The 68,480-nt window shown below is 44.5% G+C and overlaps 7 protein-coding genes across 11 annotated transcripts; 5 read left to right on the forward strand and 2 right to left on the reverse strand.

Moving 5' to 3' along the window:
- Positions 1-11,209: 11,209 nt before the first annotated feature.
- On the forward strand, positions 11,210-18,812 carry psip1a (PC4 and SFRS1 interacting protein 1a). 4 transcript variants are annotated; one of them, XM_011612910.2, is made up of 18 exons: positions 11,210-11,303; positions 11,470-11,533; positions 11,869-11,953; positions 12,131-12,207; positions 12,594-12,732; positions 12,997-13,071; positions 13,299-13,382; positions 14,323-14,370; positions 14,497-14,557; positions 14,714-14,798; positions 15,064-15,259; positions 15,342-15,400; positions 15,474-15,529; positions 15,616-15,686; positions 15,820-15,921; positions 16,003-16,204; positions 17,202-17,298; positions 18,302-18,812. In XM_011612910.2, exons 3-18 carry the CDS (start codon positions 11,882-11,884, stop codon positions 18,330-18,332), a joined length of 1,455 nt encoding a protein of 484 aa, XP_011611212.1. In that variant the 5' UTR covers positions 11,210-11,303; positions 11,470-11,533; positions 11,869-11,881; the 3' UTR covers positions 18,333-18,812. The 4 variants fall into 4 exon arrangements, with proteins under 4 accessions (XP_011611212.1, XP_011611210.1, XP_011611213.1 ...); XM_011612908.2 differs by having other exon boundaries at positions 11,219-11,303; positions 11,470-11,630; XM_011612911.2 differs by lacking the exon at positions 13,299-13,382 and having other exon boundaries at positions 11,219-11,303; positions 11,470-11,630.
- A 52-nt stretch (positions 18,813-18,864) lies between these two features.
- snapc3 (small nuclear RNA activating complex, polypeptide 3) lies at positions 18,865-21,907 on the reverse strand. The gene is made up of 9 exons (XM_011612907.2): positions 21,640-21,907; positions 21,235-21,312; positions 21,066-21,144; positions 20,869-20,973; positions 20,650-20,799; positions 20,482-20,564; positions 19,751-19,909; positions 19,256-19,363; positions 18,865-19,186 (listed from the first exon to the last, which is right to left on the reverse strand). The coding sequence occupies exons 1-9, from the start codon at positions 21,870-21,872 to the stop codon at positions 19,039-19,041; spliced, it is 1,143 nt and encodes a 380-aa protein (XP_011611209.1). The 5' UTR covers positions 21,873-21,907; the 3' UTR covers positions 18,865-19,038.
- Positions 21,908-23,791: 1,884 nt separating this feature from the next.
- On the forward strand, positions 23,792-29,822 carry ttc39b (tetratricopeptide repeat domain 39B). 2 transcript variants are annotated; one of them, XM_011612905.2, is made up of 19 exons: positions 23,823-23,840; positions 24,535-24,557; positions 24,762-24,793; positions 25,047-25,151; positions 25,234-25,365; positions 25,457-25,533; positions 26,063-26,192; positions 26,283-26,388; positions 26,464-26,529; positions 26,607-26,715; positions 26,805-26,872; positions 26,953-27,012; positions 27,095-27,256; positions 27,335-27,426; positions 27,502-27,622; positions 27,699-27,810; positions 27,896-28,013; positions 28,435-28,551; positions 28,645-29,822. In XM_011612905.2, the coding sequence occupies exons 2-19, from the start codon at positions 24,540-24,542 to the stop codon at positions 28,757-28,759; spliced, it is 1,740 nt and encodes a 579-aa protein (XP_011611207.1). In that variant the 5' UTR covers positions 23,823-23,840; positions 24,535-24,539; the 3' UTR covers positions 28,760-29,822. The 2 variants fall into 2 exon arrangements, with proteins under 2 accessions (XP_011611208.1, XP_011611207.1); XM_011612906.2 differs by lacking the exon at positions 24,535-24,557 and having other exon boundaries at positions 23,792-23,840.
- Positions 29,823-30,176: 354 nt separating this feature from the next.
- dnajb14 (DnaJ heat shock protein family (Hsp40) member B14) lies at positions 30,177-34,470 on the forward strand. The gene is given in 9 exon segments (XM_003972399.3): positions 30,177-30,363; positions 31,613-31,787; positions 32,535-32,680; positions 32,753-32,941; positions 33,027-33,112; positions 33,209-33,289; positions 33,291-33,319; positions 33,413-33,585; positions 33,683-34,470. Coding segments are annotated over 9 exon segments (1,137 nt in total). The 5' UTR covers positions 30,177-30,230; the 3' UTR covers positions 33,808-34,470.
- A 308-nt stretch (positions 34,471-34,778) lies between these two features.
- pla2g12a (phospholipase A2, group XIIA) lies at positions 34,779-37,066 on the forward strand. Its single transcript, XM_003972445.3, has 4 exons — positions 34,779-35,257; positions 35,469-35,545; positions 35,709-35,874; positions 36,511-37,066. The coding sequence occupies exons 1-4, from the start codon at positions 35,053-35,055 to the stop codon at positions 36,627-36,629; spliced, it is 567 nt and encodes a 188-aa protein (XP_003972494.1). The 5' UTR covers positions 34,779-35,052; the 3' UTR covers positions 36,630-37,066.
- A 308-nt stretch (positions 37,067-37,374) lies between these two features.
- On the forward strand, positions 37,375-41,220 carry LOC101075398 (caspase-6). Its single transcript, XM_029851121.1, has 8 exons — positions 37,375-37,492; positions 37,761-37,802; positions 38,786-38,828; positions 38,920-39,069; positions 39,169-39,245; positions 39,326-39,501; positions 39,575-39,731; positions 40,377-41,220. The coding sequence occupies exons 1-8, from the start codon at positions 37,462-37,464 to the stop codon at positions 40,610-40,612; spliced, it is 912 nt and encodes a 303-aa protein (XP_029706981.1). The 5' UTR covers positions 37,375-37,461; the 3' UTR covers positions 40,613-41,220.
- Positions 41,221-41,321: 101 nt separating this feature from the next.
- Positions 41,322-50,852, reverse strand: LOC101075177 (mitochondrial calcium uniporter dominant negative subunit beta). The gene is made up of 8 exons (XM_011612904.2): positions 50,597-50,852; positions 45,098-45,167; positions 44,842-45,009; positions 42,844-42,948; positions 42,603-42,763; positions 42,328-42,531; positions 41,881-41,997; positions 41,322-41,581 (listed from the first exon to the last, which is right to left on the reverse strand). The coding sequence occupies exons 1-8, from the start codon at positions 50,702-50,704 to the stop codon at positions 41,495-41,497; spliced, it is 1,020 nt and encodes a 339-aa protein (XP_011611206.2). The 5' UTR covers positions 50,705-50,852; the 3' UTR covers positions 41,322-41,494.
- Positions 50,853-68,480: the final 17,628 nt, after the last annotated feature.

The raw sequence follows: 68,480 nt of genomic DNA on the forward strand, positions 1-68,480 counted from the left end.
TTTTCAAGTCAAGAATGGATTTTTCTACGGCACCAGTGTTTCCGTAGATAAATCTACGGATCAAAATTGGACTTTGAAATGAAGCTTTTTAAAATACAAAAATATTGTGTAACTCTTCAAAAAGTCAGATCCTATTTTGTCTTGGAAATATTGTAAATAAAAATGAAAGCTTATGATTGCATTTTCCCGTCATTGTTAGTACCAACGTGTTACACATTTTAAGCATTTTATCTGAATTAGGACATCAGCCATAAAAATAAAAATAAGCCCCGATAACCTGACACTCTCATCCAAGTGTCTATTTGATTTTTATTTTCTTCCACAGCTGATACCCCAGGCACAATGCATTCTGGGACGGCTGCCCATATCTTTGAGAACCTAGCTTGTAGTTTTTCAGAGCATGGGTGCAAATAATATATCATTTCTTACAAAAAAAAAAACCAAAACGTTTTTACTTTTCATTATAATCAAATCTACAGGTTTCTCGGTGCACAGTGGAGCTCCATTGTGCTCATTTCTGTTTTGTTGTTTTTTTTAAAAAGGAGGTCAAAATTGTAATAATAAACACAAATATAATGTAAAAGTGTTCTGCACTTGAACACTAACCTTACCGTTCCCTTTAGAGGCAATTATGACAAGCTTTCCTGTCTTTGCTGACTCTGAAGAAAGAAAAATGTATAGATTTTGTTCTCTAATGACTACTGCTTTATTCATTATTTAGAAAATGATTTGTAAGAAACTGATGGGGGGGGGGGGGGGGGGGGGGGGGGGGGTGTGTGAGGGTCCGCTTTGATTAATATTTGCAGTAATTTGCACAGCCTAACTGCACTGCCAGGCTGGAGTTAATCAAGCTCTTTCTGAGGAGCCGGTGGCGCAGACGCGCGCAAACACACATGCGCCTTTTCCCCCCACATCGCCACAAACAAGCAGAATCGAGCAAACACAGTCATCCACGCCGGTCTGCTGTGCGGCCGGTGAGAGCCAGCGCAGCGGCGTGCTGCCCTGCGATGGCACCGGTGACTGCTTTATCAGCATCGCATCATTTATGTTGCCTTAATTAGGTCCCCATGGTTGAAGCTGGCTGGTAGCAGTAGCCGGTCCTACGAAGGGAGAGTGGGAGGATGGAGAGAGAAGACAGAGGGAACAGAGGGAAAGATGGTCCTCACAGACGCAGTCACGCTAACGCGCCCTCAGCACTGGCACCAAACTGAGTCGGGGGCATGTCATAATTAATGTTAGTGAATTATTAATGCAGCTGTCCTTGGCTAGCTTGCGTGTGTGGCTCTTGTGATTTTTGCATGTTCAGCCGCAGCCTCCTGCGATTTTCACAGCGCAAACATTCACTCCGGGCGGCCTCTTTCAAATTCCTTCTGCAGGGAGGACAAATGTCATCTGAAACCCGGAGCAAAACTCAGCGGCCGCAAGGCCCCACAACAGCCAGCCTACCTGCTCATTAGCTCGGAGCCCCGACCGGGGTCAGGGGGTCAGGCGGGGGAGAGTCGCAGCATGCCGAAGCGGCGGTGCACAGGGGCCGAAGCGCAGGCAGTCCTGCAGGCCCCACTGTTGCGTTATTAGCTCACAGGCATGCTAGCGAGGGCCGGTACAGGTCACAAACTATATGATCCACTGCAACTCCTTGGAGGACGCTACACACTCTGTAATGGACACAGATGGTACGCAGCGAACAGCAGAATAACAAACAGGGTAAACTCAAAGAGAGAACCTGCAAGATAGAGGAGAGAACCTCTCTCTCTCTCTCTCGCGCTCTCACACACACACACACACACACACACACACACACACACACACACACACACACACACGCACACACACGGTGAGTGTATTAAGATCAATATTCACAGATCCCATCAGCAGCCAGGTTCTCTATATTACGTTCAATATTCCTCCAGGTGTAAATGATTCACTTTCATTACTTTCCTTCAAAATCCAGTCAGGCACACACACAAACACACAGGGACACACATTCAGACACACACAGTAACACAATTATTTCCTCAGTTGTTTTAAACAACGCATAATGGTGCAAATATACTATATAGTACTTCAAACAATGGAACATTTATTTTTTACTTTTTCAAAATATATTTGGTTGTTTGCAGCTCCATTTTATGTCGTCCTTTCACAATTTTAGGATTTTACATTTAATATTTAAATTTGACAAAAACACAAAGCCACTTTGGAAAGCAACATAACACAATAATATTACTAGGAAAAAAAACTTACATTAATTAATTAAATAGCTGCACAAAGGCCTCCAGAAGGACCTTGTGTGTTTCTTCTTGAAACTGATAATACCAAATAACATTATTTATCTACAATAAACAAAGTTAAGTGATAGTAAAGGTGCTGCAGAGCTTCACTATTATACCCATTAATTATGCTGAACAAGTTCCTTTAGGCCTACATTACAATGATTCATGTTCGTGGTTAGAGAAAAATCCCCCCCCCCCCCCCAAAAAAAAGCACACATGCTCAGTCACACGCTGGTGTGTTCTAATCCCTAACTAATCTAATCTCAGTTGATTTTATGTTTCAATGTTGCCACATCTGTGGCGCGATTTCAGAAAATAAAAGCATTTCACATCCAGTCAGCAGCATTATTTATGCATCTGAAGCAATGAGGGGATAATTATGCTTTTTGAACGCACGTTACCGAGACACCGAAAGGCCTGACAAGTAGCACTTTTATTTTTCCTTTAACACACCCTATACAGAATGTAGTTAAACTCCCCTCAAGACATTTAAATTGCTAATGACCATATCTTCAATATCATAGAGACAATAAATAATTTAGACAAGTGTCCAGTCGGCATAATTCATTAACTCGGGCTCAAATCCTCCTTTATTTCCAATCTGCTTAACCTTGAAACACTTTAATCCGTGATGTTAAATGTGATATAATTGTAATTATGGCAGCAGTACTGACTATTTAAACCAGATCAAGGATGAGAAAGACCGCGGCACTGATAGCCACAGCGGTAATCAGTAGAAGGCGAGGCTTTAAATGGGCCAAATCCTCCGGGACCAGCGTGGCCCTTGAAGAAGAGCTTAAGACTCCTCTTCAAACGTCAAAACGGGGAGGGGGGAAGCATGATACTTTCTAGGTTTGTTTCAAACCACCTCTGACACTTACTGCATGTGTTTACGCTGTCAGGCGCCTGTTGTGTTTTTACTGTAAAATTAATTCATTTTGTCCGACAGCGCCGCTGAAGCCAAACGCAACCCATCGCAACGCCGCCCGCTGCTTTTTGTGCATCGGCGTTGTCCGGGCGTTGGAGCATTCTGCGTCACTCTTGCATCAGTGAGTTTTGAATAAAGAAATGTTTTCTCCCCGGCGTGTCTCCGGAGGTCGGAGTGTAGCCCGGACGCAGGTGGAGCGAGGGTTGAGGCCTGGAAAACATGCGCCTCGGAGAATTTACTGTGTGGTCGTGAGTCACTGAAAGTGCTGTTTGATAGCAGTCTGGTATGAGTCCAGTTGACTTTGACCGGGAGTGTGAGCCGTGAAGAGGGGCGCTTCTGTGCGTGGTGGTGGTGGTGGTGGTGGATGATGGCCAGGACGGCCGCCCTCCGTGTTTGTGCTGCAGCGAGGTCGACTGTCAGCGTGGCGTCTGCACAGCCACCTCAGCCCGGCTGCTGAAGAACAGGAAAACCACTGCAGGGAATAACAAGTCCAAGAGGCTGGATAAATCAGGTCTCTATCCACAAAAGTCTAGAATCAACATGAAGAATGTCAATGTTTGCTCAGGAGGAGAAAAAGACAGAAAGACGTCTTAAAATATACATTTATTCAGAGTCTGTGCGAGATCAAACAGCAAAATTGATCTTCTCTTCCCTCAACGCTTGCTCTGCTCCCTCCCTTCAGTTCCACCACTCACCAAGTATTGACTTTCCACACGGGCCATCGCCGTGACGACTCCAGGCTGGCCCGCTGTCACCTCTCCTCAGGCCAGAACTCGCACTATTATGGGATAGGGTTCATTTGACTGCCTTGGGCAATGATGCGTTCAGGGCAGAGCGCGCACACACAGACACACACACACACACACACACAATCATTAACTCCTCAGCTGGTTCTTCCCACTGTAGTGAGCAACTTTGTCAAGGACCAATATCACATCTAACAGTCTAAAAGGACAATATACCCATAATTACCCAGAATTCTCTGATTGGCAAATGGCTTCAATGTACTAAAGCTTTAGACAATGTGAGTTTAGTCTAAGGTCACAAAATGATGTTACCCTGTGTTAACACCAAAAATAGAATAGAATAGAATAGAATAGAATAGAATAGAATAGAATAGAATAGATATTTCAATGAAAATAAATACCTTTTTGGTCTTGTGGGACTATTTTCTCCTGTGGATGTATACATCTGATTTGAAAGAACATATCTAAAAAAATTTAAAACACTGATTGATCTGAAAAGTTATATGCTGAAGTGGGTACTAAGATTTGTTATAGTTACACTTTCTTTGGACTTCTTTTTCTTACTTTTTTGACTATCTAACGCTTTCACCAGACAGAAAACTTCTCTAAGTAGAAAAGTTTTTAAACTTTAGATGTTTATGCATGTAACACAGTTAATTCATCCACCTAAAGGAAATATGTTTATATTGATAATAGCATTCTCTATTTGATTTTTAATTTTATTTAACAGATGATCTCATAAGTGAAGATGTGCTGTCTGGACGGTGGCTGTGGCACAGATATGGATACGGCAACTCCGACAGAGGCAGAGTTGAGATTGGCCGGAGACGAGGATCAATACCACAGGAAGAGATAAAGCCAATGATGGGCATCCCAGACATCTGACTGAAGTAAATTACAAAGTAAATTACATTAAAACCTCAGGCACTCTTTCAGCATTAAAAAAAAAGGTGTGATGGGAGACAGGGATGTGGGTGGGGAAAGTTTTAAGCTAGAAGTTGGCACTTTAGCTTTGGAGTGGCTCCAGATACATCAGGATGTTTGATTTTACAGATGAAGGTCTGCTTAGTTATATTTGTTGCCATTACAGTACAGTTTTTCCACTCAACAATGTATTTGTAAAAAGATATTTACATGAAGATGATGTTTATATTTGGGGACACAACTTACATTGTGGCGTTCTAATTATTATAGATGCTGTGTCTAAATCAAGGATTATGACATGGAATACAAATATTATTCCATAAAATAATCATAGTGAAGCCTGCATGAGTGTCAGAGTCCATTTTTTAGGTCTGTATGTTAATAGTGTTTAAAACCTAACAAGGTTCGATTGAATGCCAAACAGTTCACTTCTACATTGTGAACCTATTTTAGACCAAGCAACTAACAGTTCTAAGAATATAAAAACTGTGAAGTGTGGTAAATAGGCCACAGATGTAGCAGAAGCAGTCTTTCTTTGCTCCTTGACACAATGCCTCGCACCAGAGCCAGAGCGTTCACAATCTCCTCCGCAGTCCGTCCTGATGGACGTCCACCTCCCCCAGCCTGTGGCATGACAGCGTGCACGTAGGTGACCGGTGGGTGGCCCCTTGTGAGAGTCAGCCTGGAGGTCAGCCGGTCCCTGTCCCTACGAGGCAGTCCTGCCGCGGGTCACCTGCTGCCCACTTCCCCCTCGTTATTTATCTCTCGCTGACGGTTCATTCCTCTTCCTGTCAAAGCCCCTCCTCTTCTATCACCCCACTTTCTTCTCTCGTCTGTTGAGTTTGGCACGGAGCCTCCCATGCTTTCGCCAATACCGGCTACCAGGGCCAAGGCACGCTGAGCCGACCTCGTTGCATCACCCTCATCCTGGGTCATACGACATCCAGGTTCAGGAGCCTCCCTAATGATGGAGGCCGGGCCATAGACCCAAGAGTGCAAGTCCAAAGCGTGTGAGTTGCTCTGACCAGCTGGAGGGGCGTCTCTCAGTGGTCCGGCGGAGAGGTAATTACTTCCCCAAGTTGGTCCTGGAACTGGACTTCTTGGCCCCTTAAATCTCCCTGGACCGGCTGGGACGCAGCACCCCCTTTCATTAGGAGGTTGAGGCTCAAAAACAGACAAAGTGAAGGCCCTCCTTTGGCCAGTGATAAATTGGTCCACCTCGCGGGCTGGGAGGGGGTGGAGAATGACACTCAGAGGACATGGAGGGAATGAGGAAGTCACAAATACAGAGCAAGAGAGGAGTGATTCTCCAGGATAAAAATATCTCAAGCTGCGAGGGCTGAAGAGAGCTAGCATAAGGGCCGTCGCGGTCATTTGGCCTCGTACTTAGGAGGATCAGTGGGAGTTTGGACATCAAGGACGCAGCCTAAGGTCTGACCATGTGGTGGGTCCTAATATCAATGTCCCATGCACTGATCAGAGGCAAATTATCACTCTCATCTTTGCGATAATGTGAAAACTGGCCGGCCTTTTTCTGTACCGTCCACTACCTCCCAGGGATCAGAGCTGGTATAAAGCGACAAAGTACGTAGGAAAAAAGCACTGAGCGAACGCATAATTAGCAAGCGGCTTCATGTAAGCACCCTTTGATTTATAATTCAGCAATAGCAAGAACCCCTGCAACCCAAGGCTAGCACTCCTCTGAATTAGCCCAGCGACTGGGAGAGGCTGCAGCAAGAGGGGGTAGAACCTGGCTAATTTGTGCTCTGTTTGAGGTGGGTTTAAAAAGGGGAAGGAGACGTGAGGTCCATACCTAGAGCCGGTGGGCATGGGATCACAGAATACGCCACACAGGCTTGTGCAGGTTCCTCTGATGAGATGAAACAACGAGTGAGGCGGTAAATGGCGGGAGAACTTTACAGAGAAAAGTTGCGATGAAAGGTACACACAGACTGATTAGCCCACAGCAGCATGTGCTTAAAGATCATTTTACGGTTTTCAACCTGTGCCTGATGTGGCTATCCTTGGGAATAAGGCGCGATTATTCCCCCTCCAACTGCATCTTTGATAAGAGAGGCTTTTCTGTCAGCAGTGGCCTCCTTTTTCCTCCGCTCTGCTCGGTACATGCTGGATTCTTTTTGGCTCCCCACGGGTCCAATGATCCCCAGATCATCCTATATTCTGACGCCCTCATAAAGCTAATGTGCTGATTTTACGTTTTCAACCTGCCATGATCCCCCCACAATCCCCTCAGTTCCCTGCGATTCTGCATTCACACTCAAGCGAGGATCCACTTGCCGCTTTGATCACAGTCCCCCGTTAAAGGTTTAAAACGTCTCAATTCCTGACGATTGTTGGGGCCTCTGTGGTTTACTTTAAGCATTTCCCCATGCCCCTTGTCCAAATTCACTGCTGCTAAATGAGGTACCCTCACTCCCAGCTTCCCATCCCAGCGCTGCTTTCAAGTTACCCCGATTGGGTGCCGCGGCTGTAAGCCCTAGATTTTGTCTCCTCCATCTTTGTCAAGCCCATTTGCCAAATACAAAAAAGAGCCAGTAAGCTAGGTCTTCATTTCTGCTCTCCGTTGTAATCCTCAGATCTCCCACTCTCTCAAAAATCAATGCAAAGGTTGAGATGAGGTGAAACCGCCTTCTTAACTCATCGGGCTGGGGAGCGATAAAGTCTTAGGATCACTTTTTTGCAATCACTGTGGCTCCATGATGAAACTAATTGTCGTATTACGTGCGGCCCCGCTCAAAATGTCCTTTATCAACAAGCGGATAAAACAAAAGACCTCAACAAGATGCTGCCAGTTTGTAGTGCGTTACTTTTCTGAAACACAAATGAAGTGGAGTGTGTTTCCCTTCTGTTTTGGCAAAGAAGTACATTTATTTTCATTTCTTTTGGATGCCTCCTATCTCTGTTTCTATTTATCTTTATTTTCTGATTTTAGCTCTGTCTTACTCAAGGAGGAAACACCCTCGCGAGCTGAATTTATGTTTTATTATTGTCATTTTTCTTTACACTTTTTAAAGAAGTGTTGGCAAATATAAATCGAGATTCCCCGCAGATTCATTTGAGTATTTCATTTACAGCACATTTAATTGAGCAAAGTGATTTCACATACTTCTACACCTTCCTAAGATGTCATAAAGAAGTGAAACCTGCTGCCTGGGGCAGGAAATCTGCAGTCCAGCTCTGACTAATGTCAGACTGACGGAGGCTCCAAAACAGTTGGATGGGATGTTCCTCTACAACCCTCTGCCCCGCGGTCCGCCGTCATAATTAATATGTTGTTGTATCAAAGTTGAAGCTTTTGCCTCTGAAATGTCCCACACCCGCCCCCCCTATTGAACACCTGACCTCCAAGCAGCTGAAGGTTGCTCTGAAAACTTGGCACGGCCTCGAGTGAAAACATCTGCTTTCCTCGCAGGCGCGGACCGGCGCGGACCCCAACGTCTCAGCCGGCTCCCACGGCTTCGAGAGCAGAGCCTTTCTTCTGTCCTCACACGCTGACCCCCACATTTATAACCCCGCCGCTGCTGCCACCACAGCAGAGAGCTACTCAAGCCTTGGGCTGGCGGCCTGCGCCTCTCCATCACCTCTCTCCCCCCGTCCGCATGTAAGACCATGCCAGTGTGGTCACTTTACTGCTGAGAGGACTGCTCCTGTCTTGTTATCCCCTCATCACGGCCTGCGGAGAGGAGGGGGGGAGGGCAGGATGAGACTGAGGGGAGGCGAGGAGGGAGGGAGGGGGGAGAGGAGGCATCTGTGCTGCTCCCACAAAGCGGCGACTGTTGGAACATTGACAGAAGCATCTGTCACGGCCTGCTTTCACACACTCACCTGCTGTCCGAGGGCCCGACTGTCTTTCTCTCTTACACTCTCTCACTCTCTCTCTCTCTCTCTCTCTCTCTCTCTCTCTCTCTCTCTCTCTCTCTCGTTTTTTCTCTCTCTATCTTGCGGAGTGTGTGAAGCTCTCGGACGCCTCCTTTGGAAGTCCTCAACCGTAATGAGTGAGAATCTTTAATCCCAGGTCGGTGGCGGGGAAAGAAATTGAAAGTAAGTAAACAGTGCCTGACTAGTATCATCTAAGAAAATGAGCTTTAAACAGAAAAATGTTATGAGGATTCAAAAAACATGTGAATCTATTTTGCACTTCTTTAAAAACGAATGCTGAGTCCCACATATTTCACTAAGAGAAAAGATTTACTGTCAAATGAACGCAATTAAAAAGTTGTAATTGTAGATGCAGTTCATCCACATAAGGGACATGCGACAGGTACAAGGATTAAAAGGTTTGTAACTTAAATGCCCCATAAGTTGAACATGTTGCTATATAACACAGTCCATCCTATATGTGTTTGGATTTCAGGCTGTTTTGGTTTAAAATAGTTTTTTGTATTGCATCTATGACCACGGGTTATTTTTTTGAATGACTATTATTTACGATCAATTTTAAACACCAGTTCATTGGATTTTAAATATGTGATGTAATAAGAAATTCTGTGAAAATGCCTAATTTCTTTAGCCGGGCATCTGTGATAATGTGTAATAGCTGTAGAGTATAATGATATTATAGGACAATAAATTCTATTGTTTTGCACAACTCTTCTGCTCCTTTTTGGCCTCAGATCATCGCGTCCTTGCCACCTTGAGCAGCATTTCCTAACTGCAGCTTTGCTAATGAATGCACTGACCTGTCTTTTGCAACCAGTTTATCTTTCTCCAGTGGCAACCCTGTCCATCCCCCTAACACGCTGAAGGGTTGCCAGCAGTAAAGGGAGAGATGCCAATCCACGGGTATGACACGTGCATAAAACACACGCAAGCTCAAGGACGCCATCCCTCACGGAAGTCCAAGAAAGGTGCCCTTCAGCTGATGCCACACAGGAGAATTTAAAAACAACTTCTTTTCTAGAAGTTCTATTGTGTTTTTGTTTCTGTTTCGATTCTTCTTTTTCTCTGTATATTTCCAAAAATGTAGAAAATTCACACCAAATGGCCAAAGGACAGCGCCAAAGCAGGAGGACAACTGGTTCTGGTTATATACAGTATGAGCCTCTGTAGGCATGTGAGCAAGGATCCATTAAAGAAGAGAGGTAGGTTAACAAATGAGCAAGGAAAGACAGCGAGACACCGCGGCCCTCCGAGACGGAGTGGTTTGGGATGTTCTGCCAACAGCTCGTCTGCCGGGGTGAAGGATATACACTCACATTTGTGTCCGCACACTAAAACACTGTCATCTCTCTCTCTCTAGGTCCGTCCCTGGTCTCTGTTTGAGCCATGTGTCTGAGCAGGTACCCCACTAAGCTGGCCAGGGTCCAACATGGAGGTCTCTCACCTCGCAGGCTGGGCAGGGGGGCCCACCAGCTCCTGTGAGTTATTCTTGGACCTGGGCTGCATAGCGCCCATCTTCTTTTGTCTACTCCACTCTCCTATGGCCTTTGCTGCCTCCCCTCTACAGGACCCTGAGGCTGATGAGCATGTCCTTCAACTTTCAGGATCATCTTTTGTCTACAATGCAGTGGTGCTATTCATGGACGCGGCAAGCTCGTGTTTTAAAATATATTTAAATAGTTATAAATTTCGTTACACTGGAATATTGCATTATCTGTATGAGTGAATGAAACTAATAACACAATGACAATAATTCTGAATACCGTAGTCATCATTGTTAGTTAGACAATGTTTAATTCTAAACGGAATACATTGTACGAAAACAACAATTTTATTGGCGTACCAGTGACAGGCAGTAATACGCCATCTGTCCACTGGAGGTCAGTGTAAGAACAGCTGATTTCAATTCATCTGCCAAAGTGATACAAAAAAAAATTACATTAGCAAGTTAAAAAATGGCATATTTTTTGCCATTAGCGACAAAAAATATACACATCTGCCCACTATATATATAGTTATTAAGTACAAGTGCACAAGAGAAGAAAGCTGGAAAAGTGGGCTGCAGGTTAATTTTAGGTATTTTATAGAACTTCACATAGTTCTATGCATTTTGAAGCGGAGAGCATTATTAAAGTCTGACGAAACACATTTAATGTGAAATAAATAGAGACATGATGCACGAAGTGAAACGACCGAGGCCGGCAGGACGGTGCGTGTATACACGTCAGAGAAAAGTCTCCAATAACACCAGAAATGGTCACTAGATTTGTCGCTGCTCGCATTTTTTAAAAAACGATTCGCTTAAAGTGTCACAAAATCATAACTAATGATCATGTCATAACTAAGTACAGCAACAAAACTGACAATACTGGAAAAATTAGATTATATGTCAGTAGGTTCCGGTGTTTGGAAACAGCCAATAGACATTAGACATGAAATACGCATGCGCGGTGGTAAACGCCCACTTTTTTCAAAGACGTGTGCTGCGGAAGGTCTTTGCGGCCGGAGAGGTCCAGTGTTATTATTCTCATAGTAAGCCGAATTAATATATATTTGTAATAACTTCAGATCAGCGTTTGAATAAAATGTATTTTTACCTATGCTATTTCTGAAATTTGTACTCAGCTAATGAAAAACAACACGTGTAACGAAGTGCAATTAGATTGAACTCCCCCCATTTTTTCACCTGTTGGTACAGTCGGTCGACGTCCTGCGCGGGATTGAAAACGTGCGTCTGTCCAGGAGGAGTGGCGCTGTTTCTGGTAAATAAGTGCGTTCCTTCGACAACTCTACCTAAATATCTAATAAGCCCAATCTGGAGTTTTTATAGACGTTAGCCGAAAGTGGGCCCGATAAAAGGTAATTGACATTGGTTCGGTGACTGAATTGCTGTATGTTTGTTAGCATCCATTGATCATGTTCCTGTGTGTTCAACTAGCTTGTTTTCCCAGCTTAATATCAGTAACATTAACCTTCATATAAGTTATTATCCACAGTGTTCTTGTTGCTGTAGTCTTGACGAACTAGTTTTATTTAGGCGGTGACACTGTGAATATGTTCAACGTGTGTCTTTTTTTTTTTTTTTTTTTTAAAACAGGTATTTATTAAACATGGCTCGAGATTGGAAGCCTGGTGATCTGATCTTTGCCAAGATGAAGGGTTATCCACACTGGCCTGCAAGAGTGAGTCTCTCCTGAATTTTAATATGGAACCCAAGACACAACGAATGCCTATTGCATGTCATGTAAAGCAGGTGTACTGTTAATATCCGAGGAGCAGGAGATTTGGCTTTTCGCTGCATTGTTTTGCTCTTGTGCTACATTGTGCTGATGGATCTGTTTTTGTCATTTGTCTTGCAGATCGATGAGGTTCCCGATGGTGCTGTGAAGCCATCCAATATCAAATATCCCATCTTCTTCTTCGGGACCCATGAAACGTTTGTAACAGACTGGGAAAATAATATTTGGGGGGTTATTACTAATCAGTACACACACCCCACAAACACGTTATATTGAAAGTTGTCCTGCCGTTACCTCCATTCTGCTACTTCAGTATGACTACAACTGAAACTGCACTCTAAAGTGCAATGTCAGTTTTTAGTTTGATGCAAACGTTCGGTTGTGGCATTTTAAACGTATAACGCTTACCTTTCCGTTATGTTGCTAGATGTAGGATTTTAAGTTTACACTTCTGTTTAAAAATAAATAAATAAATACTGCTACTACATTATTGCTAGATTAAAAATATGTGGCCCAGTGCCTGCCTGTGAGTTCCTGATGTTATAACAGTTTAATTTTCATACTTATCGTTGATTTTTGACAGTGCGTTTCTTGGCCCAAAAGACATCTTTCCGTATCAGGCCAACAAAGAGAAGTACGCCAAGCCCAACAAACGCAAAGGCTTCAATGAAGGGCTGTGGGAGATCGAGAACAACCCGAAAGTGGAGCTTACTGCACCAAAGGTAAAATGGCGGTATAGCGCTTCAGCGGTGACGTGGCAAATGTAGCCATATGAAACGGTCCTTGCTTTAAAAATTAAGTAAGAAAATCCACACATGCTTGTTTGATGTAACGCATTTCTGCATTAAGAGAAAGTAAAACTACAGTTACAATTAAAACAAGCTTGGTTAATAGTGCGGTTATTGGGACTTCTTGTTAACTGACCTGATCTATACATTGACATTCACTTTATTTGCTTTAATTAAATTTTGCCTCTCTGCGGGAAGCCGGTGGCCCAAGACACTTTTGCCAACAAGAATTCCGACAGCAGCCCCGAACGAGAAGAGGACGGAGATGACAAGGTGACATGACGGCTCAAACTGAAGTCTGCGAGCACATATCACGACTCCTGCCATGTTCCTGTGCTGTCAGCTTCTCTCTTCTTTTGCTGTTTTTTTCTACTCTTTGTCAGATGAAACATCCGCTTAGTTAATATTTAAAGCCCCTTGTCTGCAACAGAAGGATACTGGATACCTTTCCCCTTTCCCCCACCACACTGCATCCTATGATGTGTCTTGGGTGCATTCAGGTCCCAGGAAGTGAGGCTGAGAATGAGGAGGAGGAGCAGGAGGAAGGGGCTGTGATCTCTGAGCAGGGTCCTCAGAACCAGGATGTACGTACTTTGCATGTTGGGACCCTTTAAAGCGGTGAAGGTGGCCCCGTTCCCTCCCATGTGGGAAAGCATGTGACACGAGTTCTGGTGGGAGGTCGTGGTCTCGTCTTGATGTTTTGAATAGAGTTCCTTGTTCTGGGTTCGGTGAGGTGATTTACAGACAGATACATTTGCAGGGATTGAAGCAAAGAATCTGTTAAAGTCTTGATTGGTTTGGATCCAGCTGGGGTTTTTCCTGGGATACTAATTCTATATGTGATTTCCAGAAATAGCATTTGTCTTTCTTTTTCCTTGATATCAACACATGTGATCCACAGTTTCTGTCTATCCTCTCTACATATTCAGCAAGTTTCTGTCTGGAGTTCGTTTTTGATTTTCGCATGCACAACTTTCTCTGTTCCGGAGAAACGGACTCGTTTATGCATCTAATGAGTGTTGACTTTTATCTTTTTCTTTCTGCTTTTCTAAGCTTGTCCAAATTCCTCGTGTATCAAAACATAATATTAAATATTTCAGTTTATATCAATCCATGTATCTTTAAATCTGTTGAATTGGCAATTGAGTTTTCACTACGTGTTATTTGATATTCTTATTTGTGATAGTGGAATTTGGACACATGCTTTAACTGATCTAAATACTGCATACAGTTTGAATGACAAAGATGTGTAATAAAGTTTATATTTGGCGACATGAATATAGATTGTAAGAATTTTAGTCTGTATTTCCAGTACAGAAATAAATAGTGTTTACATGTAGATATTACAAATTGAACTTAACTTAAGAAATATGAATATAAAATGGTTACACTCTGTACCGTTTAATATTTTAAAGGTTGTCCACTTTAGATGCGTATTTGTCTTTTTTGTTGTCTGATTTATATAAAAATAAGATATTTGATAATTGAAAACTAACCTGTTTTTTATTTTTGGGCGTGGAACAGAAAGATTCCTCTGATGTACCTAAGGCCAAAAGAGGAAGAAAGAAAAAGGTGGGAAGTTGTATTATCTGGAGTGTTTTAACTTGATTTTGAATGGAGAAAAACGGTTGAAGATGGGTGATTTATTTATTTATTTTTAAATCTGACATTATGTTTTCCTTTTTGTTTTTGTCTCAGACTGATAATGAACAAGAGACTGAAAAGGATGATGCTCCAGGAAGCCCCGCTAGTCACTCAGGTAGTCCTCACTGCTTCTCATTTGTTCTAATCATGGATGGATGGAGGTACACAGTTAACACACATCAGACCAGATATTCACGGCATTTATAGATGTAAGACACTATTGATTATCTAGGATATATCAGCATTCCTGTGTGGTTTGTTTCCTGATCAGGTGGAGAAGGTCCAAAAAGAAGAGGCAGGAAGCCCAGAAGTGAGAAGCTACTTCTGCTTCAGGAACAAGGCTCAGGAAGCGACATGTAAGTGCACACGCACTTCAGATATTGGAGGCTGTATGGCCACCTTTTAAAGCTGACGTGGCTTGGATAAAGTGTCAAATCGTCACTCAGTGTTGCAATTTAGACCAAATTTCTAGGCGTATTTTTAGTTTGAGCCATCTCCGTGGCATTTTAATGTAAATTTTGTCATTTCGCTAATAAACAGGGAATTTGTACACACACACACACAACCCTTGCAGTTTTCCAGGATGCAGCTGACCCTAACCCCAGCTACCTTCATTTGCAGGGACTCTGCAGAGTCTGACAGAAAGAGAAAGAGAGCAGCAGAGGACAGATCTAAGATGGGAGAGGGGGAGAACAAAAGGGAGGAAGGCACCATAAAAGATGGCGACGGGAGGGAGCCTGATGCCAAGAAGAAGAAACAGTCAAAGGATGACTCTTCCTCAGACTCTGACGATGAAGACGAGGACGACGACGAAGAGGCAAGTGTGCAGATGTGTGATGCAGCAGCTGTCTGTAACAAAGAGAAGAGTCGGTACAATTGGCCCTTTCTTTTAACCCTAGAAAACCAAAGGCAGAAAGATACACTCAGAAATGGACAAAGAGATGCGCCGGCTCAGAGAGTACGTACAGCATTTGTGACAACTGCAGTTCAAACACGTCAACCTTGATTACTTGATGTATATATTTTTTCAGTCAAAACAAAGATGATGGGAACAAAAATGATGAGAGGGCCGGCGTCAAGAAGAAAGGTCAGCATCCAATTCAGAAATGCCGCTGAAATGTACCTTTAACCGGAGCCATGGCAACTAGATTCATCGTTTATTTTCTTGTGCAGAAATATCAACTGACCTGAAGCTCCAGAGATTGCACAGTGAAATCAAGATTTCACTGAAAATTGACAGAACGGTAAGGTCATCAGTGATCAGGGGTTACTGGATGGGTGTAGATTTTATTTTCAGAGACAGATTCCCCTAGAAAAAGTGCATGTGTTTAGATAAACGAGCATATTTGATGGACTCTTCCACTCACTCCTCACCAGGATGTGAAGAAGTGCCTGGATGCGTTAGATGAGATCGGCACCCTGCAGGTCACCACTCAGCACCTGCAGAAGCACAGCGAACTCATCGCCACGCTGAAAAAGGTTCCTTCTGTCGTGTAAATGTTGTAACTGCTAATTGACCAAGTGTGATTCTATACCTTTGACTTTATCCCCGTGTTGTAGATTCGTCGGTTCAAGGCGAGCCAGGACGTCATGGACAAGGCCACCATGTTGTATAACAAGTTTAAGAGCATGTTCCTGGTTGGAGAAGGTGACTGTGTGCTCAGCCAGGTGCTCAACAAGTCTATAGCTGAACAGCGACAGTTTGAGGAGGCGAGGAAAGGAGCCTTGAAGAGGGCAGAGCAAACTAAAGAGAATAACTCAGGTACTGTTCATTTTAGTGTCCCTCTTCAGCCATTTTAAATCATTTCTGAGGATTTGCCCACTGTTGACACCTCTCATGGGCTTTATTTGCACATGCACAGGATTTGGCAGTCATCACATTAAAATCCAGGTTTGCTGTGAACTTATTTTTTCGGATTTTTAAAGGTTGAATCTATGGAAACAAACGACAGTGTAGCATCACAAATGCAACCCACTCCCCGTTGTGTGTCCGCTCCATCCTCTGTCGTCCATCGAAACACTCCGGCTGCCTCTTCTGTGCCTCGCCCGGTGCAGCGTCAGGAGGCAGCAGAAAGCACGGTGTCACTTTAGTGAAGGAATTTACGTATGATCACGCAATATTACCACTTTGTAGCATAAAAAAGAGAGATTAACTGCGCTGTGCTCCACCATCTGGCAAAAATAGAAGAAAGTCTTGCGTATGTATATATGTTAACCTCCCAATCTCAGTTTACAGCAAGTCAGAGAAGCCATTTATCTGGCATCATTAGTGTTCATTTGACTGCTGTTTGTGTAGTGTAATTTGTGGCGTGTAATTCCATCAGTGTCCAGCTGGTGGCAGCTTTTTTCTGAAAGTGCTACGGGGAGATATGGAATAGGTAGATGAAGGAGGCAGAATGGTACCAATTTGAAATCTTTAGTTCACCCCAGTTAAATGGGATGAAAACCAGTTCCTCAAGAAGCCTGGCCTTTGGCGCAGGCCTCTTTTACAGGAAAATCTCATAGAATCTCTAAATAAATTTAAGGTCTGCTGCTTCCTCCTTGGCCAAATGTCTCCATTTACGTACTGTAGTTCGGCAAAAAAAAAACTACTCTCTGTTTAGCAAAGTATGCTAAATGGATGGAAAATCCTGTTTTTCCTCAGTAAGGTCTGAAGCTCAGCATGTGCCATCACATGCTTCTGTGTTCACTCATCTCTGTGGTGCATTAAGATGTGATGTACGGTAGTCTTTGTCTGTCTCCCTCACTGCCCTTTACAGACAGGATGATGAATGGTAATACCAGTCCCGAGGAGAAGAAGCAAGAGGTGGAAGGAGAAAAGCTTCCTGAAGAAACCTCAGTCGGAGAAAACCACAGGTGCATTAGAATTTTACAGACCTTTCTCACAATGAAAGTGGAAAATAAAGAAAAGGGTCCCGGCTCTGTGTGAAACATCTCATAATGATTGATCAATCTGTTATAAAAATAGGACACAGTTATATAATGGGTCATTCAAACAGAAAACATTTTGTTGTAGTAAGAAGCCTCTTCCTTTTCTATGGCTAATAATCGTGTTTCACACTGCTAATGCACCTTGTGGGCCTTCTTTCTTTTTATTTGGTTCTAATATTCACACATCCTACATTTTCCCCTCTTAATTCTGCTTAAAGGTGTGTTTCCAATTCTGTGTTAAAGCATAAATGTTACCTTAAGTTATATTTTCTCAGGAACTGTTGGCACCTTGTCTCATGAGAAGACAGCAAAAAAAAACTGTTACTGGGATTCAAGCCATGTTTTTGTCCTACCAGGTAGGATCTGCTTTCCCCAAGGGAAGTACAATCCCAGGTGAAAGGGTTGTCTACCTGTATGATGGAAAACTTGGCTTGAATCCAGTCCTCAGACTGGGTCTTCCCATCCTTGCTCTAGACCACCTAAGTAAACAACAAGAATTGTGAACCTTCCTGCTGCTCTAAACAAAAACGTTACAGCCAATCAGAGTGCAGTGCTGGGTTTGTTGAGCGACTTCCAAGCTTGTGCATGATAAGTGGATGAGGCCTAGAACATCGATGATGGAGTTGAAAGGTTTCTGTTCTGGCATCCAGGTCAGATTCCTCGAAATTTGTTGATGAATATATGACCGGGCACAAGGGACACTAGCCCTGAAGCAATGCACTGTCTCATTCATCCGCTTTATAAAAACAATCAAGCATCTTTTCAGAGGTGTCCACATGTTATCACTGAGCCTGTTTACCATAAAGGTCCAATAAGTGAGAGGGAAGTAATTGCAATAATCAGATCTGACGCGTTGCCTAGAAATCCTGGAATTGCTTTTTAAACTTGTTTCAGGTTTAAAGTCTTTGTGTCATTTTCTGTTTTTAAGTGCCCCAGCACCTCAAGAGGAGGCGACATGAACACTCCCCGTGCACGTCCAGGAGAGGAGATATGCTGCTGTACCCACAGAACCTTAGCTTAGATCCGTCCCAGTTCCTCTGATCAGTGCTTTACTTCCTGTCTCGCGCCGTTGCCCAAAAGTTTCCGTTCATCGGACCTTTCCTCTCCTGTGACGACAGCCTATTTTATTTTTTTACCTCGTGCAAAAAAAAAAGCAAGGATGAAGAGTAATAACCAGTAGCGTAGCTGCACTGTGAACATAATTTAGCTCTGCTTTCAGTAAAAGTATGATTTGAATTTTACTCCAGTTTTCATTGATAACGCCAGTAAATTTAGAATTTCTGGATGCTTTTCAGTTTGAAGAGAAACTCACCGTTGTTCTCTCAACCATGGCTCGGTGTCTTATTTTTAAAGTTTATCATTTTTAAAATAGTTGTAAATAAGAGTATTTTTGTCTGTTGTCCTGATTTGGCATCTGATAATAAAGTAGCTCATGCATACATTAACGTGTCATCATTGATCGGGGGGGAGTTGCGTCACACTAGACGAAGATCTTGGACGAGTTCCGTAACTTTATTGAACATCGTGGCAAATAGAAAAATTTAAACTGGTGTGTGAAATCTTACAGAATCAAGACGTCAACAAAAAACACTAACTCGCATACATTTCTTCAAGAAATAAATAAACTGTATCATACAGCATTAAACCAGCGTTCCGAGAGCAGCTTTAGTTGAAAGCACCACGGTCCACAAATGGGAAGGCCTGGAATTCTCCCAGCTTGTTTCCCTGGGCGTCATAGTGCAGCATTCGGAAGCACTTGTCGCAGAAGAGGCAGGGGTCGCTCGGAGCCAACCGGTCGCCGGTGGTGAACCACCTGGGGAGAAAGGAGGATTCAAAGTCCTGATTTGTTCACGCGCTTTGACTTGGAAGAACAAAAACGCACCTTCCGATGAAGACGTGGCAGACGCTGCACTTCTGCGTGGTGAACCTGTGCTTGTGTGTGAGAAGCGGATACAGTTTCTTGTCCAGGCAGTCGCTCCTGTGGGCCAGCCTGTAAAAAAATAATTAAAAAAAGTCGTTCGTGACATGAAGAGCAGCTTCTGCGAGCGTCTCCGCTGCACGAGGAGATTCCTCTGCCACTGCCCATTTTTTCCCCCCGATTCTTGGAACCAGATTAGCTGCAAGGTCTTGTGAAGCACAGTTTAAGCCGACAAGAGAGGGCTTTATGTCAGATCTCGTAACGAGCACAGTGTCCTTCAAAATTCACGTCTCATGACAAAACCACCATATACTACGGCCCGACAGAATGAAGGTAGAGGACGTCATGGATTTGTAACAGCTGTGTAGATAATCGGTCAGATCTAGTATTTCTGTCTGCTCAAGTTCTAATGCGTGAGCGTGAGCAGAAACACTTAGTTGCAATAAAACTGGTTTTGACCTGATGTCCGTGATGATGATGAGGTGTTCGCAGTCTCCCTGGTGACAGTAAAGGTACGGGAAGCCCACTTTCACCTTCAGATCCACGAACCGCGTGTCCTCCATCTTGGCCTGGCTGAAGGGGGGGAAGTTGTGCGACTCTGCCCATTCGATGGTCGTCCTGTGACGGGAGCAAGCGCGGCTGACGTAAGAAGCTCGTCAGATTTTCAACCTGCTAACATTCGAAGCAGTTTTCCGCGACGCCTGCTGCGCTCTGGTTACGGCTCTGGGTCCTTCTTAGTAACTTAGAAGCTGAAGCGTCATCAGCTCCATTGTGTATCCTGTGCTGATGTAGAGTCTTTGATAGTTTGCCTCCCAGCGGCAAATAATCATCAAGGAAATCTGATTCCTAGATTTCAATATTACCACATTATTTTTTTTATAGGAATACTGATTAGAACTGAGTTGATACATTCATAAAACAAATGATTCGAAGAAAATGAAGTTGATTTTGTATTGAAGAATCACCATCCTACTCAGAAGTCCTGCTTGGATAACTTCAGTGTGGTTAAAAGCAGATTGAGTTCAATGATCGTCGCGTCAGTTGGGTTAGTAAACCGTAATATCAAGGATCAGATTTCTGCCTTGATGACCTCCCTTGCTAACATTCTCGGAAGAGTATCGGAACTACCATGGCAACAGAAGACTTTCTGATTCACTGCAATGTTCAAAGAAAGTCGCAGGAGAACAGACCTGCTGATGTCCACACACTCTGGGAATCGCATGTCATTATAAAACACTCCTTCAAAGTAAAAGAACGCCGACTTGAAGTGATCCTGAAACAGAAAAGAGGACTTCAAACACCATCAAGCTGGATGCCGACGTGGCATTTTGGGACAAGATTGTAAAACCTTTTCTGACCTTGCTTAAGAACGAGGGAGCCGCGTCCGGATTGTTGCTGAATTCTCCGCACACCTGCAAGTCACTGACGCAGCAGATAGCGTCCCTGAGCTCTGCCAAGGTGTGGGAGCCCATCATCAGCAGAGCTGCGTGAGGCCTGATGAAGTTGAACTGCGGTGGGAAAGGGACATTAGAAAGCTGCGCAACATCGTGGGAGGAACTGCGATGGCGATACCGCACCTTCTCAATGACATCTGGGTAGAAAACGTTGATGGTCAGAATGAGCTCTCCCTCTGGGACCATGTCGTCCACCAGTTCTGGGTTCTTGCCAATGGTCAGACGCTCCTGGGGGGGGGGGGGGGGTCAAACATACAAGAAAGCATGGATTCAAAGGCTGCACGGTGATATAAGATTATTCTGATTGCCCAACAACCCACCAGTTCATCCGCGTAGAGTTCGTGTCTGTTCTTGAAAAACTTTTTAGAGGCTTTGAGATCCTGCTTCTCCTTCCGTTGCCTGTCCAGAGCGAACAGAAGAGCATTGAAATGTGTTCATGTGCCTTTCGTTCTGACCCGACATGACCAGCGATAAAGAACAGAGCCATACACAAGCGTCTGCAGCGTTGAATCAGGAGGTACAACCTCTGGATCCACTTTTGCATCGTCGCAACGGAGAGACTCAACGCTAGAAAGAGAAAAAAGAGGAAATTATATATTTTAATAATCGAATCACACTAATGTACAATGTTAGAAACATGAGTATAGTGAAATGCATGGAGGGATGTGCCCCAAGATTGGAATTTACTAACAATATCTACTTAGAATCATATATTAAACTTCCATTTAAACAGCTGTGGCTTATTGAATAATACACAATAACCCACAACACGGTGACAGGAAATACCTATAGCATTTTAATGCTGCTGTATCGTTAGCGTCGTATCAACGCGGTCTATTTATCTAATAAAAGAAAATTACGAATCTAAGACAACACAATTGAACATTATTTTACTTGCAGACGGATTTCAGCTCCATCATGGTCTCGGCATTGACTCCCAACTCTTGAGCAAACTTGGCGTCGAACGCGTCTTCGTCCTCCACCTGGAAGGAGTAGTCGCTCGGTTTCAGTCTATTAAGCCACTCTGTTCTAAAAGAGCCGATATGAAATGCTTTGGTGTTAACGTCTTGGTACTCATAATCTGGAATGTTTGTGCTGGGATCTGACGGACGCCTGGACGCCGCCATTTTTCCTGAACGCGTTTTGCGTGGAGAATTGTGGGTATTGTAGTTTTTCTTTAGTGAGGAAGCCCACTCTACTCTACGGTAGTAACTGCTGTAATTGTTTTCCCTCTCATCTTTTCATTTTCATTCTAATAAATATGTAATAAAATATTGTTATTTTAATTATAAAGATTAATACTATGCCCAACACTACTTGATAACGTAGATTTCGAAAATGCCCAATTATGGTAGTCACAGAAAAACATTTACATTTACCACATATTTTATCTAATGGCCTCAACAGCTATCATATTTTTTTTCCAAATTTCATTCATTTGTGAGGAAGCACACAAGTGATCGTGTGGAATATTCGGAAGCCAGGAATAGGTCAAAGACACAAACTGAAGAAAGACTGCATTCACCGATAAAATAGTCATTCCTCATCATGCTTTAGATGTCTCGGTTGGAATTAATTACACGGACCCAACCTTTTCCACTCAGACATCTTATCTCCTACTCAGCTTTTCACTGCATCATGTGAATCTTACTGGAGAGAAGAGGGCCAGCAATTCTTTTTTGAATTTTGGCTGTCAAATAATTGTGTGACAGAGATACTGTAGATTCCAATGCAGTTTGTGTGTGTGTGTGTCTTTTTGGCCTGGCCAGGATGTTTTCCTGCCTCTGGTACACCGCAGTTCCAGAATAATCAACTAATTCTCCTTAATCTCCTCTCCAGCTAGTTTGGAATGTGTTATCAATTTCCAATTCTTAATGAGCTTTTTAAAAACATATATTCCATAGCCTGGGCTGTGTTAGCTGATGTTAGCATTTTGCTAGAATAACTGCTGCTACATAGACAATGTGCAGGAAAATGAAAAAAAAATTAAATATCTTTAATATAGTGTTGCTTGATTCAAACCAGAGTATGATGCAGTAAAATAATGGGCTATGTCCTCTAAAACTACTAATGTGTCTACAAGTGTCCGGAAGTCACGTGACCCAAAGCTATGTTGGGTCACATGACTGTTTAAAAGGGCTTGTGCCCCTCTGGCCGGGCACTAATTCATTTCACATACATACATCATAATCCTACTGTTTTTATTTGCACTTTGTAACAAAAAAAGATCATTTATTTGAGTCAAATTCCAAACCTTGGGAGTTGGGAAATGCTTGTAGAGGCTTTCCTTTCTACGCAGCAAAAGGTTCCATCGCCTCATCTATTCATTTCGTGACATATTATCTTCAACCACTAGAGATGATTTAATCGGCAGGGATATCACATGTGCACGGAGCCCAAGCAATGTGTGCCAATAAAAGCTTTTTGGGATGAGTAACACACTGGTCTGAGAGCAGATGAAGGAATCTGGACAGTAAAGCAATTGATGATTTTTAATGGTGATGTTTTTCACTCGTTAGCTCGTGTCGCACGGGGAAAAGGGGATATTTATAGAAAATGTAATGCATGACCCTTAAGCATGAAAAATGTAAACAAGGCCTCTGGCATGGTTGATGCACAGTGTCACGGAGTGAGCCGTGCCACTTACGCACACACTTCATACGCACACACAAACATTTCATTTCCATTCTGTTCTGTCTTGGGTTACTCGGTTTAAGCATTTCATACACACCACTTTTTACCATAGCTCACCAGCAGGACATACTTCCTCGTTTGGGGAAACCGAAGGACTGGTCCATGATTGTATATATGGAGGGGTTTCGCGGGGTGCTACGGCACAATCTATTTTAGCGGGGGTGTTTTATTGGGGTAAATTGAACCTGTATTTTACTGTGCACTGGGTGGTTGTTGGTGGTGGAAATTTGTTTTGGAAGTTTTACGCATCTTTTTGTATTTTCTTTTCGGTTGTAATTTTGTGTTTGTAAATGTATTAGTGAGCGTAATAATTTTGATAATTGGTTTCACCTGTGGGAGGGGCTACAGGTATAAAAGCCCTGTAGTAGGCCCAAGACGGGGGGTCTTGTCGGTCGGTGTGTGTAAGTAAAGAGTTAAAGTGGTGGGGTGTAAGAGTGTGCAGGGTCTGTACGTATTGTATGGGTTTAGCCTGGCATCTTCTGACGCCACTTTATTTTTGGTAAATTAAAATACATTTTTGGAGGAAAGAATCTCCCTCTGTCTCCTCCACCGCCGTTCATCCTTGTGACACACAGCATTCCATAAGATAATCAAAACACGGTTCCGGCTGCTTATAACACTTCTGGTATTTCTAGTTGGGTTTGTAATGTTGCATTACTAGTGTCAAAGCTTTGAAAGACACGAAATTCTTGAGGCGGCGATGGGGATTGTCTTGTTTTATGTTGTATTTTGGAGTTTATAAAATGACATATCTTTGTGATAATGAATCGTTTCTTGTCCTGGAGTGACCCGGCTGTGTTCTCTTCCCGTTGAGTGGGCTGACTTTTACTCATGGTTAGGTTACAATGAAAAATGTCTACTAGTAAGAAAATGAAATGCAGTACCTAGAAATGTCCGTGCACGTAGCAGAGCCGCTGGACCACATTTGGAGGATGGCTTTCAGCAGCCTCAACCACTCCCAGCTTTTATAAATACTCTGACGCACTACAGTGAGCATCCTGGGAGTCAATAAGGCGATCGCCTGACGCAGTAGTACAGAATATAAAATATCCTTAATATCCTCCTGTTTTCTGCTACATACTCTGACATTTACAGGCACGATGGAGAAACCTCAACAGGTAGGTTGTTTTATGTCTCTGGCCTGACGGAGTTGGACGATTTGTGACATTTTTACAATGCAAAACTAACAAAGAAGAAAAAATGGGAGTTCTGATCCGAACATGACACAAATCCAGAGTTTTGGCCTATTTCCTCTTGAACTGATCATCTTTCATATCGGTTTTGCTCCTATTAAAGTGTTTCTCACCTTCACCAACTTTTAGGGGGATCTGAATCATTCCACTACAGAGGGAGCGTAAGTGAAATAAATTTTATTGAATCAGCATATTTGAATATTCCAACTGCTCTTTAATACCAAATTGTGTTTTGACTCCCAATCCTGGGTTTTTAAAGTCGATCATGCTTTAGAGTAGATTTTTTTTTTTAAATTTGTATGACTAAATTCTCTATTTTGTACGGTTTATTATGCAATTACGTGTGATCATAATTGAGAGGAAACGCACCATGCGCATGATTGCAGGAGTGTGAATTGTTGTTGGCTCATTCAGGTCACCAGTCATAGATCTGGAGAGTGCTTTGAAGGACTGCTCCAGTGCCCTGCAGCTCTTTCTGAACAACCGGTTTGCAGATGCTTTGGCCCTGCTGAAACCTTGGTAAGTAAATCTCTGCTTATCTAGTTTTTAACGTTGTGCAATCAGTCAGATTTTCTCCACTACTCTGATTTGTCCCCTCCAGGAAGTCGGAGAGCATGTACCATGCGATGGGTTACAGCAGCATCTTGGTCATGCAGGCTGCCATGACCTTTGAACCAAAGGACATGGACGCTGCCATGACATCGCTGAGAGAATCCCTGCAGACGTGCCAAAGGTTTCAGACATTTTCGAAGGAAAAAAAGAAAGAAGTTTCCTTATTTTGATGTCCTGCGGTGTTACCGTTTGTTGTGTGCTCTTTAATGTAGATTTAGGAAGAAAAGTGGCTTCATGGAGACCATAGCAAGCTTTTGGTATGGACAACCAGCTGAGAACTCTACTGAGGGTAAGGAATGAGCTTCCTCTGTCACCATATGTATCTTCAATGTTGTCATGAACTAAAATAAAGTGAAAGTGTATGGAACTGCAACATAACAACACAAATGCAGGAAGTTCTCTGAGGCTTTTTGTCATAGTTCGTGTATTGCTTTGTAAAATACTGGTTTCCAGATACAGCACCACTTTTAAACTGCATCAGTTTAAACTATAGTTTAAAGCTGTATTGATAAAATGACGTCCCTCTGAAACATTTTTTTGTTTTTGATGTATCATTTTAGAAGGTAAATATTGCTTAACTGATGCTGTCAATCCGGGGAGAGCCAACGCTTAAGCACCGTATGTTTCCACTAGGGGGCGTCCTACTAATCACTGCAAACGGCCAGTCAGGCTTGAACTTTTGACTTTAAATCAGTGATGGTTTGTCTATCAATTAAAGTTTTTTTTATTTATTCTTGGCTTGTAATTTACTTTTAGATCATAGCTATATTGTAAACTGCACCTGCATTATTTAAATGTAAATATGTCACTGTGAACAGAGGAAATGCATGCGGAACTGTGCTACGCTGAAGTCCTGCTCCAGAAAGCAGCTCTGACCTTCCTGGATGAGAGTCTCATCAGCTTTATCAAAGGAGGAATGAAAATCAGGCACAGTTACCAGATTTACAAGTGAGGACTGTGATGGTGGCTTGTGTGGGAAATACAGGATATTCAAGGCTGCAAGATGTCGAATACATAAGATGTTATTTTCTAAACCAGGGACTGTCAAGACTTATCAAATGTGATAAAAGATTTGGAGAAACAGAAGAGCACGTATGTTCACTTCAAGGGAGGTATCAACATGGGTATAGGATCCTTTAATCTGGTGAGAACTCACACACCCAATTCAAATATTGCTGTTGCAACTAATATTGACAAAATCTTCCTCACCTTTCTCCAGATGTTGTCTCTGTTGCCATCCAGAGTCATCAGATTGATGGAGTTTCTGGGCTTCTCTGGAGACAGGGTAGCTACGATCAGTCTGCCACATGACTTTCTCCGGGTTGTTTAGCATCACACTAAACACATCATGATGACTTCCAGGAACTTGGTTTGTCTGAGTTAAGAGAAGGAGCCACCAGCAACAGCCTACGCTCTATCCTCAGCACCTTAACTCTCCTGATGTTTCACCTCTACATCACTGTGATTCTGGGTAAGAACACTGCTGAAGGCCTTTCCTCACCTCCATTCCTTAAAATTAAAATCAACGCAGCAATTTTTGCTCCTTTTTCCCTCCGTCAGGTACTGGCGAGACGAACCTCGCTGAGGCCGAAGCTCTGCTAAAGCCCTATGTTGAAAAGTTCCCTAATGTGAGTTGACCCTTGAAACTTTGTTTCATAAAAATGAAGCCATGCTTCATTTAACGTATTTGCTTCCTCCTTGTCCACAGGGGGCCCTCATGCTCTTCTACACCGCACGGATCGCGCTGCTCAAAGGCGACTTCACATTTGTGAGTACTTTTAACAGCTACGACCTTAGCCGACGAGGTTCTTCTTGCGGCCCAATTAGCGGTGACACCTGCTCCTCTGCAGGCCCAGGAGAAGTTCCTGGCGTGTATTGCAGCACAGGAAGAGTGGCGCCAGATCCATCACCTGTGCTACTGGGAGCTGATGTGGGCCTACTCCTTCGAGTTAAGATGGAAGGAAGCGTATCGCTACGCTGACCTGCTCTGCAAAGAGAACAAATGGTCGCAGGTGCAGCAGCCAGCACCAGCTCTTAATTGTTCTCGTTTCTTACCCATGATGCCCTTCTGATTTGCTCCTCTTTTGCAGGCTGTTTATGCGTTTCAAAAAGCAGCCATCCTGAGCATGCTGCCAGAGGAGGAGGTGACAGCGCTGGGGGAGGACGTGGCAGAACTCTTCAGGTGGGTTACACAGAACCGCTGTTTGCTGGCGGTAATTCACGGGGCATTCTGGAAACTGTGGAACGCGTCTTGCAGGCAGGTGGACGGTCTCAGGATGAGGATTGCAGGCAAATCCATTCCGACGGAGAAGTTTGCAGCAAAGAAGGCGCAGCGGTACAGTTCCCCCCACCCCGCCAAGCTACCTGTCCCTGCTCTGGTGAGAAAACTCCTTCTCACCCGCTGCTTCTGGATAATCTTCTCCAACATCCAACATCTGTCCTCCGTCTCCACAGGAAATGATGTACGTCTGGAATGGCTTCACCGTGGTCGGCAAACGACCCGGTCTGACCCAAAACATTTTGGCCACATTAGAGGAAGCAGACGAGCAGCTCAGAAACGACCCAAGTAAAATTTCCTTCAAGACTTTTAGTTTGCCCCACGCACTTTTATGCACAGGTGTGAAAATAGCAACCTGTCATTCCACATCCAGACCCCACAGAGTATCACCTAGACGACCAGTGTGTGGTCCAGCTGCTGAAGGGCCTGTGTCTCAGGCATTTGGGGCGTCTGATCCAGGCTGAGCACTGCTTCAATCACGTTATTTCCAGGTGAGGTTATCTCGACTCCCCTCAGTTGAAGACACAAAAAATTAATATCTCATATAAAAAATGCCACGAGTCGATTCTTCTGTGCTGTAATGATAACCTGTGTTGGTATGACAAACAGGACAAATAGATTTAAATAATTATATATTTTGAGCATTATAGTTCATTTTAATTATCATCCCTTTAAAATATCTAACAATCTGGACAATCATTTTTATTTATGTCTCCCGGCTTTTTTGTGATGTAGTACTCATTTGTCGCCACTAGATGGCAGTGAAACCACCCATATGTGTGCAACAATTGTGCTGAACTAGGTGTTTTGGTGCAGACAGCCCAAAAAAATCATTTTTTGTGTATGAAACCGGTAGTAGGAGGTTAAGTAGCGTGTTCCAGTGGGCCAACTTTCATTTTCTGCTCTTTGCAGTGAAAAAGATATCAAGCACGACACCTACCTGGTGCCCTTCACCATGTTTGAGCTGGGCCTGTTACACAAACAGAAAGGTGACATCAACATGGCCATCACTGTGATACAGAATGCAAAGTAGGTTTGGGGGTTTTGTAATTAACATCAAAACAAATTTTCCAAACTTACATTTCCCAAACGGTTCTATGTGACTGCTTTTCCTGATTTCAGGGTAAACTACAAAGATTACAACATGGAGTCCCGACTGCACTTCCGCATCCATGCAGCGCTCAACAGCATGGGCTCCTTTTCAGCCAAACTCCCTCCTTCTCGCACACCTGCTTAAAGAGACATCGTGGGTTTGAGGGGGGAAAAAACCCCTTGGTGGTAAATTATCTCAGTTCGGTGCCTTTACTATAAATTTACTTGAAATCTATCTGGGCAGAAAGCCCCTCAATTACTGTATTTTGCCTATATTTTACAGAACAGAGCTATTAATATAATATAAATTTATTCATTACCTCTGCCTATAAGAAATTATGTGACAGCCAGCATTTGTTTGATTGTTTGTCTGTCTGCAAAGTTGTTTGGTTTGGCCTCGTTACGGATTATAAATTGAGGATAATAAGCACGAAACACATAAAAAAAAAAGAAAAAAACAGGCAAGCACATTTAGAGGCATTCAGCAAAAATGACAGCTTTTATCCACTGTTGAGGGTAAAGCCTCAACAGAATTGCTGGTTGAGGCAGAAGATTATTGATTACGGTTAGAGAATCAAGTTGCCTAGAGAGAGAGGTCTTAGTTACAGGATCTAGAATGGGCTTTAGGTCAGAATGCACTAACAAGCCAATATGTTTTATTCACAACTTTGAGGTTGGGCAAGAAACTAAGGTTACAAGTGCAGAAAAGTAGAGCGCTAGTATTGCAGTTAATTGATGTCTGTTGTACAAGGTTGCACAGTATTATTGCTGTTTGATCCTGTTTCTGCGGGAGGCAAGTCGCGTCTCGGCTTGTCCAGATGGTGTTTCCAGGTGCAGTTCTCTTCTCAACATTAGGTGGCGCTGTTGGACCTTAACTCGTAACTCGCTTTCTCGCATCCTCGAAGGAGGAGAAATGGAAACAGGTGGGGATGAAAGGGACACAGATGGCAGACAAACACTCATGGAAATCATGATCATCATCAGAAAAATAACACAAAATGGAATTGGTAGAATAACCGAAAATCAAAAATGAATTAACAGCAAGTCAAAGTAACATTTTCCGAACAAAACAAAGTAAAGACGGAATGTAAGAGAGCGTATTATTGCAAGATTGTGTCTCCCTCAGGGGGACGTTGGACATATTTTCTGTCCTGAGGACGTTGGTTTGTAAAATGGTGCTGTATAAATAAAGTTTGACATTGAAACTGCACGAGCCTCCATCAACAACATGCTCATTGTTAAAACAGTAGAATAAAATATATTCTCACTCATTAGAACCATGAGGGTACAACATTGTTGATAACACTCGACACGTTTTGTTGTGTTCTATTTAAACTGTTCCTTTATTGTGGATGTCACATTTTGTCCTTATATTCTGTTTGATAAACATTATTGACATTGACGCTTTATCCTTTATTTTTATACGCTCACTCCTTCATCGGGTCATTTGCGTGCGCTTTTCTAAACTCCTGCCTAATATATATGTACTATTTAAAGGCTTTAATTGAAAATGTATTTCATAATTTCGTCAAGATTTCGGCAAACTGCGGCGCGCGCTCTAACCACGTGCCGTGACTTGATCAGCTGATCGTGCCGGAGGAGGAAGAGGAAAAAAGATGGAAGGCAACAGAGACGAGGCTGAAAAATGTATACACATAGCAACGAAAGCTCTGGAAGCCGGAGACAAAGAGAAGGCCCTGAGGTTTCTCAACAAAGCAGAGAAGCTATATCCCACTGAGAAAGCGAAAAGTAAGGTCCCTAATGTTTGGGGGTTTAAGTCGATCTGGGCTAACTGAGCTAAGTGTAAGCTAGTGTTAGCTGACGTCTACTAGTCCTGCATATAGTAGAGCATACTATTGTTATTTATTATTCAATGCCCACTGCTACGTATATGACTAGGAACTGCTAAATGGGAATGGCAAAGGGCTTAAAGGCAGGAAATTAACAATAGTCCGAATTAACTGTGGTCAAACGAGGCCTAGATTTCTCTTAGCTCACACAAATTAAGGCATCTTCTCAGCAAAGCGGTGACGTAGTCTAAGTTATACGATATACATGTTTAGGGATAAACACACGGTGTCAGCCCATCGAGCTCGGTATATAAAGGATACCTTGGAAGGACGGGTTTGGTAACAGTACATTTTAAACCCACCATTCATTCGGTTTGTTAATGCTAACTGTCAGCGCCTGCAGCGCCTTGAGATCCACGATTCGTGACCGTTAAAACCGTCCTTGACAGCTGGGTTGTGCACGTTAGGCGTGTTGTTGTTGCAGCTGCATAAGGCCAGTAGATTTCGAATGAACACCGGTTTGGGTCAGACGACCAACTGTGCACGGGCGACGGGTGCTGCTCTTTTCAAATGCAACCCTTTAATTCAACGATTGACCTAGTGAGGGCTTGCAGGTATAACGACAGGCTGTTCGTGCACAAAGCTGATGGTTATAACATGATAACACGAGCTGTAGTTGTAGTTTTGCCCCCAAATTGTTAAATTATAACCCGTCAGTTATACTGGAATGTAGTGGACTCTGGTCTTGCCTGATTGCACGTCTATAAAGCAGGGAAGATTTCAGGCACTCTACACAAGATGCTGGTGGATAATTGGCAAGGTTGGATCACATAGATATCAATGTAACAGCTTTCATATTGCCATCCCTGCGCACTCCAGGATTGCGAATTCTGTTCAGGATTTACATTGTTGGAGGGATGGATTATATGGATTATACTGTTGGAGCTGCAGGCAAACATGGGAGCATTATTACGCTTCATGCACTTTACAGACCATAACTGGACATCTCATTTTGTTAAAACACATCACTTTCCTGTTCTGGTTTATTTAGGTGATACAAATGAGGTCAACTGAGTTCAAATTGAGGGGAACACAACTTTTGGCTCCTCGAAGAAGGAAGATATTTTAGTTGTGGAATTCCCTTATTGTTTGCTCCATGTTGATATCGCGTCAGTCAGTTTCACGCCACCTTTTTCGCCGCTCTTCAGAATTACTAGATGCTTTGACGAAGAATGGAAGCTCAGCGGGTAACGGTGCATATCGGAGAAGGCCGGCAGAGACCTCGGAACACGCTGGTGCTCATCAGGATAAGGAGGGCCAAGAACCTGGAGCGCTTGATGCCTCCAAAGGCTTCACAACGGAGCAAGTGGAAGGTGTGCAAAGGTGAGAGGTGTTTGGATCTCTTTTTTTTTTACATCTGTATTTCACCTCTCTGTCTGTTAGCTGCCTCATTTGAGCTGCTTTGATGTGCTTTTTCACAAGCGGCAGCGCTGATTCTGACCTTCGTCTGTCGATGCAGTAATGTCCACACACTGCCGTTACCATGGGAACCCTCTTGGCTTGACGTTATACCCGTGAGGGCAGAAAGTGAGAGATAGAGTTGTGAATTAGACGCCAGGTAACTGCAGGACGGTCTAATTTTAGACCACAAGATAGGAGCGAGAAGTAAACCTCATTACACGGAGCGCCACTGGTTCTACGGCAGAACGATGCTTGTGTTTGTACACACATCTGCTGCTTTTTATTATGCAATTTTACCAGTGCTGTTGCACACACACAGGCACTCACTTTATTCCCTGCTGCGTTGTACATAATCTACGGGGAAGGGAGCTGTTGCATTTAAAAAAACAAAAGCATTACTTTGAAGAGAAGAGGGCTGTGTCAGCACTCCAGTAAGGAGTAACATTTAACATTAGCTAAGTTCTGGTATTGTTAAACCTCTTTTCGGAAATAAAAATGGACTTAATCTGATATGCTCATTAATATGGAAGGGGTGATTTCTGTCAATATTTTTAATTTCCGGCACCATATAATAAATATTCTATGTGTTCAAAATGTATGTGTGACTGAACGGCTATAGGATCTTGGTTTAAACATGTACATGGTCCTTGTGCTCTTCCGTTCCTCCAGGATAAAACGGTGTAAGGACTACTACGAGGTGCTGGGAGTTGGTAAAGATGTCGGCGATGAGGAGCTCAAGAAGGCCTACAGGAAACTGGCGCTCAAGTTCCATCCAGACAAAAACCACGCACCCGGGGCCACAGAGGCTTTTAAAAGTACCATTTTAAGCTTCAGTTCTGAGATTTGGGTTGAAATTTGTGGGTTTTTAAGCGGTTCTGTCCTGCCAGAGATCGGCAACGCGTACGCAGTGCTGAGCAACCCAAACAAACGACGGCAGTATGACCTGACGGGAGGAGAGGAGCCCAGCAGCCCGGGCCACTCGCACGGAGGAGGCTTCGACTTCCACAGGGGTTTCGAGGCCGACATCACTCCTGAAGACCTCTTCAACATGTTCTTCGGAGGCGGCTTCCCCTCCTGTGAGTGAGCCGCAGTGAGCAGCCTCACCGCCAACGGCCATAGATGGAGGACCCGTGTAAAAATATCGCTGCCTTGTCTTTGCAGCAAGTTCACACACCTTCAGCCACAGCCGGAGGAGAAACAGCCATCAGACAGAGTATCAGCAGGAGAGGACGGAAGAGAGGGGAGACGTACGTGTATGGGCTTTATTTTAATAAATGCTTGAGGCGATGGCTTAATAGGCGTGTCTATTATAAATCAAACAACCGTTGTGTGTCCGTCTCCAGGGTGGTTTCTCAATGTTCATCCAGCTGATGCCCATCGTGGTCCTGATTCTAGTGTCCCTCTTGAGCCAGATGTTGGTCTCCCCCCCCACCCTACAGCCTCTACTCTAGACCGTATGTAAATGACTTTGGCTGCTGCTCATTAATGTCTGCAATCCTCATCCAACATGGAGATCTCTGCCACTGTCAACACTTTACCTCCTCCAGGTCTACAGGGCAGACTGTAAAACGGCAGACTGAAAACCTGCATGTGGACTACTACGTGACCAGAGACTTCAAGTCCGAGTACAAGGCCTCGGCGCTGCAACAGATTGAGAAAAACGTGGAGGAGGACTACGTGTCTAACGTCAGAAATAACTGCTGGAAGGAGAGACAGACGAGTAAGTAACCACGGCGGCAGCGATACACTCCCAAATCTGGGCTCCTAAATACTTTTTAGCTTTCAGTCATGTTATTTTTCTGACTTTTCTGCCACAGAAACAGACCTGCTGTACGCTGCAAAGGTCTACAGGGATGAGCGGATGCGTAAGAAGGCAGAGCTAATGACCATGGACAACTGCAAAGAGCTGGACAGACTAAATAGCATATTCAGAGGCGGATGAGTCCGATGCTTTTCACAATCAGTAACTGTCTATGAATAGCTGTGTATGTTTGTTTTTTAAGGAGTCTACACTAGGAGAAAAGGAATGAAATAATATAGCTCTATTATTGAACTTTTAAAACCCCTCCCTTCCCTCCTCACATCAGCCTGATTCCAGGAACTGCCATGTTACATTTTAAAGAACCAGTCTCAACACTGTAAGAAGCTCCAGACCCCTCTTTTTTTTTTTACTCTGCTTATTTTTTGTTTTCCTGACAACAAAAAGGACACTCGATTGTAAAGGTATGTGCGACAAATAATGGGAAAACAAGTGAATTGTGACACGGTTTGGCTTGGCACCTCTTCGGCATTATCAGACGCTTCCGCTCGCTGCTCTCCTGCCCATTTCCGAAAGCACCGAAGGACCAAAGGATGGAAGTCACGTTAAACCTCACTTCTACACATGAGTGGAAATGGACCATTCCTGTCACCTGTAGAACATTTTTGAATTTCAAAATGTGAAGACTGTTGGGGCAAAATATTGAAGAACTTTAAGATATATTCATAAATTATTGTACATTTTCATTTTTGAATGTTTGAACATTATGCTGTTATTTAAGTAACTATAAAGAAAACGGTTTTGTTCACCTACTTATTTTAAATAAAGTAAAAATATTACCATAGACTTTGTGTGCAAAATTTATTTAATGGGTGTTTGAACAAGTAACGTCCCTCATTAAATCTGTTGGTATTTTTAGTTAAACATATTAATTTGTATGTCTGTTTTGCCAGAGTGAAGATATTATTGTGAAGCGATTTGGTTGCACTTGTCAACTCTAGGTGATATAGTCGTCGTTGTGGCCAGGGTTCACCACCAGGGGGAGCCAGAGTAATTTTCCTCGAAATTGAACCGGATGGAAAAAGAATACAAAATTAAACAGTAGGTATGCAGTAGGTACATATTATACATGTTGTGATTAAGATTGTATTTCATTCTACATTTGATGTAAACTGTGCGTTTCCGTTTAAGACGTTAGCCTACGTAGAGACGTGGAAATACGTTGGCTGGCGTCACCAGTCATGTGACAGTGTCTAATCCGGAAGCGATAACAGCAACTTGAGGATGAAGTCTTGTACCGTCTTGATACTTGCTTTTAGTTAAATGCCAATTAGAATCTATTTAATGAAATGCCCTGAAGACAATATTCTGCAGGTTAAATATTCCGAAACCAAATCATCGTGCCGGTAAACGTGACTGAACCGGATTATGAACATAAACAGCGTCGTAGGAGTTTTTTTCTTGGCTCTGTTGCGGTATGTCTCTGCCTGCAAACATGAACCAGAAACTCCAGACTGGAGAATGACTTTAAAAACCATCCGTAACGGAATACACAGGATCGACACCTACCTGAACGCAGCGCTCGACCTGTTTGGAGGCGACGACGGGCTGTGTCATTACAGGTGTAGTGACGGTGAGAGAACACGTAAACGATGATGTTTTCATTATTTACAACAGCTTTCCTTCACTTTGCGAGGCGGTGTTGAGAGACAGAAACTACTGTCGACATTGTCACTGCTTGAGTGGCAAAGGAAACCATTAAATCATCAGGGATGATGTGGTTATCTATGTAGAAACAAGATAATCTGACGGGAATCATTTTCACCTTTGCTCCTCTGTCACAGGTTACAAACCGATTCCCCGTCCCGGGTACAAACACTCACCTCCCAATGGATGTGGATCTCCTCTGTTTGGATTTCAGGTAGGTTGGCCGGGGATGCAGATGCATTTTTTGCGCACCTATTACTGAAATATAAGCCCTTTTCCACAGGTGATAGAAAGTTGCTACGCCGTTTCCAATAGATGTGCTGTCTGTTGCCTTTTAACAAAAGGTTTCAAGCCCCCGTCACACTTTTGTTTTCCAGTTTGACATTGGTATCCCGTCCATGACTAAATGTTGTAACCAGCATGATCGCTGTTATGACACCTGTGGGCGTGAGAAGCACGACTGCGATGACCAGTTCCAAGACTGTCTGGAGACCATCTGCAGGAATGTGCAGAGGACTCTGGGATTGTCTCAGAGTGTCCAAGGTAAGAGACAGAACCTGCCGTGTTTGTGTAGGTTCATTTACAGTTATCCATATAACATGTCAGTTAACGTATAATCAATATACAAATTGGATGGAGTCAGATATTGGAACGTCAGTATTTATGAGTAGATATATCAATAATTGTCATAAAGTCATCATTGAAGGGATGGATGGATGACCTGTGCACAATTTATGTCACAGAAATACCAAACACAAACATGGGATAGAATAATAGGATACAGAAGACAAATAGAATCCTGTGCACATGCACAGGTAACAAAATGCACGCACACAGAGGCACATTGCAGCATAGGGAGTAAGCCCACAGATTGATCAGAATTTAGAAATTGGAATTAGATCTGAGCTGGACTGGAACAAGTCTGAGAAGCAATGTGTAATGTGGCCAGCAGAGGGCGCGCTGGCTCATTAGTAGGTCATGCATGTGTAATCTCTAAAATGGATCTAGATGACGCCGATTTACTTTAATTTTCCAGTAGCACTTCCTGTAACCACACCTTTTTTTTTACCTGTCTGCAATTGTGAAGATATGATTATCTTATTCAAGGATCTGCTTTAACAATGGCTTTTCACCTGTGGCCTCAATTTCCACTGTCTTTTCTCTTTTCTTTCATTGCAGCCTGTGAGTCTGCGGTGGCTCTGCTGTTTGATGCCGTCATGCACTTGGGATGCAAACCTTACCTGGACAGCCAGAGAGAGTCGTGTGTGTGTCATTATGAAGTCAAGCGGGAGCTGTAACGTCCCCACAGCATCAAGACAGTGAAACTGACCCAACTCCTAATCTTTAAAGCTTGTTTGGACTGTGTTGACTTCTGCATCGTCACTTTTTTAATGAAGTGTAGAGATTCTTTTATGGACTTCCTTTGTGGGTAATTATTTATATTTTGTGTGATATTAAGTGTAATATAGTTACTATGTAGCAGCTTGCAATAAGACTGTTTTTCATATTTTCCTGACTTTTTTTGAGACACATGATTTGATAGAGTTATGAATAATTTATTCAGGTAGATAGTGGTAAACACTACACATGAATATAATGCATAAATACAGGTAGGATCTTTCTGTTATTTAGCCTATTTCAAATGTAAATATGAATAAATGTAATATATTTTTACTGTCATGTAAAAATATACATACTGTAAAGAATGAATAAATGCACATTTGCTTGAATAAAACTGTTAGTCTTTCAGAATTAATGGGACATAAGGGAAAGAAGAATAGATTTAGTCTGCATGTATGCTCATTTTATCAGACAAAACTACTTGGAAGTAACACTTTTGTCTCTTTAACGGCAACTTATATGATGTTAATGTCGAAGTTTCTTGAATACGGTCTAATTCTTCGACGGTTTATTAAAAAGCCTCGAACATTGGATCATTTCATGAACTCTACCGTGGCATAACGCGGAAGTGCTAACTGCTGCCATTTGACTGACAGTTTTGAGACCCAATCGCATTTACGGCTTTTCACTTCGGACCAATCACGTACGGGGGAGGAGCCATGTGGTCCTCGTCGGGACATGACAAATGAAGAAAAGTTCATTTGTTAGTGTCGTCGGGACGATCTCAACATGTCAAACAAGACAGAAGACATTCCTGCAGGTAAGATCTTAAAACACACTAAAAGACTCTAAGCCACATATGTGGGATCGTTTTGTGGAAAACAGACACACACACACACACACACACACAAACTCATTGCAAGTACTTTTTGTTTGCTATTTTCCTCTGTTTCATGTGCGACTTCCGTAAGACTTCCACGCCTTTACACCAATTCTGCGACAGATCTGGCGTTTTTCTTGTTGCACATTTGCCTTTGGGCTTGTCCTGTTGGTTTTAAAATAACAGAATATCATTCTCACATTCACAGGAAGCGATGCTGAACTCGGCAAAACAGCAACAGACAGTTCAGGTGAGCCAGTTCAAAATCAAAAGGTTTGCGTTTTTGCGATTTAAACAGCAGATACGTTGAGAGTAAAAGCGAAAGAAAACTAGTTTTGTGTGGAATTAAATGTAATAAACGGATTAATGATTTCCAGTATATTGTTTTATGGCACGTATTTGAGCTATAAATACGGTTTTTTTTGTGAACACACCACCTAGATTTCATAGAGAATGTTTCAGATTATATGAGTTATTAGCCAGGTTCATCTCATAAATTTGCACCTGGTCAAAAGAATGTAAAGACACATTTTGGTGTATAAAACGCCACCTTCAGCACATAGTTTGACCTACTCGTGAGCAGGGTGGAGGTGTCTGTTCGTTCAGCAGCCTTTGCCATCTTTCTCCACCTGTCACCAAACTATTGGGGGCTGGAAGGTCTATAAGCTGCCTCAACAATGGCAGCTTGACCCCGAGCCGCCAGCGTCAGAGCCACTCTTGCACCTGTAGTTGTGCTGTAGAGGTAAGATCGGGCCTAAAAAATCCAGCCCGACCCGACCCAGGCCCGCGGGCATTAAAGCCCGACCCGGCTCTACACTTCCTGTTTAGTAGTAGTTATATAGCAATTACCTTACAGCGCCTTCTCTGTTTTATCCAAATTATTTATTTATAATAAGTAGTCCTTAGTTTAGTATCCACACATCGTTTTAGTGTATATTTTTATAAACAAATATTTATTAAAAAAAACTCAGCGAGAGAGAAGCCCGACCCGACCCGAACGTAATGATTGACATTTTACGCATTTTAAGCCCGACCCGAATTTCGGGTTGGGTCGGGCTCGGACTCGGGCTCGGTCTTAAGATCTTACCTCTATTGTGCTGCTCAACAAAGGGGCGAAAGTCAGAAAAGCTCGGTCACCCTTTGCCTTTCTGGCAACGTGGTGGGAGTGAATCGGTTTTCCGGGATTATATCCCACATCTGCAGATGGTAAATTAATGTGTTGGATTTCTACAGCATGCACGGGGGATCTAATGGAGACTGATGCCATCTCTGGAAGGTAAACTCCCTGAAATTCAACTCCCAATTCCGACCTGACTCGGTATTCCGACCAAATATTCAGCCATGTCTTCCCCCCCGAAATAAAATAGCATCGGTTTTCTGGATCCGGCAGAGGAGTACAAGATGGACAATAAACGACGAGGCCTCGCGCTCATCTTTAACCAGGAGCGCTTCTTTTGGCGCCTGGGGTTGAGGGACAGACATGGAACCAATGCTGACAGCTACAACTTGCAAAGACGGTATTTCATCATGTTGGAGTTTACGGTACAAGGGTACCACAATGCTTAGCGACTAGTATATTCTACTGTGTGACCTTGTGTGTCACATGTTCCTCCCAGGCTGAAGGAGTTAAACTTTGAGGTGAAGGTTTTTGACAACCACACACAAGCACAAGTCCTGGAAATAATCACCAGTGGTGAGCTCCGTCCTGGACAGACTGTAATGAGAGTAATAAGACCCATCCAGTCCATTCTGACTATTATTTTGTCTCCCCAGCTGCCAAGGACGACCATTCAAACGTCGACTGCTTTCTGGTGGTCTTCCTGAGCCACGGAGAGAACGATCACATCTACACCTTTGATGATAAGATCAACGTCCAGGACATCACGTCTCTGTTCAAAGGGGATAAGTGCAAGAGCCTTGTGGGAAAGCCCAAGATTTTTATTTTACAGGTAAGCGGAGTTGCGCTCAAATCCAGGTGCGCGTGTTGGAGCGTGTGTGATGCGCCTGTGTGTCCGTCGCCAGGCGTGCCGCGGAGACAAGCACGACGAGCCGGCGACGGCTGCCGCTTTTGACGACGTGGACAGCGAGTTGAAAAAAAACGAGGTGGAAGTGGACGCCAGCGCTGTTTACACCCTTCCTGCCGGGGCAGATTTCATCATGTGCTACTCAGTGGCTGAAGGTGAGATTGTTGTGGGTGGCCTGTGTGACCAAGGTAGATGGCATTACCTTGGTCAGCAGCTGTAGGCGGAGCGATGTCCCAAACTTTAGGGCAGAGGTCGGCAACCCAAAATGTTGGAAGAGCCATATTGGACCAAAAAAACAAGAAACAAATCTGTCTGGAGCCGCAAAAAATTAAAGCCTTATATAGGGCTTATAATAAAGGCAACACATGCTGTAAGTGTCTATATTAGCTGTATTAGCCTACTTTCCAAATGATAATAAGGCTACAAATACATAATGAGCATTCATGATTAAATGTTTATTTTCCCTGCAGCGCATCCTGGAGAGAATGACGCACCACGTGGCCACTCTGCTGTGCGATGGAGCTTTAAGTTTAACTTCCATTATAATGAGATGTTGAAATTAAATATTTATTATACACATTTATACAGCATTGGAGAACTTTAAGAATGTTTGTCACGTTTTTCCTCCTGCAGAAATTATATTAAAACAATTTCCATTTTCATATTTTTGAAAAAGCTCCAGGGAGCCACTAGGGCGGCGCCAAAGAGCCGCATGTGGCTCCAGAGCCACGGGTTGCCGACAGCTGCTTTAGGGGATGAGTTGTCATTGATAAGTAACGCCCCTGTTTTCCGTTGTCAAGGTTACTACTCCCACCGGGAGACTGTGAACGGCTCCTGGTACATCCAGGATCTGTGTGACCTCCTCCGCAAATATGGAGATTCTCTGGAATTCACAGAGCTGCTGACGCTGGTCAACAGGAAGGTGTCCATGAGGAGCGTCGGGTACTGCTCCGACCCAAACGCTATTGGGAAGAAACAGGTGCCCTGCTTCGCCTCCATGCTCACCAAAAAACTCTACTTCCGCCCAAAGAAGTAAGAGCAACGGTCCTCAGGTGTCTAGACATGTTTTAATGAGCATTTGACCACAGTAAATAACCGTTGATCCCTCATCATCATCAGTAAAATCAGTAACAATCAAAGGAATCACAAGCTTGCACTTTTTAAGGGATCAGAACTGCAGGACCCATGTGACCACGTCCTCTGTTGACCTGTTTTTAGTTCTTTTATCTGTTCCTGTGGTAAAACCCACCCAGGACGTTTCTGGAGGCTCAAGTCAATCGGGTGTTATGTGATGTTTTGTGAAAAATGTCCTCGAAACTCAGAGCATCTCATCGTTTTTACAGAAATTGTTTTTTTTGCTAAATCAAAAAGGGAATCATGTTTGTGCTGCAATGAGCCTTTACAGCAGTGCCACTAATGATGCGTATTTGCACCCAAAATGGCGACAAAGACCCGTGTGGGAGGAACCTCAGGGAAGCATTTTTGTCTTAAATCGTACTGTGGATTTGAAACACTTTTAGCTGTGTCACATGATCACCTCAGGAAAACGGCCCACCCCATCATCGTGTATGTATCAGGATCAAATCTGCTGTGTTCCTGATAAAGATCATGTTTTATATATTAAAAAAATCCTGTGTGTGAAAACATTTGAGTCATGTCTTTATTTACACAAGGTCAAAGTTAAAAACTGTCCTAGAAAGTGAACTAAAGTTAACTTTTTAGTGGCTTTAGGCAGCAGACGCTTCAGTTTCAGTTGTCTTTTTATTGTTTCCATGGACATCAGCATCCCTATATGATACATACATACATTTATTATGGCTGTAAACAAAATTTGGGAAGTATGTGGATTCTGCGTAAAAACTCAGTATCAGAATAAAGTGGTTAAAGTCTCTTTGCTCATAAACTGTGGTCTTGCCCGTTATTCATTGCTTGGCTTCAGCTGGATCTGATCCAGTGGAAGCTGAAGTCGAAGAGGATTTCTCAGTCGCTTTAGGTCCTCCTCCACCTGAAAATCACAAAAACACATCCAATATTTACTGAGTCTTCCCAAAGGAGGTGAAAATGAGATGTCTGAATCCTGCTGAAACAACTCTGAAGTGTGTGTTAATAAAACTAAAATTGTTCCTCTGCTGTTCTCGTGTTGCTTTCAGCATAAGCATCTATCCCACCTGCAAACATTCAGTCCTGAGCACTGAAATAAGTATCCTGTATATGCTTGTTGGAATCTTAATTAGGAGTCAGAGAAGCATGAAGCTGAGTGGTTGGAGCAACCATGTGGAACTTCAAAAAGGAAAATCAGCCAACCTGAGCCAGTTCATCCTTCAGCTCATTATATTTTGCCACGTTGAAATTCTTCTTGGTGGCGGCCTTGTGAAAGTACTGCAGGAACTGTCGGTCTTTAGCGTCTGGGTAGATGTAATCCTGAGGGAAAGGGTGAAAAGAATTAAATGTAAAGAGAAAATACCGTGCTGTGGATATGATGCTCAACAACAATCTAAGATGTTCCACATATTGACACTAATTATGTTTTAATTCTTGTAAATTGAGAGGTGTTGGTCTGGAAATGATCCAGTATCTGAATGGTTAGGAGCGTTAGCTTAGCATAACATAAAGTTGATGTTTATAACTTATTCAATCTAGCAGCGTCCAAATGATTAATACATAAAAAGTTAACAATGCAAATAGTGATTGCTAATCTTAATAGAAAAAAAAAATTGTGAAATCTAAAGTGATGTTTTCTTCTGGACTTACCTGTTTGGTTAGGACATAATAGGAAAAGGCTCCCATGCTAGTGGCGTAGGTGATGAAGTAAGTGACGGGCTCCATGACATCCCATGAATAAACCCACCAGGTGAGCCAGGCCAGAGCCCCCCCCTGCACAGAGAGCAGCGCCAGGCCGACCCAGAGGGCCTTGGAGGAGTGGAACTCTGCTGTGTGAGACAGCTGCGCCTTCATCTGCACGGCAGGAAGAAAATAAGTTTGGCTATGGTGAACACCTGTGCAGACGTTGAGACACGTTTGCCGACCTTCTCCAAAGGGGACAGCTGCTGTTTGAGGTTGTCCATTTTCTCCAGCAGCTGCCTCTCCTTCAGCAGGTGGTGTTCGGGCTGGTGGATGGCCGTGTGCAGCAGATGCACAATGTTCTTTACGTCCTCCAGTCCCACGGCATGTTCACTGGACACGCACGCTGTGATGGAGGAGACGACAAAACGAATGAGGAGGAGATCTACAAGGATGGGGCAGACGAAAGGATGGCTAGGTGTTCACCCTTCTCTGGAGATTTGACGTCATAGACTTTATCGTTGACGATGAGCTGAAAGTCCTTATCCAGCAGCGTGTCGATCAGCGTGGTGTTGGCTACACGCTGTCCATCTGTCAAGATAATGAAAGACAGTTTAATACTGCAAAAAAAAGTATGGCCGCGTTCCAGAAGCTGAGAATTTATTACAGGCCGCAAGAAAGCGCTGACTTCATTCAGCAGCATGAACTGCTCTTGTAGCTGTAGATCTAAGGAACGATCACTGCAGGGAAAAACAGGATTTTCCAGTCAAGGGAATGCAAGTTCCACCCGAGTTGCATTACAGACAGACGAGTTGAGCTTGTTGTAACTGGTAGAATGAAGACGAGGCCTTTAGAATGGGACTGTATAGAACTTTTAAGAACTCTAGCACATTTTCAGATTTACCAGATATCTTCTTCGAACACTTACGCACGATTGCTGTTTGCTGACTTCAGCTCAGCTTTCAACACCGTCGTCCCCTCCAAGCTGATCACCAAACTTGGAGACCTGGGCATCAACCCCTCCCTCTGCAACTGGACTCTGGACTTCCTGACCGACAGACCACAGCGTGTTAGGTCAGGTCACAGCCGCTCCACCACCATCACACTCAGCACCGGTGTGCCACAAGGCTGTGTGCTGAGCCCGTTCCTCTACTCTCTATTCACCTACGACTGCAGACCTGTACATGGATCCAACTCCATCATCAAGTTTGCAGACGACACAACGGTGATCGGTCTCATCAGCAACAACGACGAGACAGCCTACAGAGAGGAGGTAGAGCGCCTGACCACATGGTGCGCTAACAATAACTTGGTCCTCAACACCAGCAAGACCAAGGAGCTCATCGTGGACTTCAGGAAAGCAAGAGGAGGCACACAGGACCCCATCCACATCAACGGGATGGCCGTCGAGCGTGTCTCCAGCTTCAAGTTCCTGGGGACCCACATCTCAGAGGACCTGTCCTGGACCACAAACACCTCCAGCATCATCAAGAAGGCTCACCAGCGCCTCTTCTTCCTGAGGACACTGAGGAAGAACCAGCTATCCTCGGCTGTCCTGGTGAACTTCTATCGCTGTGCGATAGAAAGCATCCTGACCAACTGCGTGTCAGTCTGGTATGGAAGCTGCACTATCGTTGAGCACAAGGCCTTGCAGAGGGTGGTGAAAACTGCCCAACGCATCACAAGGACTACACTCCCTGCCATCGGAGATGTCCAGAGGAAGCGCTGCCTGCATCGAGCACGCAGCATACTCAAGGACTCCTCCCACCCCGCCCACAGACTATTTTCCCTCCTGCCCTCCGGGAGGCGCTACAGAACCCTCAGGACTCGGACCAGTAGACTGAGGAACAGCTTCTTCCCCAGAGCGGTGTCCCTGTTGAACTCCTGCTGACCCTTACACACTCCACACCTCACTACACTACAGCAGTTTACACAACAACTCACTAGCTTAGTAACCAATGTAGCTACTGTTTAAACCTGTCCTGCGCACTCATGCACTTTATCATCTGTATCTGTATACACGTAATTTATAATTTGCACATCTCCTCTATCTTATGTAAATAGCTAAATAGCTCCTGCACTTATAGTCCAAGGCATTTAATGTAAACACCATCTGTAAAATATGCTTATAGCACAACCCGGTAAACAATTGTAAAATAACCGCCATACTGTATTTATTAAGTTATTATCCTCACTTGCTGCTTCTTTTGCACTTCTGGTTAGATGCTAAACTGCATTTTGTTGCTCTGTACCTGTACATGTGCAATAACAATAAAGTTGAATCTAATCTAATCTAATCTAATATCTGTATTTTTTTAATATTCCCGCAGAGATGCATTAGTGCTTTAAAGCACCAAGAAAGAATTGGTGCTTGATGCGGGCATGCTGCTGCTCCTTGCCTTCCGACACCTGTTGAACAAGATCGCAGCAAAAGCGGTTTGAGCGATGTCGAGAATGTCATCGGTCCAGCGCGCCCAGACCCACCCTGAGAGAACACGGAGGCGGTCACCCCGGGGTCCTCTCTCTGCATGTCTGCAATCAGATCTCCTACGCTCATCAGCATTGGCTGAAGGAAGAACCAACATTTCTCCTTCCTGGAGGGCAACGGGACCTCCAGGACCAAACGGCCATATTTGTACTTCAAGGCTGCATCTGCAGTATAGGAGAAACAGTGTTACAATACCGGTAAATGTTAAGCATAGCGTAAACCGATAGGAAGTGTGTAGTGACTGTATCTTACCACTGGGGGTCGCAAGTGTGCTGCAGAAAAGTGCTTGACAACTTGCCAGTAGAGCTGGTCTCTGTTGAACCTGAAGTAGAACAAGGAGAGGCAGATGTTGTCTTTATTTGTAATAAAATGAGCATCCCACCCTTGGTAAACTGACAGTGACAGCTACTGTATGTGTAGGGTTGAGTGTGCGAGTATGTGTGAATGTGTATGTGTATGTGTGAATGAGTATGTGACATGTGCATATATGTGGGGGTGGGAGGGTCAGGTTTTCACCCTCTGTGAGGCTTTTCTTTGCTACTTAATGTATGAAAAGTGCTACACAAATAAAGACTGTTTGATTGATTGAAGCATCCTGGCAGAAGAATATCCAAACAGCCTTCGAGAGTCGCCCAGGAAGTTGCACTAACTGAGCATTTCCTGGAAATGTTAGGCACTATCAGGCCATCCAGAAATGTTTCACGAGGTTAGGGAAATGAATGCTTCTCTTGTTAATGATTTGGCAGAAGGTCTCCTCATGAAAATGCTAAACTGCTGAAGAGAGCATCTTTCTGCCGTCCCTGTTCTGTTGCCAAGTTTGCACAAAAACTCATATTTCTACTTAATATTTCAAAGTCCCTGGTGGCGTGAAACAAAACAACCACTCGGTCGCTTCCTTCCCCCATTTTTAAATCACCGTTATGTTAATGATGAAGCTGGGAGCCATCCGTCTGTACTGAGGACGGTGGGGTCGAATCGCTTCCACAGTTGACTGATCTGAAGGTGGTTTGTATGCGCCGTGCACGCTACGCACATAGCACAGCGCCATAAATCATCAGAAAGCGGCTACCGTGGCAGAAAGGCAGCCCGAGAGACGTGTCATGAATATCGGTGCGCAGGGCTGCTGGGTCGGTGTTACTGGGCCTGCGTTATTAAAGCGGACTGCGTTAGCACTTGGTTTGCCCTGCACGGGGACAAATCAGGTCTAATGTGGTGTGTAAGGACGCCCACCTTTAAATGATGTGTGTATATGTGAGAGAGCAGCGGACAAATAAACCACCGGCACAAATGACTGCGTATGTAATTCATATGGTATTAAAACGACCTTTCCCCGTCCTTTTAAATGAAACTAGACATGTGCATATTAACACCTAACACCCGTATTATTAATCTATATCATAACTACTTATTTCTCTGATGCGTAACCGTGTCCACAAAGAGAGACACACCCTCAAGAAAAATACTGCAACGACTGGGGAGAACCAGACCGTAAGTTGCAGACTGAACAGAAGCAGGGAGGAAGCGGGCCCCGGCTCCTGTTCAGCCCCCAGACACGGAGCAGCCAGACCGCAGGATGGGTCCTGTCATCACACTCCTACAGACAACAGCAGCCGTATCAAAACAAAGCACTCCTCCCAATTAGCAAGCCAATCTACAGTCCAGCAGGCAGCAGGCCGGCGCCGTTTATCTGCCGTCCTTCACACGTTCGGGGGTCGATTTGGGACTGCGGGGAAGCGACGCTCCACGCTCGCCGCTTTCCTTCTAATGCTCTTTCTCAGGATGATTCCGATCAGATGTGTTTACCCCTCGAGCTATGGTGTTTTTTTATTCGCACAATGCCGAAGGGAGAGAGCGTGCGAGGGAAAGGAGTAGTGAAGAATGCAGGCTCCGCTGCACATGCTGGGAGCACTGCTGCGCAGCCTGATTTTATCGCCTTCTCTAGCAGCAAGTGGCTTCATTAGGAGTCCTGTCACAGCTGAACCATGGCCTGGTGCACCCGGAACTCCAGAGGGCTTCACCCCCACGCTCACTTCAAGGCTTCAGATATTAATAAACGAGATTAAAGTGATTTTATTCTGCACATTTATTTACCGTACTCGCGACTTTAGGTAGACAGGAAGGAAAATGGAAGCGCGATAATGGACCTGAGGAGTGGGGTGAAAGATGAGGGCTGCCAAGGCAGGAATTGGAACCAGAAGGTTTGCATCGCCGGCACACACCGCCAGCACCGCGCCATGAAAATCACCCGCCTTCAGAGAGTTAATGACCCGGACAGGTATGAGCAGGAAATACAGGGAAGGGACAAATCCATTAGGGGTTGTGTCGGGCCCTACAAGAGCACATTTATCCGAAGTGCAGGCCTAAAACGGGCATTTTCATGGAAATGAATGGGATTTTTAATGCGATCATTCTCTAGCCTTCAGATCTCTGAGATGATTCAGGAACGTGCAGTCCTGAGAAGCTCCATAACAGCCAGTTTCAGCTAAGAAAAAAAATATATGAATAAATTTATTTTGTGCATTTAAATGGAAAAACAAAAGCCTTCCAAGGTCCTGGAAGTACCAAAATAACATATATTATTTTAAATAAATAAATACTGCAACGTGAAGTAGATTTTCTGGAAGTGGCCAAATGAGACCCATGTCGTCCGTCACCCTGATGGGTGCAGGGTTTTAACAGGGAAAACAAGATTACGGAGAAACGAACAAAAAGAGAGATCACATTTAGTTCCGAAAGAGTGGCTTGCGCCTGAGGTCCTGCACACAGCTCCCAGGACGTGGAGACAAAACCCGACGCTGCTTTGGCGGAGTGGCGCCGTCAGTAAGAGCTGACGTCGGGGTTCAGCGTTCATACATCAAACCTTATTAAAAAATATGTGGCGCCGTCTCCTGTTTCTGCATTAACTAATTAAAAGGCGACGGAAACGCTGACACCACGAGTGGTAGAAAACCAAAACTCCTCGACCACCAGGAATGGTGCAGTTCATTTGTGTCCACGATGTGTTGATAAAAGGAAGTTAGAAAAATGAGAGGAAAGCAGTTGTGCCAGCTAAAAGTGGAGCAGTTAAGACGATGATGAGGGTGCTTTCAGCATCTTAACAGTATTGAGAGTGTAATTACGGTGGCTGTTAATAAACCTATTGACCCGATCGTTCAGGAACGTGTGGTCGTTCATGAGCAAGCGCCCATGAACAGAAAGTATCTGTGGTTGGACGTCTGCTAAAGCTACAAAAAAGGTCAGATTTAGGGGAGAAGTACGATAAAATACCATGAATGATGGTTTGTAAGGCCATAAGACCCAATCACAGAACAATATATGTAACAAAGGTGATGGAATTCTTCTGAAAATGTGTTTTCCTGCTGCGTGGATCCATTTCACCCAGTAACTGAATTCATCTCTGAAATTTGAGATAGAGGCAGATATGCAAACTAGTTCTCCCCCAGTAAAGCAATCGTCCTGCACTGACTCCAGTTATTTTGCATTTGTCGGGGAAACGCTTCTTTGTGGGTTTCTGCAGCCCGTCTTGATTTAATCCCCGGACGCCAGAGTGAGATGAATGATGATAGCGTTCCAATTGCTGAGGACAATAAACACCCGCTCTCCCTGTAGATTATCCATATTGATCAAATAAAGTGATCTAGGCAGCATGCTCCTGTCATTCCACCCCCTCATTTCTACCAAACAGCTGCGTGGAGAATTGGGGAGAGACGTGAGGCAGAGAAAGAGACAGGAATCTGCAGGATTGTGTTTTAGGGCGACACACCCAGATTATGTTTGTCTCACGAGTAAATGCAGTCGTCCACAGTGATGATTCAGGCTGTGGAATTTTCCACACTGAAGCAATGAGGATCCGGGCAAAAGAGGCGTGAAGGAGGGGCATGCCCGGCTCCGGCGCTGAGGAAATGGGGTTGCCACCTCTGATGAAATGAAGCCTCTTCTATCTTACAGAATATTGCTACTGCCAGGCTAAATAATAATAAAGAACAGCTCATGGAGTCAGCTGTCACACAAAACAGCCATTTTCACCAGCAGAATTGTGCTTGTTTCAGCAGCCCAAATGCCCGTGGCACATCGCCGGACTTATTGTCTTATATTTCTATGCCTAAATTACAAACAGGACGTGAGTAAAGTGCCATAACGGCAGCGGGCTCCAGTATGTCGGAGAAAACCTGCTGGTGTTTTATATTTAACGTGGCGCAGCACCATGTTGCACATCGTTTGTCTTGTCGAGCGAGCTGAGCAACACGGCTACACCTCATAGGGAGCAGTTGGGGCAGTTAGTCTGACACGAAAAACGCTGCAATCCACTTATCTTTGGTATGAAACGCACAATGGTTCCGCCTTGTGTGAGAGAGTATTGATTATTCTCACTGAAATGGCTGCAAATCCATCAAAAGTTCCTCCTGGTGCTTCAGTGAGCGCCATCACTTTAAGTCCTGCTCGGCGTTCCAGTATTGACTAAAGCAGAAGAACGACCTAAAAGCACTCCCCCGCAGTGACATTGAAGCCAAACTCCATAAAACTCCAACGCTGAAATCTGATTGAATTGATAAATTTCCCCCAGGAGCAAATTTGTGCTTAAGAAGCTACAAAAGAAGAGTGTCATTAGTGATTTCCTGCACGGTCAGTCGATAATGGCTCATTTGTACAATGCATTAAATCAAAATGACAATGAAATGCTACTACCACTGACCCCTGGCAGGTACACACAGCTCCAGCTGATGCTAGATCTAAACGGATTTCCTTTAATTGGTTTTTTCCTCTGCTGTTAAATAATTAGTGCATCTGCCACGTGATTTGGATTCCCGCCAGTGTGTAATGGCTTCCTAATCGAGATCCATAAAAAAGGGGGAGAGTAGTTCCTATGACGACCCACTGTCAAACATAGAAACACAACACAATATGCTGAATCGGAATGAAAACACCTCTGTAGCATCTCGAGGACTGTGGTGAATCGCAATGTTGTAAAAATAATTCACCCAAAAATGTGATCCCCCCTTGGCTACACCAGCTTAGAGTTGAGCGCTTAAAAGTAAAACAGCAAAATAAGGGATGAGTAAAGTCGGCGTGTCATGCTTGTCATTTTGTATTGAGCTTGATGGTGACCGCCAGAGATTTGAAGCATCCAGCATCCCCTCAAGATTTAGCTGACCTCTGCAGGTTCTTGTCAAGGATGGCCGATGCAAGATTTCATTTTTAAAAAGGCCTGTCCCGGGTACCTCTGGCTCATACGGAAGGCAGCGCACAAAGCAGTGTGGTTTCCTGCAACATTTACTCTGCAACGCACTCACATCTCAGTGCAATACATGTGTGCAGAGATACAGCACACATGCACGAGAGGAAGCAAAATACTTCTTTAAAAACACATCACAGGCTGTAAGATAGAGAAGAGTGACTATCAGCACAAACCTCATAGAGGGAACCATAGTGTTTGATGATGCGTTCAGGGACACCTTTGAGTCAGTCCGACATTTCAAGCATATAAACTCTGCAAAGCTACTAAAGGTACTGCTTTTCAATTATCTAAAAGAAAACAATCGGTTTAAATGTGGCTTTCGACAAGTAGGTCTGAAGAAATAGTGCACAGGCATTCAAAATATTCAAAGTTAAAACAAACTGCGAGGGTTTTGCGTCCAAAATAGAAATTAGCTTATCGACAAAGCATCAAGACAGAGCTACTCGACTTAGGTAGCAACTGCGAGAAATCCGCAACGAATAATGTAAGACAGATTAATTAAATGTTACATTTACCTGGTGAAGCAGCGGAACCGGACGAATAGTTTTGTGACTGCGGTAAAGAGGGCGAATACTTCCAAAAAGTCTCGTCGTAACTTTACCAACCAGCCGCACTGAAGCCATCGTCTCTTCTGTCGGTTAAGGCGGTCAGCGCCGCTGTTGGGGCATTACAGACGGGGTACAGACACTTTTTTCGCGTCGTGAGAGGTTCCGGTTCTGAAAAAGCGGTTGTTTTGTGGAAACGACAACAGATTCGGCGGCGGGCGTGGGACAGACAGAGAGGGAGGGAGGGAGAGAGGGAGGGACGGCGGATGAAGGCATGCCCAGCCCTGCCCCTTCCCCTTCCCCTTCCCCTTCCCCTTCCCCTTCCCCTGCTCCTGCTCCTGCCCCTGATCCTGATCCTGATCCTGATCCTGCCCCTGCCTGCCTTCCTGGTTGCGCCGCATTCCATTTCTTCCGTGGGTCTGCGGTTCCTTTTTGTTCTCGGCACGAGCCCCCGCACTGTTCTCTCATTAACCCTCCGATATGGAACAAGAACACGTGGAAGTTTGGTTCCTACTCAGCCATAACTTGGTGAAACCGCCACGAACATTGGCTTTTATTTGTGTGTTTCGTTTTCTCCCGTTTATTTCTTCCTCTATCTCTCTCTCTTTTTGGGGCCGGAATGTGTTGAACTAGATGCTGAGCCCAGTCAGCCTTAAACTCTTAAAGGTTCGCCTGAATCCCTCATGTAAACACTGTTGTAGCAGATGCACATACAGGTTTGTAATTGTATTGTTTAGTGTATTTTGTCTAAAGGCTAACACAGTGACCTACACTGTACACCCTTAGTTTTCTTTGTTGTTTTTGCTTGGCCCTCTTACCAGGTTATCATTTTAAATGAAAAGCTGTGCTCAACTCATTTTACCCGGTAAAATAAAGGTCAAATCGTTTTTATTTGGTGAGGCTAGAAGCATGATTGTATGTGAATCTCCCTTCATAGGTGCGGGAAGGGTGCCTGCTGACTGCAACACATGGATAGGAACTGATTAAAAACTAGGCTCAAAAGAACTGCTGCATATAAATATCCAGTCTGTTTTGCCAGGGCTTCATTTGCTGTTTATTATTTGCTGTCTTCAGTTCTGTATCCAGTAAGTAAAAACCTGCTCCACTGGGTTGAGATAAAGTGACTGACTTGGCCATGGCAGAATATTTCATTTATCTGCCTTCAGAAACTCTTGGCTTGCTTTTACAGTAACATTTGGCTCATTACTTCAGGCCTATTTTCTGTATTATAGGTGGATCCATCATGCTCCTTCTGTCTGGAGACACATCACGAAAAAGTCTTTCCATTGTCACATGGGCATTACACTTTTTTAACTTTTTTTTAACATTAGGGTAACTGAGCCCTGTTCTGTTTTTAGTGTGACTAACAGCTGAGATTTCTGTTCTTAGTAGCTTTATAGATCATAAAAGATTCATAGCCACAGCTTTACTTGTTTCTGGTTTCAGGTGTTCCTTCAAAAGTTTTACACATATATCTTTTATATAATGCTGGGTCAGGGATTGTTCTGTAGGCTGCAGGGGTGTGGAGTACCACAGATGCACACAGGGTAAACTGGGAGCGAGCCTGAGGATTGTGTTCTAGTCTAAATAATACATCACTTCATTCTGGGTCCCCAATTCTGAGTTTTAAACCAATCCCAACAATGGCAACAGTAATGGAAGCTGCAGAATAACCAATCACCCACACGCCTCTGGCGTTGTTTTCCTTTGGGGTTGTTTGTCACTGTGGAAAGGACACCCTCAAGCTTTTAAAAAATGCCTTTAGAATAAAAATCACTTCAAATGAACAAAAGAAAACAAAACAAACAAACTTAATATCGACTATTTGTTTCCCCATCTGCTCTCCTTTTTCATACTTGGTTTGTGGGCTCCAGCCCGTTCAGAGAAACACAACAAAATGCCTACGATTTAATTATTCTTCACCAACTCATTACATTTGCCATCTGTTTGGCTGTAAATGTTTGACTCCACTTTTTACTTATTGAGTCAAAATGGATACCAGTTGTTCATGGATTCCGTTGGTCTGCATTGCAGGTTCCTTACTGACATTCAACTGGGATGAGAAAGGAACCTGCTCACGGACCTGCATCCTGGGACAGGGAGACAAACAGCATCTTCAAGTTGATAAACTGGTGAGTTTTGGAAATTATGTGGTGGATTCTTGTAAATAAATGCTGCCACCTTGTGGATTTAATGTGACACTACAGACGCTACACTTGTAAACCAGTAAAAAGCCTCTCTGACTGGACTTTCCTTCTGTAGGAAAAACAAAGATATAAACGTTGGCAAGTCAAATCTATTAAAGTCAATTAAAGAAAAAAAAAACCTTAGAGAAGAAAATCCTCACGCCTAAATGTGGGTGTGCGTAACTCGAAATTTTAATGATCATAATTACCGGTATTCGTCCAACTGCCTGTTTAAACAGTGAGTGCGCATGCAGGTATGTGTGTGTGTGTATGTATGTAGCAGAAGAAAGAGGAGAGCCGTCAGAAGCAGAGGCACTGACTGCTGTTTGAAGTGCGGGGGAGCGCAGGGCTGAGGTAATTGTGTCTGACGGGCGGTGATAATGATGAGGCGCAGATCAGATCAGACCCTCTGTCTCAACCCCCCCCCCCCCCCCCCCCGCTGCTCGCCTTCACTTTCCCCTTCTTTGCTAATTGACCCTTGCCCGTGTCCCCCGAGCCTTTTTGTTATTATTTATTAATAATTCATCACTAAATAATTCACAGCCTTGAACCTGCAGCGTTAATTGATGCTGAGGTGGGGCTGCCAGTGCAGGTAGGTGTTTGGAGAGAAGAATTGGGAGGGGGTGTCAACATAGAGCCGATGGGAATTGGGTCCGTCCCTAGTTGTAAAGGGAAAATAAACAACAAAACAAGTTGTCTCTTGTCAATAGGAATGCGTCAGGTGACTGCTGTGCATGTGTTTTCTTCTATATGTTGCATAGTGAGGCCCAGCAGATGCATTTTTGCCTGCAAAATAAGGATATTTTTACTTTAATGTCTGTTTTCCCAACGCTAATGATATCACATAGTTGTTGATTCCGAGCTTCAAAAACCAAGGCGTGATAATGAGGACATTTTCAGAAAAATCCGCGTTGAGCGTACTTTAAAACTACATTTCAAAACACAGATATAGGAAATAGCAACGAGCTGAAGATGCTGAAGCTCCAGTGCAAAGTATGGAGGAAAAAAAAGGGCTTTCCAGTATTTGTGTCTGTAAATTTAAAGCAACAATCAGGAAAAGCACAGCAGACAAAACATGGCATTTTGTCATCTTTTAACATATAGACTGTGTGTGTATATAATCCTTGATTTTATGCTGTAAAGCCTTAATCGGTCTCCATCTTTAGCCTGACGATCTGAGAGTGTCCAGTAGGGGTCAGCAGCAGATCAGCACAGACGTCTCCAGCATATTTGTTGAGCTCCAGTAAATTTTGAATTGCCTGCTTTGTTTATGTTAAATTATTCATGCAACCTTTCATTAACACTCTAAACAAATACAAATTGCACATCATGGAGGGAACCGTTGCAGTCACTGTGTGCCAAGGCGTGTTTTCCAAAGAAAACGCCTGCTTGCTGCTTTGTAAACCTGCTCGCTGTATATTATTGCAGTGAGTCACACACTCTTTCTGAAACCACCCCCCCCCCCCCCCCCCTTTTCTCTTTCTACTTACTGAATACTTTGTAAGTGGCCAGAATACATTGGCGGCATTCCTGTCACCCATGGGTGAAGACGACGTCACGCCAAATTCCTCGTTTAGCTGAAGACAATTGCAAAGTTTGAAATGTGGACCACTTCACAGCAAGTCAGAAAAGCCTCTTCCTCCTCTTTCTCCCACTCGGTCTTCATCAGAACCCAAACACCAGCGCTGTGTCAGGTCGCCTGGGTGATGCTCATCTTCAGAGCATTGCCTCGTTGCTGAATCTCTTTTAAGCAGAGTAACACATCAGGAGGTGGGGGGGAGTAAAGAAATCAAAGCTGGGTGTGAACCAGCCTTTTAAAAGTTTAGATTTTATTTGTTGGGGGAATTTGGGGGAACGAGTTTGCGGTTTGAAGAAAGGAAGAGAAAAAAAAAATCAGTAGTTTGTGTTTCTTTTGGGAACGGTTCATCTGAAGCTGTGGACACGGTCCGTACAAGTCTCCTGCTTCCACGGAGCACACAGGCTGTCTTTCATGCCGCGGCGGTTTGGGACCAGAGAGGAAGGGCCGGCAGAGAGGAATCTGTCTCGCTGAGCTCAGAGCGCACGCTGCATGTATTTTTGTAGACATCACCGTAGACTTCCCTTAATCTAAGAGTACATCAAAGCATCCTCCGCTCCTCTTCAGCGAAATCCTTCTCTGGTCCTTATTACCAAAGTGCTCATAAAAGCCTTAGGGGAGTCGGAAAGAAGGGAGGGAGGGGAGGTTTGTGTGTGTGTGTGTGTGTGTGGGGGGGGGGGGGGGGGGGGGGGGGGGTAGAGGGGAAAAAATACACAAACAAAAAACAAACATGTTTGCTTTTATCTTTCAAATAACTATTTATGCGAGTACAAATGAGCTCTCGGAGAGGGGACCGTGTTGGATGATGGTGGCTGAAGGTGCAGAGACTCCTGCTGAGGAAGAGAACAAAAGGGCGACGCCGAGCAGATGGAAGTGTTTCTGTGACATTTGCCAGGATGTCATCATCGCTGGTTTGGCTAAAGCTGCAGGTTTTTAGGGGGGGGGGGGGGGCAAAAAATGAGCTGGGGAAGAGTGAAGAGTGGGGAAGATGTTTTCTGATTCAAGAAAAGTGCCAGCGAACACGGGTTTAACAAATGGCGTGCACCAGGCGGGTTTGATGTCCTTTTGATGGCTCTGATGTGAGCATGGAAGTGATGGGACTGCTTGTGTACTCCAGCGGGGCCGCGAGGCCGCAGAGTAAACAGGCTCTCCGTGGCGCGGGGCGCCTTTCCGTCAGGATAGAGAGCCTAACCCCGTGGAGATCCCAGAGAGTTCTGAAGCCAGAGATGGTGAATAATAGAACAAAGTCAGGAGGAGTCTTCAGAGAGGTTCCAGGGCTCTTCACCATCCCTCCATGGCCGGGATAAGAGGTGTGCAACAGAGAGCTCCCTGGTAGCTGCTTCCTTAACTCTGGAAACTTGCTTCACATTCATTTGTTGTCGAATAAAGTCTCCCAAAACTGGGGGGAAATGTAATTAGAACCCGGCACAATGACAGCCACATGTAATGACATTCATATGACAGCCTCCTAATCCTGTGGGATCTCTCTTTTTTTTTTCTCTCCCCTCTCTTTTGACTTATAAAAAATTCACCACTGCCACCCCCCGTCTCTTCTGTGCGTCTGCAGCGCCGAGAACTGACGCGCGGTAAATGGAGGAATATTCAAAGGCAGGCCGGGGCCGCCCGTCTCCCACAGGGGTCCTCTTTTTACCCCCTCGCCACTGCCGAGAAATCAAAACTCCGCGGACGTCACACGGGCCGATTGAAGTCGGGCGTCTGCTCCGGAGCGGGCGCTCTCCCAATGATGGCAGGCTTCATTAGAGCTGTCAGTCAGGCCCTGGCGATGGGGCAGAGCCGCAGGGCACCCTCAGGGCCCAATCAGCGCCGGGGTCCCCAGGAAAGGGCCATCAAACAGCCCTATAAGACGACGCCGTCACCTCGCGTCCACGGGCTTCACGCTCATGCCCCCATTGATCACGATTAATAGCGCAGCTCCACATTTGCAGCTCTGTGTTTTTGAACTCTGAAGCAAAGCCGCAGTCTTGTATTTTTAATCACCGACTTCCCATCGGCGCGGCTATGGAAATGGGCACCACGGCAGTCTGCACGGGGCGATCTTATCGAAAGCGTAATGATAAGGAATCAAAGTTCTCTCGCGAGCAGCCGGCCAGTGGGAAACAGGAGCCAGCTGTTATTTCTGCATCATTGCGGGGCTGCCTCTCCCCGCGCGTTGCAATTACAATGAGTCACGTGACGCGCTTGAAACAACAAATGAGCCTGGCGGGCCGCTTCTCGGTCCAACAATCTGAAATCCTGGAACAATAAGATATCCACGAAATCGCGGCGCACCATTCAAATGCAGGAGCAAACAAACCCCAGAGAAAACAAAGCGACCATCTTTGAAGAGCGCGGCGCTCCGACGGCCGTAGTTCCCTTCAACAATATACAGAAGGCAATATTCTCAGCACCAGTATGTTATTCAGAGCGCTCCTCCAAATATTTGGAGAGAAGGAGGGGAGATGAAACACGGGTGGAACAATGGGACTTTGGCTCTGTTATGGCGTCCGTGCACCTCGCCCCGCCAGCCCTTTGTAGTGTGTGCCGTGTCATGTCCATGTCCCCAGTCGGTCCCCCCTCGCTTGTTGAGTCCAGGTGGGGTCTCGGTGACCCCCCTCCCCCTATTCCCCATCCCATATCTGCCTATCTGACACACACCTGCTCTCTCTCCCTCTCCCCCTCTCTCTCTCAGACACACACACACACACACGCACACACTCGGAACTTTTTGTTTCCAGGCGGTCCACGTGCAGACTCGAGAGACAGGAAGGGTTGTTGCGTCGCTGGACTTTTAAGTATTTTCAAAATAATTTGTGAAAACCTCCGTCTGGGATCGGATAGAAGTCTGAATTTGTCCAAACCATTGACTATGCCATAAAATTAAGGCTCATAACATAGTAGAGAAAAATTCAGTTTGATCTGCTCCCTTTAATTTATGTACAGATGATAAGGTATTCTGAGGATTAAAAGAGAGAGAGAGAGGGAGAGAAGTATAAAAATATGGCTGTAGTCACCACATTATCTATGCATAGTAATTGAATCATATATTATTGATTACAAACAAGAACAAGACTGCTACTGACAAGCACTGCTGATAGATGAATAAGGATAAAGGATGTTGCTAATTTATTCCGGCTCTCTTCTTATGGAAATTGGTAAAATATTCTCTCTGGACTGCAGCAGGGTACAAGTCCTGAAAGTTGGGCAAAAAGTTTCCCTCATTTCTCGCTATTCTTTTTTTTTAAGGAAATGCCAATAAAAGGCCTAAAAGCATCTGATTGGAATGTGGGAAGACATTAAATTGTCACCCAAAGACATGAGATCAAGTCTTCAGCACACGCCAGTCACTTAAAGTGCAATTCCCAAAGTGGCCACTTGGTGATGCTGAGTTATGTGAGGAACAAAAGTTTGTCTGGAACAACGAGATTTTAAATTAATTCATGATTTCTGTTTGAGATATTTGGCTTTGGGCGCAGTGCTGTTGCTTCTGTTTTCAGTAAAAGGTGATTATTAGCACGTAAGAGACATTTTATCCAGTAATCAAAGGCAAAAAAGGAGGTCTGACCTATATTCAATCTGTATTAGCTCCAAAGCAGCACGCACGCACGCACGCACACGCACACACACACACACACACACACACACACACACACACACACACACAATTCTGATTTTGTTTTATTATGAGACATCCCTTTCTGTAGGGGGGTTGAGGGGGTGTCCATGGTCACTGTGTAGAAGCTGTGTCTGATGGAGGTAATCCTCGGTGATCTGCCCTAATCTGTCACAGATACGCAGCTGAAGTGTAGAAAAGCTGTTGGAAGAGTGCAAAGAGGGGGAAATGGGAATCAGAAGGTGGGGGGGGGGGGGGCTGGATTATGGCGGTACGTCTGCATTAACTCACTGGCCTTATCTCTTAAACGCTCTGCAAAAACAGCTTTGGCGTGTACAAGGGAATGGTGCAGTGTACCAGCTCATCTGTGTGTGTGTGTGTGTGTGTGTGTGTGTGTGTGTGTCATGGGTGCTGAGCTTATTTTATGGCAGCCATACAGGCCTGATACATAAGCGTATATATTTTTATATTATGGCTGCAGAGTTCTTATTCGGAGCCTCTTTAGCTCCTGAGACGCATCGTTCTCACACTGAACCTTCTCTTTCTCCCTCTCTGGCCGGACCACTTTAGCTTCCCAGAATACTCTTACTGACTCGCCGTCCGATTGTCCTCCCGTCTGAGATCTGTGCGCTTTCGACATATTTCTTTCCTGCCGAAACCACGGGCAATTATGGTTTACACGGTTATAGTGGAAAAATAACTAATTACAGGTTGTTGCGGATGAGACTGGTTCACATGTCGAGTCGTGCCCTGGGTTTTTTCGAGCCTGATTTAACCAGCCGAACAGGCGTGCACACATCCTTTGTGGTTATAAACACATGCGCTGGCAAATTCTCTTTTTAACACAGGAAAATGCATCACAATAAGGGGGGGAAAAGGGAGTCTTAAGAAACTGATGACACTTAAGACTGTCTTGATGCCCGGAGCACGCACGGTCCTGCGCTCGTGCAGTTTGTCATCTGCAGTCCCGGGAGGGTCACCTCTCGGGCCTGAGAGAGCGGCTGTGTGGATGCTCTTGTGTTTATGTTTGGGAGATTAGCAATGATGAAAGAATCCCTTTTCAAGTCTGGGCTGGAGGGGCCTCAAAACTCCACCCTTTCACCATGCGCACACACACACACAGACACGTGCAAACACTTGCTCACGCACATCCACCCAGCTACAGACCTTTGTTACTTACACCGGCCGGTGCATCTCCTTCAGTTTATATTTGCCGACAGGTTTCCTTAAATGAACTTAATTCTATATAATTGATCTGGTTTCCACTCGGGGTCGGGGAGCTGATTCCTGCAGTATGTGAAAGATGTGCAACCCTTCACCCTGGTCCACCCTCTACTCCCCGGACCCCCTTTGAATGAGACTCACTGTTCTTCTCTCTTCTCCCTCGCGTCTTTCCTCCAGTTCCCTCACAGACCTCTGTTTGGGCTTCCATGCTGTTTCCACTTCTCGCTTCCTCGTGGCGTCTTGGAATGCACCGCCACTTGGTTCATTCACAAGTGCAGCCTTCTCCGTCATCTTCCTTGTCAGTGGAGGAACCGTTTAACTTTGAGTTTCCCGAAGGGTTCTTTGGCAGGTCGGGACAAATGTACACTGTCAGAACACGCTTGAGGTGAAACAAAGATATGTTGTATGCTTAAATAATTTGTTTCCCATTACCCGTGCGTAGAGCAGGGGTTTCCAAACACATTACATGTAGGTGAAACGCTCTCTTCATTGAGGCCTCGCACCGAAATCATGATCTAAGACTATTTAGTCATAGTCCCCGGGTCCCATTCACTGTTGAACTCCTCCTTTGTCTGAGTCCCAGCAGCCACAGGTTTGTTTGACCAGGTATCACACGCTCTATTGTGCAACTGTATGCAGAGGCCGACTCGGTTTTCTTTGGCCCGTTGACGTGACGGTTTCACTCCCTGCTGAGATTCATGCTTCAAGGACGGCTCATGCTTTCTTTACTTTGACTCAACAGCTCGATACTGGCCACCGTGGCCTCTGCATCGGGGCGCCGTCCCGACTTCCTGTGCTCAGAAGCTGTGAAAAGGGTCCTTTTAGGTGGGGAAGTAACGCAGGTTTAACGAATGAAGCATAAATCCAGATTATAGTCATTCTGACTTGATTGGCTTGATGATTTGCTAGCGGAAGCTGCCAAAATGCTGTTCAGAGAGCAAAGAGAGTGTGTGGGGGGGAAACAAACAGAGAGCTGAGAGACATATCAAGGTGGAAAGAAGTGAAAAAGCAATATGAAATGCTGTCATAAAAGCCGCAGTAACGAGCAGTAAACCTGCAGGCGCTGGCCTGGTCGCCTGGGTGCAACCTGATATGGCGTCTTCGTGACAGCTGCTGACTTCGGTTCGTGTGTTGACTCAGAACCCGTCGAGAGGTGCGGGTGCGTGGATGCCGCTGTGTGTGTGTCGCCGTTGTGTTGCGGTGTGGGGTCAGGGCGGGCATGCTGCAAAAATGCCACAAGGCAAATGATACTCCACACTTGGTTCTTAGAGTTGTTACTCGCGGATTGAATTGCACGGCTACGTGTCCGTCCCTACACGGGAGAGACGTCCTCAGCTGTCAATCACTGCCGCGGAACTCAATTAGCAACATAGGGAAGTGGCGCCCGTGGGAGCTAAACAATACAAGTACTGAGATAAATTTTGGATTTTTGAACGTCCTCACAAGAATTGTGAAACCAGTAAGCGCGGTCACAGTCAGGGAGGAACCATATGGCACTACCGTTGACCTCTCTGTGTCTTCCTGTCCCCTAGCTGAACCACAGCGTGAAGGGACCCTTATCTGGTCATAGTGGGCGGTGGGAATGGGAAGGCTTTGAAGGCACGCTTGTGTGGCGATGCAATCAGGCAGACTGCTGTAGGGACGCAATCCCCCCACACCCAAGCCGTCCCATCCAATACCTTTCCTTGCCCTTCTCCAGCTGTTCAACATCCATAACATGATGCTTATGAAGCGTTCTGAGGCTCCCTGGCTTTTGTCTGAGTGGGAGAAGCTCCTGGAAGGGCCTTGGGAATCATGCAGGCGCTATCACGTAGAGTCTTCCCTATTCCACAATCACAAGAAGCATCAAGCGATAAAACACTTTGAGAGACCTCGGGGATTTGTTGCAAATTTTCCACCCTGGACAGAAAAATAAATAAAGATTATCTTCTAAGACAATATGATCCCACTGGTCTCCCCTTATACCCTGGACAAGGACATAGATAATCCATATCTATGCCAGCTATCACCAAGAAAAAAGAATCAGGGCTTCTGATTACATGTTGGTAGATCCTAGACATGCATGGATGTTTTCAATATGCTGTGAAATACATATATAGGTTGAGTCAAGTCATAGTGTGGATGTTCCTTTGTTGGTTTGTGAAGGCTGGTGAAGTTTTAACAAATGCTCTGTTGTGTTGTCTGGCCCTGGTCAGACTCTCAGGTCGTGGTGCGGTCAGCAGCTGGTAACACCATTCAAATCTTAATTAAATGTATGCCACTCTTCTCTATTCCCCACCCCACCCCAATTATTCCCTTTGTTATAAAAGACATAATTTCATCAAGCTAAACACTTTGATTCTTTCATCTCTTGCTAATATGTCGTGCGCCAGCATTGTAACAACATTCTACCACTCACACATATTGATTTGGATTAGGCTCAGTCACGTTTGGGGATTGCGTGAATTAGGCCTTTTTTTTCTTTATACTGCGTCCCCCCCCTCCCTGTCACATCTCCATGCTGCCTCCTTACAGGCCCTTTGATGTGCCTGCTTTAATTTGGAGCTTAATGGAATCTGCGGTACTGCTCTGCCTATCAGTGGCAGAATCATAGATCCCAGGGTTCATTTTGGCATGCCTCCATTCTCGAGAGTGGGTGTCAAGATAGCCGTGAAACAATAGGGGAGGGCAGTAGCCCTAGGAGACGGAGCGCACTTTTTAATGCAGATTCCAGAGTATCGGAAGTCCTGTCAAGCTATTGCTATCAAGCTATCTTTGGATCGGGAGTATACAGCTGCTGGGTTCCCAATTCTAAAACAAAAAAAAATACGTGCTACATAAAAATGCTAACAGCTAATGTAGTTTACTCAATCGCTCCAAGACTATTAATCATAATGAAACCCAGCAACATTGGTAATCTGGGGTCTGAACAGACTGAACGTTAAGTTGTTGACTGACTGCAACTACAAATCAGACTATTCAAACATCATCTACTTATCCACTGTTCTGTTTTAACACATTCCCTACATGACTGCATGCGCATGTCTGAATTCTGAAAGGCCCTATTTGCCAATTGGCTTTTGGAAATGAGCCTCTTCCAGGTGGAAAACAGCAGAATTTAAGGAAATGGTTGGAAATTGGCTGCAAAGTCAAGCTGGTATGATTTGCGGACAAACGCTTTGGCATCTACGACTACACGTGTGCCCCCTGATGGTGAAAAGATGACGCTGATTTGATCCATATGCCACATTTTCACATGTGAACACTCATTTGTTTTTATAGCTCATAATATCCATCCGCCACTGTGTATTTTAGCTTTACTAATTGTTTGCTCAGTCTGACCACACACCACAAGACTTTAATATTGTGTTTTGTAGGCAATTTCAGTAGCAAGTCTTACTATCCTCAATGTTAACCACACATTTGATCAGTTATAATGGATTTTAATTTGTTTTGTTTTTTTTTACCAATCTGCCAAGACCTCTTGCTATCCACCAGTAAACTGGTTGAGCTGGACTTCTTGATTTCATGTTTTTGTAGTCATGCTAAAACTTTTGTACAACCGTACTCAGGTTCTAAACTCAAAGCAGCCTGTGCACCCCCACCCCACAGGGGGAAAAAAAAAAATTCTCCATAGGATATAATGCTTCGAGGGAGCTGTTACCAGTGAATGATGATAAAAGTGTGGCCATAAATCAATTCTTCATCCCCATCAAAGAGATCTTTCAATTGCTGTGTGTACGTTTAACTAGCATGCTAGTTAAAAAAAAGACAGACAGACAGAAAGAAAAAGAACTGCTGTGGAAAGAAGACAGGATCTAGTATCTGAGGTGTGATGAGGAATACGCCCTCAGCTATGCAATACGCAGTCCTCAAAGACATAGTCAAGTTGAGGCGGTATGTTAGCAGGGGGAAATCCCCCAGTACAGGGTCTTTTGCTGCTCTGCACATACTGAGCTTAATGAACTCTGCTGCGTGTAACAGCACATACGGGAGCTGCGTTGGAGGTGCTTTGGGTCCGTCTTTCATCCATCGTTGCATTTGATGTTGCACTCGATCATTATGTTGCAGGGAGAGTTGTTTTTGGTCTTTGAGGCCTTGTTTTGGATGCCTTGGCCTTTTCCTTTAGAATGCATTAAAATCCATCACATTCGCTGAGCTTTAAGGAGACTACAGATGTTCATATGTACAATAAGCCTGTGGCCAGCGATAAGACATTTTGATCAGATGCCATTATATCAACTTCAAGGGGATTTTACCCACCGAGCCCCCAGGAACGAATACCAAGTGGAAAAACCCAACCTATAGACATACACCCAGATATGTATGCATCTACAACTGTCAGTGACATATTTAGACGTATTAAAAGTGCGAGCGTTAGCTCATCCTAGAATTTCAAATGAGCATGAAATGCCTTTTGATCTCCATTTTCTGTAATTGCATTAGGTTTTTCTCCAACAGTTTACCGTGGAAGTGCCAAAAACGGTCTAATGAGCACATTTAGATTTCCAGATGAAATGTGATTTTATTATAAATGGCTGTAACTGAGCTTCATTGTACAAAAAATACCGGCAAACATTTTACTCGGGGAAAGTCTTTTTTTAAGTCGGTGTAATTAATTGTCTGAAACAGCCTTCATTTCTAGGGGTCATGTTAAATATTCTCCTTGTTTTTTGGTGGGGCATTACTGTATTAGTACATACGCCTGCATTTATTTGATGTCTGAAATAAAAGGCATTCACCCAAAGACATGTATTACTCTCAACACCATTGCAGTTCAAAGCTATAGAGTATACAGTTTTGCGGAGGGGGGGTTGCTTACAGTGTTTTGAGGGGCTCCTCATGTCGATCAAAGCTGCAAAGTTAAACCTTAACTTTGGTCAAACTCAAATTCCAATACCCTCGCAGGCATGTAAACAACATTTGCTTTGTTTGTTCAACGTACCTCGTGCTGCATCAAGTTAGCAATCAGCTGCTCTAGACGAGCTGCCGTTGCCGTGGTGAGACCGCTCGCTGTCAATCCTCTCACGTCTCCATGAATCAACGCGGTGATATTTAAGAGCCGTGAAGATAAAGGAACATGAGCAAATTGCCGATACCATAAAGCTGTTTACAGGCCGTTGGGCCGAGCTCTCTCAAGGCTTTGATGTGCTGACACACCAACCTTTATGGCCGCCGGTGGACATGCTACCTTAGCCTTCCCTCGCTTCAGGACTCCAAGCCCGGCTGCTTCCGTTCTCGCTCATAAATCGATGTGTGTTACAGGCGCAACAATGAACCCGCTTTATCCCAGCTGTCGGTTCCATTCATGTTTGCCTGATGAGCAGGCTGCGGAGCGGCACACCACAGCTCTCTTGGCTTCACCTGTGCAGGAGAGGCCTCTCCCTCTGAAGTCGGCCTGTAAATTGACTTGCCTTTTCGGGCTTTTGACCCCGATGTCTGATGTAAGACCCAGACACCCACACATCAAAGGGAACGGGGGTGGGTGGGAGAATTGATTCCTGTTTTGGAGAAAATATTGACTTTTGGCAGTGAAATGATGAAGCATCTAGCTTTGTATTACCCCATGACATATTGCCGTAGCGGTGTTTCAGATTAGAATGGCGTGAGTGATTTTTTAATAAACTCAATAATCAATGAATTATTATACAAATAGCATGATAAAGCCCATTCTTGTAATTAGATATGGGTTCTCTTTTGACATCTCAAAACTTTTCCAGCCCTTTTATTTGATCTCTTTTGATGCGTGTTGCCAACTATGTTCCACTAAGAGTAATTAATTTTCCCAATTTGAAATGTTACAAAAACATAGACACTTATTGCTTTTTTTTTTAAAAAAAGAGAGCTACATTAATTTGACTATATAAAACCGCATTACGTACTCAAGAAAGATGCCTTTGTTTATCAACGCCGACCTTTGACAAATATTGGGGCGTCAAAATCAGAGCCTGACCTCAGATTCCAGTTCTCCATTTTTGACATGCTCCAAGGTGAAGATGAACCCCACCTTGAAAAAGGAGCTTACTGGTCCTCCTAATTGACATGAAAGCAGAAAATCTGTAAAAAAGGTCATTTGGATCAGCAATTTTAAGGACCGTAGAGTAGTTCCTTTGGTGTGAAAGGACCTATAGTCATACATTTACCCTTAAATGTAAGGATTTACCGTTGTTCCATCCAATGTAGAGTGTAGGGGTGTTGAGTGGCGCCTCCCTGCAGCCCTGTATTTATAAAGGAGACCCAGCTGTTATCAGCGGGGACAGCAGCCCCCTGCTGTTTATCCTGTAGGGATATTATGCTGTAACATAAACATACCTGCACTAGTTTGGTGCCGGGGTGTCAGACAAAAGCCCACAGCACTCTCAGGAAAAAAAAAAACAAAGTTCAATTCCCGTCTCTTAGACCTGCAGGTGGTAATTTTACCAAAACTGTAGGTCCGGATGACGATTTATATTAATGGGTTCTCGTAAAAACTCTGTGAGAGGAGTCGCTGACTCATGCACACTGCCAGGAAGGAGTGAACCGGCAGCCAAAGCAATTTTATTTCTTCAAATGTGCAGTTTGGTGGTGCAAATCATCGCACATATGTGTCAAACAATTGCAAATATCTACCGGTTTACTAAAATACTGCATTACATCATGTGTAGTCAATCACTTAAAGTGGGCTTTATAGCAAAATTAAGTTAGCATGAGTGCTGTCACTAGATTCTCCGGTTCTCAAAGACACGCACACACAGACCCACACAGCAGTACACGTTCCAAATATAATATTAAAGCTCTTGTTGATGCAGCTTTACTCTCACACACGCAAACATCAGCGCAGACATCTAATGGCACTATCAAAGCTCCAGATGATCTTTGTTGTGAAAAGTTAGTTGAGACTCTTGAGCCGTCTTCAAGGTTCAGTCAGCCATCGCACTCAGCGAGGAGCTTGCGGGGTGGAAAAGCATTTAAGCTGGATTCACAGTGGGGATCTGCACAAAGCGCACTCAGAAGATGGCAAAACCGAGTATTATACAGCTTTCTTTGAAGAGTGGGAAATACCAGTTGTTATGCTTCCCCAAAATAAGCAGCGCGGCACTCTGCGGGTTTGTACCTTCAATTTTTCTCCTTGTACAAATCAAACTAAACACGGGGGGAAACGCAAACACACAGACGGCCATGCATGAGCACACAGGGAAACTCTTTGAGATTCGGGGACGCGCTGTATACATGAAAAAAGCCTCAGTGATTTACTGTACTCAGGCACGCTTGCACCCGCTACACACACATGGCAAACCACTTCCTAACCCTTTACCACTAACCAGAGAGCAGCAGTCTGTGATACGCCGCTCCTCCGACTGCTTTCCTCATAATCGGCGGCCAGCTGCAGACTTGATGCCTTGCTCGGAGCCTCGGGGAGAGAAGTCTACCTCAGCCTACCTCACAGGTGGCTGGCTGGCCCGCTGCCAGAACAGAAAACAGATATGAAAGATAGTGCCTGCGAAGGCGTCACACTCCGGTGCAAAGCACACACACCAGCGCTCGCACACGTACACACAAAAGGAAGGATAATTCCCCTGGCCACATGAAAGCGGGAGGCAACGGGCAGAATGCCAGGCAGCACTACCTGGAGACAAAGGAGCAGCACCTCTGAGGGAAGGGGAGGGGGGGGTTGATGTTCATCTGGGATTCAACATGCTGATGGATCCCGCCTGTGAGGGGGAGAGGGAGACATGCGCGTTTGTGTGCGTGAAAACAGATGAATATATTTGAGCCCGCGAGCGCTGCAGGCTCCCAGCATGCCGCAGTTTCGTAGTCTGCAATTAATCTCCCTGACATCAGGCCTCACCCTGGAGGCAGAGGCAGATATCTCTCTGGTGCTACTGATCTCCGCTGCGTGGCGGGCCCGGGGGGCGTGTGGGCGGCCGCGGTTCACCCAGTCTGCTCAGGAAGGAGGGGATCCACCTGAGACATGAAGCGCAGCTCACCTGGCAGAGTTGACAGCGTGATGTAACAGGAGTTGGGCGCGTTGGATAATTAGCAGCCACCACTCTCGCATTGGCCTTGGAGGAATCTTCACGTCTGAACATTCACCTTCTTTTTAAAAGCCTGGAATATACTTAACCGGTTTCATTTGTCCATTTGAAGCTTTTATTTCAAACGGGAGCAAAACACTCTTGGCAACAAAGTTAAATGCCAGAAAGGTCGACTGGGATAACCTCTTGCCAGCGAAGGTCATACCAGCGTTATATAATAGAGACTCAATGTAAAGTATTTCGGCTGCAGGTGCCTCTGTCGCCTGTGTTTCCTTCGTGCTAAGTGTGTTTGCACATGCGACAAACGGTCCAGGATTGTGTGTTGTGGTAATGTCTAAAGGGGAGAAGTGTCAGGTGTTGTATATAACTACTGCGAGGAGAAAGGGCAGAAAAAGGGGGCTGATTTAGGATAGTTCATGTGTTTGAATAATGTCAGTAGTGGTGCCATATTTATGTCCCCAAACGACCACATTATATCTCAGTTGGAGTTAATTTACTTGAACTTTACAATGAGTTTAAGTTTATAATTAAAGCACTACAGTCCTGGCCCAGTAAGTTGTGGACAGGAAACAGTGATTTGGAAACTAAAGACTCTGAACACACATTTGTACTAGGTCAGCATGTCCATTATGTCATTTTCATAATGCGTTTGCTAAAATAGCGTTGACACGTTGAGAACTGCTTCCCACAAACTTGGCTCTCTGTCTCCTATAATTTCAGGCTTTTTGGAGTCCAGGCAAAAGTCTGGCCTGTTCGGGGAATTGCGGCGCATGAGCAGAGCACCGGAGGTTCTGCTGAACGCTGCCCCTGCCTGCAACCTTTTGCTCCTGTTCTCCCTATTGAACAGCTGATGGCAGGTGCCCATGTAGTCCCGCGTGCGTGTCCTGCAACGTGCACCGTGCTGCTCTACATCAGCAACAAAGAACTCGTGATGCACGGATTACTACACGGAAGCCGCACGCCGGTTCTGGTTGGGCGCGGCGGCGAGATGGTTGGCTGCTGCGCACCGCCAGCCTCTGTACCGTCCTAATGATGTTGTCTGCACGCTGAGGGGTGGGGATGCACGAGGGGGGCGGGGGTGCAAGCAGGGGGAATCTGGGGGAGGGAGGAGGGGGGTTGTTACTTATCTACGCTGCTCCACAGCATTTCTCTTAATTAAAACTCCTATCTGTGTCTTTGAAGTTCATAATGAGTCAGTTTGGTTACGCGGAGGAACCGGGAGAAAATAAGGCCAGCGCTGATATTTATGCTGTTATTTCTCCAC

The sequence above is a fragment of the Takifugu rubripes genome, chromosome 17 (assembly GCF_901000725.2).
Source record: "Takifugu rubripes chromosome 17, fTakRub1.2, whole genome shotgun sequence".
NCBI lineage: Eukaryota > Metazoa > Chordata > Actinopteri > Tetraodontiformes > Tetraodontidae > Takifugu > Takifugu rubripes.

What these genes read in the sequence shown, in the direction of transcription:
- psip1a (XM_011612910.2), top strand. Translation starts at nt 11,882, where the DNA reads ATGGCTCGAGATTGGAAGCCTGGTGATCTGATCTTTGCCAAGATGAAG. An exon ending in AAGAGGACGGAGATGACAAG is followed by an intron (nt 13,072 to 13,298) that starts GTGACATGACGG and finishes GGGTGCATTCAG; the next exon opens with GTCCCAGGAAGTGAGGCTGA. An exon ending in GAGATGCGCCGGCTCAGAGA is followed by an intron (nt 15,401 to 15,473) that starts GTACGTACAGCA and finishes ATATTTTTTCAG; the next exon opens with TCAAAACAAAGATGATGGGA.
- pla2g12a (XM_003972445.3), top strand. Translation starts at nt 35,053, where the DNA reads ATGAACATAAACAGCGTCGTAGGAGTTTTTTTCTTGGCTCTGTTGCGG. An exon ending in TCATTACAGGTGTAGTGACG is followed by an intron (nt 35,258 to 35,468) that starts GTGAGAGAACAC and finishes CCTCTGTCACAG; the next exon opens with GTTACAAACCGATTCCCCGT. An exon ending in CTCCTCTGTTTGGATTTCAG is followed by an intron (nt 35,546 to 35,708) that starts GTAGGTTGGCCG and finishes TTTGTTTTCCAG; the next exon opens with TTTGACATTGGTATCCCGTC.
- LOC101075398 (XM_029851121.1), top strand. Translation starts at nt 37,462, where the DNA reads ATGTCAAACAAGACAGAAGACATTCCTGCAG. An exon ending in AACAGCAACAGACAGTTCAG is followed by an intron (nt 37,803 to 38,785) that starts GTGAGCCAGTTC and finishes GGATTTCTACAG; the next exon opens with CATGCACGGGGGATCTAATG. An exon ending in CCTGGAAATAATCACCAGTG is followed by an intron (nt 39,246 to 39,325) that starts GTGAGCTCCGTC and finishes TTGTCTCCCCAG; the next exon opens with CTGCCAAGGACGACCATTCA.
- ttc39b (XM_011612905.2), top strand. An exon ending in TGGGCTTCTCTGGAGACAGG is followed by an intron (nt 26,530 to 26,606) that starts GTAGCTACGATC and finishes GATGACTTCCAG; the next exon opens with GAACTTGGTTTGTCTGAGTT. An exon ending in GACGTGGCAGAACTCTTCAG is followed by an intron (nt 27,427 to 27,501) that starts GTGGGTTACACA and finishes CGCGTCTTGCAG; the next exon opens with GCAGGTGGACGGTCTCAGGA.
- snapc3 (XM_011612907.2), bottom strand. Translation starts at nt 21,872, where the DNA reads ATGGCGGCGTCCAGGCGTCCGTCAGATCCCAGCACAAACATTCCAGAT. An exon ending in AACTCTACGCGGATGAACTG is followed by an intron (nt 20,974 to 21,065) that starts GTGGGTTGTTGG and finishes CCCCCCCCCCAG; the next exon opens with GAGCGTCTGACCATTGGCAA. An exon ending in CTCCCTCGTTCTTAAGCAAG is followed by an intron (nt 20,565 to 20,649) that starts GTCAGAAAAGGT and finishes TTTCTGTTTCAG; the next exon opens with GATCACTTCAAGTCGGCGTT.
- LOC101075177 (XM_011612904.2), bottom strand. Translation starts at nt 50,704, where the DNA reads ATGGCTTCAGTGCGGCTGGTTGGTAAAGTTACGACGAGACTTTTTGGA. An exon ending in CGTCAAATCTCCAGAGAAGG is followed by an intron (nt 42,764 to 42,843) that starts GTGAACACCTAG and finishes CCTCCATCACAG; the next exon opens with CGTGCGTGTCCAGTGAACAT. An exon ending in AGCTGTCCCCTTTGGAGAAG is followed by an intron (nt 42,532 to 42,602) that starts GTCGGCAAACGT and finishes CCTGCCGTGCAG; the next exon opens with ATGAAGGCGCAGCTGTCTCA.